Here is a 72,089-nt window from a genome sequence, read left to right on the forward strand (position 1 = left end):
CCAAGGAAATCTCACAATCTATGTCACTCTCCTGCCACCCCATCAGAGCTGGTGCTGGCATCCACTGCTGGGAGACCTAAGGACAGGGCATATCATTGGATCCCTTGCAGAGATTCCCCAGAATCAGCCTGGAATGTGGCAGCCCCACTGGACAGCTGGACCCAGAAAAGCAGCAGTATGCACAATAGTCTGTCTCTCAGGGACTCTTACTCCTAGGAGAAGCGGGAGGGCACCACGTCAAGGAAGCAATCTGTCTTGAGAGCAAGACTTGAGTTTCAAAACTTTCTGCTTGTGAGAAGTTTATTTCAACAGAGGCACAGGTGCAGTGCTGGGCTCAGAGAGGAAAGTCTGTGGCTCTACCCCAACAGGCAAGCAGCCCTGGTGCTTGTGAAGGATCTTGAAGAAGGGGGACTTCTTTTTCCCCTCATTCACCACTACAGACACAGCTGGGGCTTCTCCCATGGGAGCTCAGCATGAGTATACCTGTAGACAGCCTTTCTGGAACACTTCAAAGTGGCTGCATCCTCATGGCAGGAGTGCCTTCCAGGTCTGTCTTGCATGAAGAGTAGAGTCATGATCCCTCTTTATGTGGAACATTCAAATAAAAATAGGTACCAGTCTGATCTGAATAGCTGAAACCCAGGGTCAGGAGAATGACTAGGAAGTAGTTCATTTTCCTACTGGCCTGGCAGGCGAGCTGACGTGGCTCCCACTCTTTCCCCGATAAGACTTCAGCACATTTCGCCAAGAGTTCCTCAATTGCCTCTGTCAAGGCTGGGACCTCAGTGCACCATTAGGTATTGCATCAACCCATCTGATTTAGCCACAGCCAGTTTAACCCATAGATGCCTTTCCTATTCATCTGAAGCCTATTTAACCGAGAAAATAAAATATGAGGGCATAAATAAATAAATAAGTGTACACCAGGGAGAAATGAGATAAGTTTTAAGAGACCTCTGCCATTCCAACCTCACAGGAGTCAGTGAACTTACTCACACACTGGGCATATAGCTACTACAGCCAGCTTCTAAGAAAGCTATGATACAAAGAATTGTAACCAAGGAACTCATACAGAGCCTTTGCTCCCTGGAAGCACCAACCACAAATTAGGTTACAATGAACTGTAAACATGGAAGCCACATCCTTAAAGGGGAAAGAAAAATAAATTTAAAAAAAAATGTTGAATCAAAAATAAATTTAAGAATAATTAGGAAAAAAAAGTCTACCCCAATGAGAAAGAACCAGAAAAATAATTCTGGCAATATGACAAAACAGGGTTCTAGAACACCCCCCAAAAGATCACAGTACATCTCCAGCAATGGATCCCAAGCAAGATTAAATCTTTGAAATACCAGACAAAGAATTCAAAGAGTTGATTATTATGGTACTTAAGGAGATATAAGAGAAAAGTGAAAACCGACATAAAGAAATGTAAGAAACAATTCAGGATATGAATCCAAACTTTTCTAAAGAGATAGATAATTTTTAAAAAATCAATCATAACTTCTGAAAATGTGAAATACATTTAGGGCATTACAAAATGCAGTGTAAAGTTTGTTGTTGTTGTTGTTGTGTCTTTTCAAGACAGAGTCTCATTCTGTAGCCCAGGATGGAGTGTAGTGGTGCAATCTTGGCTCTCTGCAAACTTCACCTCCCAGGTTCAAGTGATTCTCCTACCTCAGCCTCCCAAGTAGCTGGGATTACAGGTGCCTGTCACTATGCCTGACTAATTTTTGTATTTTTAGTAGAGACGGGGTTTTCTGTGTTGGCCAGGCTGGTCTCGAACTCCTGACCTCAAGTGATCCGCCTGCCTCAGCCTCCCAAAATGCTGGGATTACTGTAGTACAGGAATTAGCCAACGTGCCTAGCCAATGCTATGTAAAGTTTTAACAATAGACTGGAATAAGTAGAATAAATAATTTCAAAGATAAGGCTTTTGAGCTAACCCAATCACACACACAAAAAGAAAACAAATCAAAAGAAATGAACAAAATCTCCATTATTATTTCTATATGGGATTATGTAAAATGTCCAGACCTATGAATCATTGGTGTTCCTGGGGAACAGGAGAAAGTAAAATGTTTGAAAAGCTTATTTAAGGAAATAATTGAGGAAAACTCCCCAGGAGTTGCTAGAGATTTAGATGTCCAAATACAAGAAGCTTAAGGAACTCCTGGGAGATTCACTGCAAAAGGACATTATCAAGGAATATAATCATGAGGATATCAAAAGTCAACATAAAGGAAGGATTTCTCAGAGCAGTGAGATAAAGGCATCAGGTAATCTATCAGACAAAGAGCAGACTTTGCAGCAAAAAACCCTATAAGCCAGAAGGGATTGGGGTCTTATATTTAGTCTCCTTAAACAGAATGACTTTTAGCCAAGAATTTTGTATCCAGCAAAACTAAGTTTCATAAATGAAAAAGAAATTAAGTTTTTTTCCAGACAAGCAAATGCTGGGGGAATTTGTCACTGCTACAGCAGTCCTACAAAAAAATGCTAAAAGGAGTTCTAAGTCTTGAAACAAAGGATCAATATGCACTGTAATAGAACATCTTCAAAGCATAAAACTCACAGTTTATAAAAACAATAACACAGCCAGGCGTTGTGGCTCACACCTGTAATCCAAGCACTTTGGGAGGCCAAGGTGGGTGGATCACCTAAGGTCAGAAGTTCAAGACCAGCCTGCCCAACATGGTGAAACCCATCTCTATTAAAAATACAAAAATTAGCTGGGCATGGTGGCAGGTGCCTGTAATCATAGCTATTCAGGAGGCTAAGGAAAGAGAATCACTTGAACCCAGGAGGGAGAGGTTGCAGTTAGCTGAGACTGCACCATTGCATTTCAGCCTGAGCAACAGAGTAAGACTCTGTCTAAGATAATAATAATAACACAATGAAAAAAAACAAAGTATCTAGGTAACAATCAACATGATGACTGGAGCAGTATCTCACATCTCAATATTAACACTGAATGTAAATGGTTTAAATGTTCCACTGAAAAAATAGAGATTAGCAGAATGGATGAAAAATCACAAATTAAACAGCTGCTGTCTTCAGGAGACCTGACAAGTAAGGATTCTTACAGACTCAAGACAAAGGAGTGGAAAAAATATTCCACACAAATGGAAAACAAAACCAAGCAGAAGTAGCTATCCTTATATCGGATAAAACTGTCTTTAAAAATTAAAAACAAGGCAAAAAAGGTCATTGAGATTGGATGAGATTGAGAAAGGAAGGCTGGCTGGTTTTCTATTTTTATCTGGTCTAGAGAAAATGAACAAAACCCCCTTATTCAGCCTCTAGTTTACCAAACTTCCAGCGATTCAGCAACTAAAGAACCAAGAAGGTATTGACTACAAGTTCCTGCTTTAGGGGGCTAGGAACTGCTTCCCTGGGGCCTCACATACACAGTTAAACTTCAATTTGTAGTTACTCCTTTATAGTTGTAATGCTAAAAGTCACACCCAAGGGTGGTGATTTAAAATGCTAAAGTTGCATGCAATGTATGAGGAAGCATGTTGAGTTACTGCCAAATACTGCAGAACATTTCCTATACATGGCCTTACTAAATTATTCCCTATAGAGAGACCCTATAAAATGAATCTGCATACTACCTTCAGAGAGAAGCCCACACTTTTCCTTACACAGTGCTGCCTCCCTTGTGCACAAGCTAAATAAACTCTCTTTTTGCTGCTATGTCTGGTGACCTCTCTTGATACGTGTGCTGGAAGATTGCAAGAACACAGCGCACTAGCAGCAAGATCATGTAGGCAGAGAGTGCACATGAGGGAATGTGCTCTCTTTCTGGGTCCGCAAGGGGGCGTAGTTTTAAGGGCAAGAACTTCTTAGCACCATGCCCCCTCCCATCTCTCTCCATCTGGGAGATTTAATGGTTTATGTTTGAATTTCACGGGCACGGGAAGAAACTAAGCGTCAGTCACTCCAGCAGAAGTTCTTAGGAACTCCTTTCATTGGCCGGGGGTCTTACAGAAGGTGGGGGTTCCTCCCAGGTTAAAAGTCCCCTTCTTCCACACCCCTTCCATGTTTGGGTCCCCTTCCATGAACACTCTCGTGGAAGCTGTTTTTCTCTCTCCTGGATTTTCCCTCTGGAGTCCTCTTCCACACTCTCTCGTGGAAGCCTGTCTTCCCCTCCTAAACTCCATCTCTCTCTATTCCCTTCCACTAAGGGTGGAAGATGCTTTCCTCTCCTGGATTCCATCTTTCTGGATTCTCTCTCTCAGTGTGAAAGTTAGCTGTTTCTTTCTCTCTCCTTCTCCTGTTTCTCTCTCTCTTTAAATAAATCACTTTCTACAAACTTTTCATCTGGCATTTACTGTACACTGTGCCTTGGTCCCCTCTCTCATTCTTGAGAGGGCAGGAGACCAAGAACCTGGAGAAACATCCTCTCAGGGGAGCTGAGGGCACCCTGAACTCCTGTGCCCCAATATAACACACAGTCGCACATTTGGTTGTCACATGTAGATTTTGCATTTAAAGTAGAGAAAGGAAGTGAGCAAGCAAAGTTCTCTAAGAAGGAATGGCCGGTGGGGTAAGAGAAAAGCAGGAAGAGTGTGATTTGGTGGAAACCAAAGGAAATACATTTGAGGGGAAAGACAGCAGCCATCTGTGTAAAATACTGAGGAGAGGGTATGAACTTGGGGCTGATCCTTGGAAGTGGCAGCATGGAGACCACTGGTAATCTTGATGAAAGTGGTGTTTGAGTGAGCAGACTGGTCAGGTAGAAGCCAGAAGAATAGATGGGATGGTGACTGTGCAGACTCTAAGCCCTCTTTTAAGTATTTGCTACTGCTGTCAAAAACTGCATGTGTGTCTGCAGCTCTACCAACCATTTTCTGCAGGATTCAAGCTTCATCTTGCGGCCTTCCTAGTGGTACAAGGAGCCCTGCAGGAACCCTCTCTTCCTCTTCTTGTGGGTGGCAGATGCTTCTCACTCTCTGCCACAGCCATGTTGGTTTGCTTTATTCTCCCCTATCTGTTAAGACCAAGATCTCTTTACTTTTTCTTTAAAAAATAGTGTCTTTATGATATAGTTTGCTCATAAACTAGTGGCCTCAGTGAGTGCTATGAGGTCTGTTTTTAGTCTTAACTCATAGTTGAAATATAAATGAAGATGGCAGCACTCTAACATTCTGATATTAGAAGACATCAACATATTGAGGAATCAGGAATTCACTGAAGGCCAGTCAAATTAAGTGCCTTTTTAAAATGGAAACTGCGTGAATGACAAGTTCCAGAAAAAGAGAGCTGACTTTTATTATTTATGCTGTATCATTCAAGATGTTGTCTAAAGTGATATGCAAATGCATTTATTTGAACTACACACAATTATATTATTACTTATTAATGGTTATCTTAGTAGATAATACATCTTCCTTCCTAATGATGACTTTTCAGTTAGCATGAAGCAGAAGCTCATGGATTAAGTTGTTTGATCTAAAATCAGAATGTTCTCGCTTCTTTTTGTGTGTGTGTGAAACAAGGTCTGGCTCTGTCGCCCAGGCTGGAGTGTAGTGGAACAATCTTGGCTCACTGCAACTTCCACCTACCAGGCTCAACCCAACCTCCCACCTCAGCCTTCCAAGTAGCTGGGACTACAGGTGCTCACCACCATGCTGCCTAAACTGGTCTCCAACTCCTGAACTCTCGCCATCTGCCTGCCTTGGCCTCCCAAAGCGCTGGGATTACAAATGTGAGCCACCACACTAGGCCAGAATATTCTTACTTCTATTTTGACAAAAGTTAAGACAATGTCAGAGGCCTGCTATTTAAAGTTAATCCCAGAGTCAGCAAAGGTCACCTAAAAGGATTGAGTTATCCTTATCATTTTATGTAGACTCACATGACACATTTTAATAAGCTATATTCCTTCATTATCATCCATTGTGACTAGAGACAATTTGTGTTCTCTATTACATCTCTTCTTACCCCCATCTATACATCCTACTTTCGTGGAAGAGAAATGCTGAGTGGGAATTTCAAGGTTGGAAGCACCGAGGAAAGAGTTTTTCTTAGGTTTCAGCCTAGGTCACTACGGTCCTGCATGGGATTAAAGCAAAATGAATACCTATGAATACAGTGTAAGTTTGCCCTTTTCTGTATATTTATTTCATGCAATAGGGGTAGTTGTTGAGCTGGCGACTGGTAATCTTTGGTCATTTGACCAAATAACATCATTTGGCAACAAGTATGGATTTTTGTTTCATGACAAGCATATTTTGTAATCCATGAATGACTTTTACGTTTTTTTAAGAATCAACCACATAACTCAATCACACTGACTGTGTCAGTTAATGTTTTAATAAGTATTAACCATTACCAGGCATAAGGGCCTCAACACATATTTGTTCAGTGAAATGAAATGTTACCTATATATATTTAACCCTCTAAAAGAAGAAAGTAAATCCAACACTCTCTTCTGTTACTTCCAAGCCACTATAGGGAAAATAAGATTTAAATGAGAAATATTTTTTGAATGTCAACTTAGCAGGGTAGATACTTAAGAGGATGTTCAAAGGTTAAACAAAAAAAGACTCGCATCATACCTCCAAGACACTTACATTTATAAAACACATGGACAAGCACACCTAAAACAAAAAGGGGGATTTCAAAAAAAGAAGAACATTTTGTCAAGTTGAAAGGTAAAGAAGATCAAATATTTTCTTTAGACTCAAGTTCAAAGCTGGGTTGAGAGGCCTGGGTGGCATTCCAGACAGAAATTCAGAGAAAAAAAAAATTTTTTAACTTTTCTTTTAGTCAACAAGAAGAGTTTCTAGGCAAACAAAACTTTAATAACATTAGTCTTTTTATTATTATGATTGTCTGATAGCATTTAGTACATTTCTCTTTTGAAACAGAGAAATACTATCAGCAAAGTCAGGTAGTTTGATAAGCTCATCAGGTACGTTACATGGTAATGGGCTGACAAAGCACTTGGTACCAGATGCTGAAAGGTCAAAGCCATATAGATGATGCGAACCTTGCTTTTATTGTGTTTTCTTCTCTTGGAGGCTAAGAAAAACTTGCATCATGTTAAAAGAGGAGTCTTTATATTAAATTTGTATAATAAGGAATATGTATATTGCATATATATATTACGTACATATATTTCTTACAGAAATGTTACATAGGATACATGTAAATCTCAAAATGTAAAATAACAATGTGTGTGTGTGTGTGTGTGTGTGTGTGCCCTTCATATTTATAATTGTGATTCTACTCTACATTAGTAATTTCCTTGCATTAACTATGTAAAATTATTTTTACTTCAGAGTTGCATGAGCTATTTAAAGAGTATGTTGCTATTTTTACTCTTTTATACCTCTGTTGAACTCACAGGTTTTTCTCAAAAAGAGCTATGCTTTCTTAACCAGTACATCTGTGGAATCCTGGGAATCCACAATTGCTTTCTTAGGACTGTGCAAGCTTTCAAATTTGAAACACAGTTACAGAGCATTTCTCTCTCTTTGTGTTTTCTTTTATTAACTAAAATGTGGAATCCTTAGCCTTCATCTAGCCCAGGAAAGCTGCACTCTCATGAAATGTTACTGTTTCAATGTTTAGAATAAGTTTGCTCTGAGGTTCCATTAATGACTTGGTCCTCATTGATATAAAACGCTTGCAGACAATATTGAATAAACCAAGGGACCAAATATAACATCCATGATGACTTCCAGTAACAATTATTTGGCATCTTTTGTTTTAATTACAGCCTAGCGACAGTATCCCAGAGTATAGAGTTTCACATTTCATGAGTCAGTTTAAATTTCTTCATTAATATAAACACTATCAGGCAATGTGCTAAGTACTAATAGTGTGAGACTCTGTTAGTCCACTTTCTACTTTTTCTCTTTGAGGTGTTATATTGCTAGAAACTTACACTCTTAATAGGAAATAAGAGAGGAAAATAAGTCAATATTTCAGAAGTGATAAACCCAGAACCTGAAGCTGTATTTGATCCCAAAATTAAAAATTAATCAGTAAAACATATGCAAAATAACTATTTTGAAAAATATTATTTTAGAATTACACGGAGCTATTCTCAAAACATAAGAAATCCTGATTTTTCAAACATTCCTACATTTAAGTAGGAAAGCCAGGAATCATTTGGAGCCAGTGATGCTGAGCTAACAAAGTAAAATCAATTTTGAACCAAAATTTGATATGCCTACAAAAGTCAAATAACTTCTAAAGAAAATATTGAATAACACAAATGTCATCAAAAAATATAAATCATCTTCAAGATTATTCATTGATTTAAAGAACAGATTTTAGTTTTTGTATTTGAAAAATGTTTCCTTTGTTTAGTGTGGTTCATACATAGCAAGTCCCTCCCTCCCTATGTAGAATATAGTTTTTGGTGGGGTGGACGAAATGGAGTCTTTCTCTGTCACCCAAGCTGGAGTGCAGTGGCGACATCTGGGCTCACTGCAACCTCCGACTCCTGGATTTAAGCGATTGTCCTGCCTCAGCCTCCAGAATAGCCAGGATTATAGGCACCCACCCACCACCACTCCTGGCTAATTTTTGTATTTTTAGTACAGACGGGGTTTTGCCATGTCGGCCAGGCTGGTCTCGAACTCCTGACCTCAGGTGATCCACCCACCTGGGCCTCCCAAAGTACTGGGATTACAGGCATGAGCCACTGCACCAGGCCTAGAATATCCTTAAATCCTTCCACAGTGATCCCAATTTTTATTTCTACCTTTTTGTGTTCTACATTTTCTTTGTACTTTTGTTAAGCACATGTTCAGCTTGGTATTAGCAACTTCTACCTGTGTTAGCCCAGTTTCCTCGGAAAGTATTAAATGTGCAGTCCCACAGAAGCAGGAGTGGGTGAAAGAGAAACAAAGTGGTGACGAGGGGAGAGCATCCTCACAGGGTAGGATCCTGTAAGGCCAGAGTCTGTGGCAATCGATTTCCTGATTTCACAGGACGTCTTCAGAGACAACATTTGAAGTTACTATGAAAGGGGAGAAGAGGGAATAAGTTTAGCCACTTATTTCTGTCTCCCATTAGTTAGACGTCACTCCCATGAGGCTTCTCTATTATGCAAAAGTGGACCCAAAGCAATTTCAACTGCATCTCATACCTCGGTGGCAATAAAAAAGCACCAGGACATGTGACGAGAGATGTCATCAGGTTATACCCCGAAGTGACAAGAGGCAGTGATCTCAACTACTGCAGCGGACCCTTTAGTTTATAGTGACAGCAGCAGCAGCAGCAATGCCCTGATTCCATGCCCACAGGAGTAGCACAGGCAGTTTGCTACTAGAACAGCCTTAGGCAGAGCAGGGTAAGGAGAGGTCCTGGCTTGCTTAGGGAGCTAAGTACTGTACACTACCTCTGTTGTGAGAATTCAATGCACCTATGCAGGTACAGCAACTTGGGCAGTACAGGGAACACTTAGCAAATGTTAGCTACTATTAACCTTGTACTGCATCTTATTTTGTTCCTTCAAATTTGCATAGAAATGGTCTACATAACACTATATTTACCTTTAAATCTTTCATCTATCCTAGTATTGTAGTATTTTGATGACAGGTATATAGCAAATGCTAACTGAATTTTTACTGGGATTTAAGGTAAAAGTGCTGCTGCGTAGTGGCTGAATTGAGTTATTTAAATTAGCAAATTGCACTTGGCATATTATTTTGCTTTCTCACCAAAGATCTTCATCAAAAATGCTCACGCCTGTAATTGCAACAATTTTGGAGATCAAAGCAGGCAAATCACCTCAAGTTAGGAGTTCTGGACCAGCCTAGCCAACATGGCAAAACCCGTCTCTACTAAAAATACAAAAGTTAGCCAAGTGTGGTGGTGCATGCATATAATCCCAGCTATTTGGGAGGCTGAGGCAGAAGACTCACTTGACCCGGGGAGGCAAAGGTTTCAGTGAGCTAAGTTAGGGCCACTGCACTCCAGCTTGGGTGACAGAGTGAGACCAGAGTGAGACTCCATCTCAAAAAAAAAAAAAAAAAAAAAAAGCCCTTGCCTCTATTTACATTATATTTCTTACTTAAAATGCTTCCATATGTCTGATTTAGCATTGTGCTATGTCTGGTTCCACAGAATATTATTAGGGCTTAATATATTAAGCTTCATTCTTTGAATTATTCCCATTCGGCAAATAAGTAAGCAGTCATTCTCTAAGGCACAGGTGACCATGCTATATGGTCTATTCACTTTCAAAAATGGACTAATATATTCTGCATGAGCAGCAGCTTGTAGGTGACTTATAAAGGTCAACCTTACATACATCATTACAATATTCCAGCAAGGAGTTTCCCAAACCATTACCAAAATGCAGAGGAAGAAGCATATTACCCCATATTCTTAAGTGTCAGCTATTACATTCTGTATAGGGATAGTCACTTCATAGCCATTTGTCATGATGGGTCTTGTTGAGCTAAATTAGCCAGGTGCATGCTCTCTTCTGGGGAGGATTTGATTTCGGCCAAGGCAGCTCTCTGAAGCTGAGGCAGGTCCTGAAGTTACCTGACAGCTACCACCTCTTCTAGTATTGGTAACTTATCTGGTGGTATAACCCAAACCCTCATGTCCAAGAGTCTAGTCACTATGCCCTTCATAGCCTGGGGCTGTTGGCTATGTCCGTATATGTTCATTTATACCCACAAGTGGGCAAAGGAGCACCTAGAAAACTCTTGGCTGAATTCCACTTATAATCTTCCCTATTCTTATCATGTAAAAGCAGCCCTACCTCCTTCTAATGAAGAAAGGTACTCATCTCTGCCAAGACAGTGATTTGTCTTCTTGGCTTTTAGTCCTTAGATACAGAAAGCCACAAATATCAGGGTGGCAGGTATAGCTTACAATCCAATGGTGGCACTTATTGGGTCCCCTGAAGAAAGGTGTCCCCTCTGAGGACATAGAATCCTAGTCATTCAGAACTCAGGGGTGCAGAGATGGGAAGCATAATGTTCCCAGTGAATCACTGGGAATGATGGCAACTCCTGCTTCCACTCTTAATTCCCATGGCATATTAGCTTCCTAGGGTTGCTATCACAAATTATCACAAACTAGATGACTTAAAAAAACAGAAAATGTATTCTCTCACAATTCAGAAGGCCAGAAGTTCAATACGAAGGTGTTGGCAGGGTTCATTAATTACCTTTAGAGGGTCTGAGAGATATTGGTTCCAGGCTTCTCTTCTCATTTCTGGTGGTTTGGGACAATGCTTAGCATTCTTTGGCTTGTAGCTGAATCACGCCAATCTCTAACTCCACCTTCTCATGGCTTTCTTCCTTGCATGTCTGTGTGTCATCATCTTTGGATATGAGCCCACCCTAACCCAGTATGACTTCATCTTTTCTAGTTACATCTGCAGAGACCCTGCTTCCAAATAAGGTCACATTCTGACATTCCACAAGAACATGACTTTTGGGGTTACACTATTCAACCTACCACACATGCATTTTCTCTATTAGAAACACATTAAAATACAAATACCTGTGATTCAATGCATATCTGTAACTTGAAGGATGGTGTGAAATTCTTACACAGTATTTCCTATGAACTGCTGCTTCAGTGTGTTTTTAGCGTACCATTGCACCGTATCATTGGGTAGGAAGTTTCTGAGCGGTATGTGATAGCAAATCCCATGGTCACAGGCCTATTGCTGCAACCTCCTTTACTTCAAAGGTGATTCCATGGCCTGACATATATTTTGTGGGATTTCATGCCAGTGAAACAAACATTCCATAAGCCCCCCCAGGTGCCAATGCTGGATGAGGCTGTGCAGGAAGAAAAGGTAAGCCCATTCCAAGAATGTGAATCTATTCCACTGATAATGAACCACTGACCTTTCTGGGGTGGCTGCTCTAATTTGTCTCCCAAAGTGATAATGCTCCATCAAGGGTGCAGCAGTTGCCCCTGCTGCTGACAGGTGACATTTTGCAGTGCTGGTAACTAGATAGGCCTTGATAATTTGGAAACCATTCTGCCTGCCTCTGGGAGTAAATGAGTCTCTAAATGCAGATGGCATAAGTTTCCTCTATAACTCAGAGATCAGCATTGTGATTCTCCTGCTGTGGCTTGCTACAACACACCTTATCCCATCACTAATTTCTCCAATATAATAGCATCTACTCTATGGCCCAGAAAGCAGAGCTGCTTTCACCACAACCTAGACCAGCTGCAGAACTCTTTCCTGCTGTGGGCTCCACTCACAACAGGCAGGCTTTTGCATCAACTGTTATACTGGCTGGAACACTATCCTCAGGTGTGACATATGCTGCCTCCAGGACTCAGGATGGCTCACCAAGCATTGTGCATCCTTCTTCAGAGTAAAAAAAATACACAGTCATTTGCTTTATACTTTAGATAGGATGCATCAAACTGTCCCTCACTGTTGGAACTCTAAAAGTTTTAGGAGTATGGCAGAGTTTATAAGGTTTAGATCCTCCCACTGGAACACATCTCCTACCAAGTTCTCAATGTTCTAACCACTTGTTCATCCAGCCTCAACGTAGTCATTATGCAACAGATCTATGTTCTTTAGTATAAAGTGGCATCATTTACAAAACTATAAATGTAATTGTTGTCCATTCCATGTGAATGCAAATTGTTTCTGATTCCCTTCTCTGACTGAGAGAAAAGAATGCATTTGCGCAAACCAAGATGATATTCCATGTATTTGGGCCACATGTATCTGCTCTAACAAAGACATCACATCTGGCATAGCAGTTGCAATCAAGGCTATTACTTCGTTGAGCTTGTCTATAGCCATCTTCTAGGATCCGTAAAGTTTCCGCAGGGACCAAAATGGTGAATTAACATACATGTGATGAGGTGATCATCTGCATCTTTCAGATCTTTAAGGATGGTACTGCGTCCTGCCAACAGATACTATTGTGTATTACTATCTTGGCTGAAGTGAGGAGAAGACATGAGGGTGGGCAGTTTCAGAGGCTTCCACCTGGCCATCCACACATGCTGTGAAACCACTGTAAGCTTAAACTTTCCCAGGACTCCTTGCATAACCCAACTCCTCCCTCACCTGCTACGAAGAAGCAACAGGGACACCGAGTATCTGAATTATCAATGTCAATTAATTTTTATGTTCAACAATCCTTGAAATCCCTTATATTTCCCCTTTCCTGAGCACAGAACTATCAGGGCAAATGGCTATGGGTCCCTTTGAGGAAACACCAAAGGGCATTATTACCTTGTACAGATGCCAGGGAGTCATAGTCTTTCCACCTCTTCAGTCTGAGCTGCAGGTCTGAAAGTGACTCAGGTCCAGAAACTGAGCAAGGGATACTATCTTTTTATTGGCCGCCATGTAATTCATCCTTAATTTGATCTAATGGGATAAACTGAGTCATATTCTTGTTGGCTACCCATTTGTTTTGTCCCTAAGGTGCTATGTTGTATTAGCCTTCTCCATAACTCTTTGCAGGTTAGGACTCCTTGACTACCACCCTCAATTTCTCATTAGTTGTAACCCCCTGACTTTTGACAGTTGGGCACTGCCACTTTAGCCACTATTTTTCAGAATCTTGTCATACATTGCTATCAGCAAGCTGAACTCTGCTTTCCCTTCCTACTGTTAGATCTGGCCTACTGAGAGGTACCACGGGTTTTTAGAGATGCTTGTACCCCACCATCAGTGCATGTTTCTATGGCCCTGTTAAATAATGTGTCCACTGAGCCTTCCCATGGAACATAATCATCTAATAAATCCTCCAATCCATTCCAGCATACCCAATTCCCTTAACCTTTTAAATCCATTTTTCCACCATGTCACAGTAATCTGTTTCTCAACTTTGTTCAGAAAGGGCCATTACTCCTTACATAATTCAAGAAGCCATCCTGGTAACAAGTTGACACCACCTCACAGGCTCCTAGCCAGGGTACTGAGACTCTCCAATTCTCTTACCCTGCAATCCAAACACCCCGTGTGGGAGCTGCCATCAAACTCCTCCCTAATTTTGTTTTTTCCCTCTTAAGCACCGATTCCAATCTCAAGCATATTCCTCCAAATTTTCCTAATTCTTGCAGTTCTTTTTGGGTAAGTCTGTTTCCTCCCACTTCAGTTCCAGCACCTCAACTGAGTTTTGCTTAATTTTATAGTCACTTAACCCTAATTTTAGGCCTGGAGATATTAACTATAATGGCCTGGAGATGGGGCAAGTCTTGAAGGGAGCATGTTTCCTGGGGAAAGAAGCCTCTGCATTGCCATCCAGCCTGAGAATGAAGTGGGGAGTGCTTGCCCATAACATGGAAGGGTAGGCTATGACTGCAAGTTCAGAAAGTTCAGGAGTCTGGGGAGTAAAAATCTCCAGTGCCATTGATTCAGATGTCTCTATCTTATTTGTCAGCGTCACAGATTTTCCCAAGCAGTTTCCTGGCACTGGCATAACGGACTTGCCTTGGCTGGCAACTGTCTTTAAAGTTTATCCTTTGAAACTATTAAGTCTTGGGCTTACTCCTCAGTTTTTTTCAAACTGTCTTACTGCAAAAGATGAAAAGCTTTTTCACTTGCAATCAGAGGCCAACTTTGACACCTGGCTTTTCATTGCCTGTTATTGTCCTTGGCTGTTAATTGTGCTTCTACAGAACAAGAATGGTTTAACAATGGCCATCCAACCCTGCTATCCTCATAGCTACAATTTTCTCCACACATCTTTAATGTCAGCAAATCAGGTAATGTATTTCCTTCCACAACTGCCCAATCCCCATTAACTGCCAGTGTAAGTTGTAACAACTGGAACTTGTGGCAGGACTGTCTATCCTCCACCTATCATCAGTGATGGGGTCTGGACTGTTTATCTCTAAGTGTATACCACACAATCTCTACTACCTATTTCTACATGAGCAAAAACTAAAGCAGTTTGTAAAAAAATTAAAATGCTTTCCAAAAGAAACTGAAAATATAGAATAAAAAATTAAATATCAAATTTATATAAATGAAATAATAGATTTATTCAAAGAGAAATAAAATGTCCTGGGTAAAGCTTTTGTAAAAATACTATCTGAAAAATGGCTAACTAGTCACTTTGTCAATACATTTAAGGCGTTAATAATAGGTACCACTGAGGACATACATTGTGAAGAAAGAGAAGAATAGGTCAAATACTAAAACATACGTATCATGACAAGTCAAGGTGACATGAATATTTAATGAAAATTTAGAATAAACAACATATGATTTTCATTCTGTGGACATAAAAGGAAAAATACAGCAATTCATTTTACTCATTACATTTTACAAAATCAGACGAATGAAGCAGTATTTAATAAAAACAGTAATTTAATTTCAAACAAATATATTACCATCCTATTCCTTTATCCTGTATGTATGTATCTAATTGGCAAAACATACTAGATTACTGAAATCAGTAATAACGTAATCCATGATACTTCAATTGCTTCAATCAATAAACACCTTACATTTGAAACTCATTTTTCTTATGCCATAAGCCTGATCATCAGTTTCATAAAAATGCTACGCCCTACCCCTTTGCCCATTAAGTATAACTAGACTTCTGCACAAGGCTAAGTGGCTAAGGTACTTTTGAACATCACACACAATTCATCAAGTGCACACATACTCCTGCTCCTCTCACACACAGCCACCAGTGGACAAGCAGCTCCCCTAGTTCTCTTGTTCCTCATAGTGAGCATAGCCACTAGCATAGGTCCTTCCTAAATTCAAATTAGTAAACAAATCTGATGACTCAGTGTCTGAATCCTTTCTGCCTTCATCTTCTTCCTCTTCATCATCCTCTGCTTCATACTCCTCATCCTCCTCATCGTGGTAGCTGGTATCACCATACTTATCAGATGAAAGGTTCTTCCAATAAGCATCATACCCAGAAGCTCCATCTCCCTCTTCACCTCCAGTCTGCCTGCCAAATTTCAGGGAGCGTGCTACAGAAGACAGACATGTACATGGCATTTTGTTAGTTCCAGTTCTCTGCATTCTCATCGTCCTTTGTAAAATTTCATGAATTTCATTGGCTGCTTTAATTCCAAATGAAAAAAATGGGTCATATTTTCCTAATTTTTTCACCTGAGTCTATATACACACCATAAAAATAAAAGTTACAGTGTTATTTCATTAAATCTAGAAAACAAATTAGACCAGTAGACCGCTCCAAAGGTAAAAAGGCATGTTTAAAACTAAAAAGGCATGTTTTGTTTGGTCACTAACTGTTTATTTTCAAATCACATAAATCAGTTGAATTCATATGTCAGGACATTTTTAATAAGACAGCTATTTTACAATGCAGATACACTGATAAACAAAGCCTGCCATTTCTTCTGCCTTAGTAGTGACACAAAGTTTAGTGCAGAAGATCAGCAAAATCATTAGTCTCACTTCACTGTGCAACCATATCTATGATTAAACAAAGCGGTCAGAGTCACTTAGAATTATGGTTCCATTCTGACATGTTTGGTTAAGAGTCAAATTTCTCTTTAACAAAATTGGGAGCTGCCTTACCATAAGCATGCTTATAGTACTCTTATTCCTTCACAAAAAAAAAGTTACATAAAAACCACAAGATAATTTCCTATAGTAGTGATATATTACATAAATAAATACAGGTGCTCAAATACCACACACCTAAGATAGCTTCAGAATGAATTTGACTTCTAAGTACTTAAGATTACCACTTTAATATTAAGGAATTATAGCTACTCAGCTATTTAACAAGGAAGCCTCAACAAAAATTTTAAAAATCACTATCTTAAATTTCAGTATTTGCTGTCATTGACTAAGGCAAATACCAAATATCAAAATGATTATTGGCATATTTAAGTAAAATTGAAAAACTTTACCCACATATTTTCCTGAGCTGTAAAATTCCACTTGCTTAAGAGAACACATTCATCTTTTCAAATAAGAGGCAATAAGAAAAACAGACCAAAAAAAAAAAAAAAAAGAAAAAAAAGATAAACTTTGTCAAAGTATGAAAGCAAAAATCACTTCCTTAGCATCTTAAGAGCCTTACTTGACATGCTAAGGTCCTTAGTCTCCTGAGTTTCATGCCCACATTTAGGGCAAGGAGGCTGTTTTCCTTTTTCTTGCTTAAACACTTTGCTCCTTGTATGATCATCACAGAAACAAGCCTATATAGGAGAAGCAAAATAAAGTCAATAAATAAAAATGTAAAAGTATACAAAAACACAGTATTCAGTGTTTTAAAGATATAGTTTTGTTAAGGCAGTGAAATTAAGAATTTTGTCGGGACCAGTCACACTTTTCATTTAATGTTCTTAACAGAAATGGTTTTTGTCAGGACTCTTCTAAACAATGATCTAACAAAGGGCAGACTAACTATACTGAGTATGATGTGTAAGTACGTTTAGTCGTTAATAAATATTTGAGTATTCGTAAGGTCCCAGAAGAAATGAAATAATGGTAAATAGCCTACTTACCCTCACACATTATATGGTCTAACTGGGAATGGAGATAGGGAAAAAGCAATTACAAGACACTAAGCACTGAAGGGGAAGTGCAAAGGGAAGGGCACCAAAACAGACATGGGATTTGGGAAAGGGATCTTAGAGACACCAAGTCTTATTCGCCATATGAAGAATGGGAGGGCAATAGGGTAAGCAAAGATGGAAAAGTGTTCCAGGCAGAGAAAACAGCATAGACAATGCCTGAAAGTCATTTGGTGAAACTGAAACAGAGTTGGAAGATAAAAAAGAGAGTTAGGAATATAAGAACTAGAGAAATGCTTCTGAGAGGAAGTGACTTGGCTGCATCTGTTGAGTAATCTTTGATGAACAATGCTAGAGACTAGGCCTAAGGACACAGAACAATATGGAAATCTTTACCCAAACTCTTCTATGTACATTTTGAATTAAAATGGACTCTCATTACCTTGGTCAGAATGTTCTCCATTAAAAACACAAAGCCAGGATTCCAGAGAAATGTGCACTAGTCACAACTCTACTACAAGGTGACTGCATGACCACTGGAAAGTCATGTGAGCTTCCTCAACTTCAATTCCACAATCTCAACAATCAAAGTGTTAAACTATATCCTTTTAAGGTCCCTTATAAATTAATTATAGCTATAAATAATCCAAGGACTGGTGGAGGGGTATAGAGATTAAAAACAAAATCTAAAAAGAAAAAAAAATGCATAGGTATACCTTACAACGGAGACATGAGTGCTGACCAAGCCGATTGCATGAAACACCTGTGGGAAACAGATTCATCTTAAAATCCCGTTATTTGGTTCTTAGATTTTTGTTTTGTCTTTTATCAACTCACTAAAAGCTTATAATGAAAGCTTGCCTTATTACTCACAGCTGCCTGCCTTTTGGGTTCAAATGCTATAAAACACACAAAGCTCCCATGCCACAAATAAAATATTCAATTTCTTATTATACATTCTGCAAAAGGCTAAGAAAGGCCTAACAGTGCTATATACTTTGAGATGCTCTTTTAATCTTTGAGAATTTTATGTATAAATACTGCAAGAATTATATACACATGCATACGTATATATATTGTGCATATGTGTGTGTAGTATGTATGTTGTATGTATATCTCATAACTTATCAACTTGAAATTTATAAATAAGTATAATAATTAGCATTTCATACCAGAACAAAAAACAAATTAAAGGAAGAAAATACCTAGGGAACTTCAGTCTTTTTCCTGTAATAGTAACTTCTATTTAATAAGGGCTATTTAAATGCCAAGTTATATATGCTATTTTATATGGAGTCTTATTTCAATGAACCTTCCATGAAAGAAATTGTCTGTAAAGATGATACTATTATCCCCCTCAGTAATGCCGGCTCTCAACTGCAAAATACATGAGAATTTTGTGTACAGGTTAAATACAGGTGGCCTGGCACCCACCACAGACTTAAAGATAGAATCTCCCGGGATGAGGCCTGGGCATCTATCTATTTTTAAAATCTCCAGAGGTATTTTTGATACACAGTCCTATCTAAGAATCACTGGACCCAACTAGCAGAAACACACAGGGTGGTATCACTTACTGGAGGGCATTTGGAAATGGGAAGGAAGAAGGGTGATGTTTCATTTTCATAATATTTTGAAGGCAAAAATGGTATGTGGTATTCTGAACCAGAAAAGGTGTAAGTCCTGCAATGCCTAATCAAATCAAGCTAATAAAATGAAGAACTGGCCCAACCAATATGCCATTGTCATTTCTCCTGAAAAATTCAGAACTATATTCTGACTGTTTTGAGTGTTTTCTAGACAGAAAATAAAGATTGAGTTAAATTACCGTTCATGAGAAGCTGTTTAAAAAAAAAAAAAAAAAAAAAAAAAAAAAAAAACTTGATTTCTTTTTAATTAATACTTTTACGAATCTTGGATAAAAAGAACATCTAATATTTAAAAACTTACATTTAAATGTTTCTGCTTCTAAAACCTGGCAGCTGGCTTGATGCTCAAATTGATCATCTTCACAGAGAAAGTTATGGCAAAAAGAACAACTGAATATTCTGCCTCCTATTGGATTAAAAGAAAAAACAACAGAAATGTAAATATGATAAACTTTAATTTAAAAAACTCCTGTCTCTAGAACTGCTTAAAAGAAATGGCAAGTTACCTTGGAGGTACACCAAAATTGTTCAGACATTTTTGTTCTGACAAAACCTAAAATGAAAACTGTTGCAGAAGTCCTTGAAACTGAACCATAAGAAAAAGGAGCTCTTACTATCTACTAGTTACTCACATAATACAGCGCTCAAAGAGCCTACCTGCTCCACCACAACTCCCCTCCACATTTGGGTAAACAATACTAGCATTGACAATACAATAACTGATAGCATAGATCCCTTTTCTAGCTACACAGATAATCGAAACTGTACCTGTAGTTCGGATTGACAGTATCTTGAAAAAAATCTCAAAAACAGCATTCAAAATATTTCAAAGTCAACCTTCACTTATAACAAAGCTCATCAGTTTGTCTAATGACTCACCATGGTCCCACACGCCTCGCTCACATTCAACACACTCAGCATCAGTAAGAGGGCAGGCACAGGCATGTGTACTGAGACATTTTCTACCATGGCAAACCCAAGCTTCACAGAAGTCACATATTGCACCCTGTAATCAAGGAACAAAAAAATATAATCACTGTCACCCGACCACCTGTTTAACCATGGCAACCATCAAAATTGCATACATTTAGCAATTTATCAACCCTCAATGATAGTAGAGAGCTTCATTTAAACATTTTACTACTCAGAAGCCAAAATTAAAAAGGGTTCTCTGAAAAACAACTTCTTAACAGCTATCCACAATACACAAAACTCAGTTATAGAGCAAAAGAGAAAAAGGTAAACTATACACTTACCCTAGTATCAATTAAGTCAAAGAGTTGGAAGTGTTTTCTTCAAAATGAATTCTAATTCAAATGAAGTTTAGAGAAGCCAACAGTTTAAGCTTTCTTGTCTATAATAATTTCTGTAACTAAATTGAATTTTTAACTACCATTTCTGATTTTTAAAAATACCTTCTTATCTATATACTTATAAAATAATTGCATAGCTTTTCTAGAATTACTGAGAAAAGTACTGAGAAATAACTACAGATTGATTGAAACTTCTGTCAGCTTCTTTTTTTCTGTTATAGCAACTTATGCTGTAATCATAATTACATTCTTTGTGGAAAAAATTTAAAGTGAAATCTATGGAACTAAAATACGAGTTAAGATTCTCCAATTCTATACCCAAAAAACATAGACAAATAGAATCAATGTTTTATCTACCAAATACTAAAAGCTAGAAAGAATCTTAAGAGAGCAGAACCAGACAATCTTTCCTTTATAAAGGAAAAGCATGCGGCCCAAGACTAAATCCAAGTCCCAGAGTTGGATTACAGGTGAGGTGAGATTTAAAGCCAGGTTTTCAGAATTCTATTATTCAAGGCTCTGCAACAAATGTAGTAAACAACAAATAGGAAGAATGTTTTTTGACTTGCAAAACTGGGTTATCAGTATAGCTAGCAAATCATCAGCTGTATCTCTTAGATCAGCCAAGGTTCTTGCAAAAAAAGTGATGGTACTCTCAAACTAGGTAATCTAGAAGAGGTTTTTGTTTGTGTTTGTTTGTTTGTTTTGGAGGTGCTTGGAGTTTTGCTCGTTGCCCAGGCTGGAGTGCAACTCCGTCTCTTGGGTTCAAGTGTTTCTCCTGCCTCAGCCTCACGAGCAGCTGGGATTACAAGGCATGCGCCACCATGCCTGGCTAATTTTGTTTTATTGTTTTGTTTTGTTTAGCAGAGATGAGGTTTCTCCATGTTGGTCAGGCTGGTCTCAAACTCCTAACCTCAGATGATCCACCCCACCTCAGCCTCCCAAAGTGCTGGGATTATAGGTATGTGCCACCATGCCCGGTGCTCTAGAAGAGTTTTAATACAGATAATTTACAGAGCTCAGGGAAGAGCTTAGGACAAACAGGAGAGGGCTACCTGGCCATATAGAGAAGAACTGTGGTCCTTAGAGAAAGGACAAAACCAAACCAGGATAACCTGGCAGGGAGTGAGATGAAGGAATAAACACCCAGATCTTATTATCCTGCTGTTATCAGGGGGAATCTGGGGAGACAAATAGAAGATATTCAGAAAATAACTTTTCTGAAATTTACAGCTAATGATATATGATTCTACTTAAATGTTTTCTTTATGTAAGAAGAAATTATTCACATTCAAAAAACACAGCGAATTTTAAAAAACGAATTTGACTGAACTTAGATAAACAAGCCACCAAGGAAGACTGAAAGAGTTTTTGAATAAACATAACACTGACAATCTTATATTTAAAATAAAGAGGAATTCATAGGATGATAATTCTCGGTCCTTGCTTCTATAACATATGCACATATGAAATATATCATAGGTCTGCCTCATAATAGAAGTTTACATGTTCTGGGAAATTTACCATCATGGACTGAAATTTAAACAAAATTTTATTTAAACATAAAATCTCATAACAATACAGTAAAACCAGTTAACTCATTTTTTTTTTTTTGAGACAAGAGTCTCACTCTGTCGTCAGGTGCCAGGCTGGAGTGCAGTGGCACGATCTCCGCTCACTGCAACCTCTGCCTCCCAGGTTCAAGCAATTCTCCTGCCTCAGCCTCCCAAGTAGCTGGGACTACAGGCGCATGCCACCATGCCCAGTTAATTTTTGTATTTTTAGTAGAGACAGGGTTTCACCATGTTGGCCAGGATGGTCTCAATCTCTTGACCTTGTGATTCGCCTGCCTCGGTCTCCCAAAGCGCTGAGATTACAGGCATGAGCCACCGCGCCCAGCACCGGTTAACTCATATTTAAAAGGAAAACATGTTGTAGGAAAAAGAGCAAAATACATCATGTAATCCCATTTTTTTATTATTCAAAAGCTGAATTTACTTAAATCCTATATATAATGAAGAGGTATGTTAAATGTATACACTTTTTTGAAATGTAAAGTTTTAAAGAACACTATTATATCCTAGGTTCCTTTGGAACGAAGTTGCTTATTTCACCAAAGGCTTAATTAAACATGGTTAAGCGGGCCTTTCGGTACACTAAATACTGTTTTGTGAAGTCTGTTTAAGAGAGATTAGAAAGGTATCACTGAGAAATGAATTTCTGTTTAGATAGGCGTGAAAACTTTCCATACCTTGTATGTTTCCCAATAAGAAAGCAGCAGCTAGAAACAAGTGGGCACTAAGGAAAAATCATACAAAAAGCATGCCACTGATAATCCAGGTAACTACAGATTGATTGAAACAAGGGACAAAGCACTGACTTTAGGAAAAAAAAAAAAACAAAACCATTGATCAGAAAGACTTTATCTTATCCTTGAAAATGTACTAGTCTAAAAGATAATGACAAGAAGCTTACCACCATTGCAAGGCCAGTACTATATACACCAGCATGCTTTATAACACAGTCTGAAGACTTCATCATGCACTTTGTTTTCCCTAATAAAGAAAAACATTTGCACTGTTAGTTAGTCTTGCAAAGGAATACATACCAGTATTCACTGATTCCTCTTTTTATCTAGCCCAAGTTCCTGAGGAAATAATTTTTAAAAAAATGAAATTGAATCAGTATTTACTGTTTACATAACTAAAAAGAGAAAATGGATATAACTGAGACTTCATTAGTTGAATCAGACTTTTCAGATTACAAATTACTAATGAATCTATAAAATGAACTATATGGTAATGTATATGCTAATTTAAGTTTGTACTAAATCAGAAACTGCAAATTATGCTTTATAATCTAATGATCATTTTATAGTTTAAAAACTTAATGAATCTTCAGATTATTCAAAACATTTTTTAAAGGAATGCTTTTTATAATGAATTTTACATTTTATAATTCACAATAAAAACTGTGGTTTCAAGTTACCATTTCTCTTTCCACAGAACACCTCAAACCAAACCAAACCAAATAATGATTATGTAACTTATCAAGTTAATGTAATTTTATCCAAACATAAAGATTTACAAACATAGCCCCCAGTTAAACATTTTTCCAACAAAGTTTTGACATAGTGCCCAAATAAGCATAATAAACAAGAATACAATGATACAGCTACAAATCACAACAGCCACTAAACCTCTGATCTGGCAGCAAATTAATTTACCAACCCAAAACACTAACAGGAAATGTGCTTATCAGATACTATGTGAGAATTAACAATGTCATTAATCATCCATCTGAGACTCCATAAAATGGAACACAAAAGAAACAATTTTCCATTATCTTGATTTCCTAAGGAACAAAGTTAAACAATAGGAAACGAAATGAGAGGCAGTGGCTACCCAGCTGTTCCATGTCTAACACTGAGAGTAAGAATCAGTACATGAGAAATGCATCCATCTAACAGCACTACAAAATTTAAGCCCAAAGACACCAAAAATATGGGTAATTCCTAGCAAAAACTTACCGCTTAATCTTCCACAAAATCTATTTTCTCACTCTATGTTCATTACCTTTTGAAAATAAGGCTATAAAAACTGCCATATGAGTATTCCATATAAGCCAGTTTTCTCTTTTTCATTAATTGTAGAATTGAAAAGACATCTTTTTTGAATGCTAGAACTATACTAGAAATATTAAGGGATGTAGCCCTAAACACTACTAACTTTCTGGAATATTATTATATATAAACATATCTAAATGAGCAGATCCCAAATTGTTCCACCTGAATCTATTATTATCTCATAAAAGCAGTATTTATTCATCAAAAGTTGGGGGGAGGTGTAAATCTAGAGTAATAAAGTTCATCGGGTTTCTTTACTGCAGGCCTTCAGAACTTCCAACATACAAAGACATAATAGAAATGTCCCAGATGAGAATGACAGGAGGATCCATGCAGTATTTCTCAAATGTATATGCATATATATTTTTCAAGAAATATCTGTTAATATTTCAAGCAGTCCGTGGAAGACTATTTGGGAAACACCCATCTTGCTGACATTTAGTTTTATTTTAAATAATCATTTCAGGGTACAAGTCTCCACCTATACTTAAAAATTGGGTACATGACTTAGGAACTCTATTTCAATCACTTGGGAATACACGTGAGGAAACTCATGAATCATACTGTAAGCATCAAACACAAAAACTACTGATCACAAAATATGTACCAGGTAAATGTGGAATAAAATTATTCCCAATGGTCTAACACACTGCAGGTAATATCAGCAGGAATCAAAATGTAGATAAGTAAACAAATAGACACTGACAAGACTAAGATAGTATAACTAAAAGTTCAAGATCATCAAATGTTATATCTGAAATCTGATTTTGTATTGTTGAAAAAAATTTATTGGTAACCTGTATCTAAATTGTACCTTAATTATTTTCCAGCATTACATCAAAGAGACAAAAACCAAGACTTGATAGGTTTTTGGTAGGCAAAATAACATGTTTTGCTATTTTGTTAATGGTAGGGTATAACATTATAAACAATTTAAGCACTGTAACCAACAGCAACAAACCCACACAAGTTCAAACTGATGAACTATCAGCTGATAAAAAGATAAAAAGTATACATCCTTAGTTATTATACACTTACCACACTGTGCACAAATTGGTAACTTCTGTACAGAATTACAAAAGTAGCAAAATGCTCTATTCTTCTGCCGCCTTGTCATGTAAAGTAAAATTTTAAAATATGGTCAATGTCAGATAAAAGGTCAGAGGGGACAATTTTATTAAAGGTAGATAGAAAAAGAAATAAAATTTACCTCTGACACTTGTCACATTCCTGTAACATATAAAAATATCACATTAATTTTTGTGTTGACTGAAAACTGCAAATTTACTTGCATTACAAAGAATAACCTATTTTTCACGTGAAAATTTAAGTGACACTACACCAAAGCCTCCAACTCCACCCACGTATACAGGCATCTACCCATGCTTAAGTAACAAAGGTATGCAAGAGAGATACTCCAGGTATATAACTACAGAGGAAGAAATGGCATTACTATGAAAGAGGCTAAATACATTGTTAGTCTGTTTTTCAATTGTTTGCAAGGAATAAAATACCACGGAATGAACACAAGAAACAGGAGAGAACACAAAATAATAAAGTTCAGGGAAAATCCAGATTTCTAAACATGGTTTTAAAAGCTCTCCACAGCTGGCCCCTAACCACTTTCCAAACCGTGCTAGGCTGTTCTTTTCAGACGCAAATCATTAATGGTCAGCTATTCCCCAAATACGTCTTATACACTTTCTTCTCCATGTGTTTACTTATTCAAATACTTTTCCCTAAAAAGTTTCTACTACCTGTTGAAAGTTCTGGTGAAATCTCACCTCTTCTGTGAACTGCACCCCTTCCACATAGTCAACTTTATCTCCTCTTAGTTCTAATAAATATATTGTACCTTTATTAAAGGACTTCCAAAATCTAGCTGTCATTACATATTTAGGCATGCCAGTCATTTGTTGTTCTGTCTGCCAGCACCTCTCTTCTCTGGAAAGGACTTGTAACACAGAAGTGAGCCACACTGTCACATATGTGCTATGTAATCCGGCCTCTCCCAAACAACCCCAATAAATGTTAGTCCTGGGACAGGCACTGGGTCAAGCCCAGCCTTTCAGAGTTCTTTCCTTCTCTGAGGAACAATACGTGATGTAAGACATGCAGGCTACCTATAACTATGAAATCAAACAAATGGAGTAAGACAATATGAAAAAATTGAACTAATAGGGAAGAAGAAACAAAAGCAAAAGATAGAACTACAAGTTGTTCCAGGTTCCAATTGTCCCTGAGTTCCAGGTATATCCTTCCTCTTCCCAGCAATATGAGTTCTTCCATTATCCATTCAACAAGCTATTTTTCCCTAAGGTAATTTAAGTTAGATTTCTGTCATTTAGAAACAAACAAATCCTAAGTAATATACAACATAACTGAGTGATACACTTCTGAAAATAGGGACCATGTAATTCATTTATGTATCACCACGCACAGAGTCTAAAATAACCTGACACAGAGTAGATGCACAATAAACATTTGCTAAATTAAGCTACATTAAACAATTCATACATGTTTGACAAAACAAAAGGAGGAGAAAAAAAGGAACAGTGGGAAAAGAAAATCAAAGAGGGGAGTGAAAATAGGGAGAACTAGGGTAACTCAGAGAAAGAGTCAATGAAAGGCAAGCGGTAACAATGACATAATTGTTAGTTTTTTCACATATTTTACCATTCAAAGCAGCCCAGAAATTATCACAACTAATCCAGTTAGCACAGGAAGATAAGGTAATAGAACAGGAAGCGAACAGATGTTAAGTAGGAAGTTGAAAGAAGAGAAATGAAAGAATTGCTAAGAAAATATGATGAACACTCAACTGAGACAAATTAAGGCATCAAAGAACCTGGAAAATGTAACAGTTTCTATTATCTATTCTTGTCCAATATCTACCTTTATCACCAACAGTATGTGAAGTAATATGCTAGGTTTTATAAATAATATAAAATCTAACAAGAATCACTGCTACTCAGTGAAATCAATGGACGTGCCAGAGATTTCAAATTCAGTAACAAAATAAATGCAAAAACACTGTATTCACTAAAATTTTATTCAGGCGTACTTCAGATAATATAGTATATGGTTTTTTCCGCTATCAACTGATATCAAAAGGAGCTGTTACCATCGAAGCATTACATGGATGTTTAGCTAAATCTATAGTGCTTCTTGATGCTCTTAGTTGTTTTTCACGTTCTCGGCGGTTCTCAGCCTTCTTCCTCGCACCAGTCTTTTTTTTAGGCATTTTCCCCTATTTTGACACAAAAGAACAGAAAAGATATAATTGACTGACTACATTTACTATTTTAATAAATTAAGAAACAGTATAACAAAGTATTCTTATTCTTGTTAAATGTTAAACTCTATCATTTTGTTAACCACATTCTAAGCCTCATGAAACGTTAAGCACTTATTCCAAATGAAGCGGACAACACTTAAAACAAGGCATTTATTTGCACTAACAATTCTAAAAACGTAAACGTCAAAAAAATTTACCCTAAAAGACAAACTAGTTTTCTTTTCCCTCTAAGCGAAAAGTTTCTCCAATGATAAAGTATTCTGCACTTCATTAAAACAAATGAATGATGTATCAGTAACAAAGAAAATCATTAAAAAGATCATTATTTACCCAGTTTATATCACTTGAGCTGACGCTGACCATCATTCAGATAATCTGACGCTGCCAACACCTGAAGTATAACAAGTCTAATTTTTTCTATGTAATATGTAAACAAAACATCTAACAGTCAACAAATAACACTATTAATTACAAAGTCAAAACATTCTTAAGATATTCAAGGTATTATTGCTTTGACTCTGACAAATGTTCTTCCTTCTCTCTACATGGAGTGAGCATATAATTTTAATGGGGTTCAAATTTACGTTTAAGAGTATGTTTAACTTTCATCATTTAGTTGAAATACAAGATTTTTCTAAACTGAAGTTTTCTGAACTGAATGCTCAATCAAAAAACCAGGTGGTAAGCAGTAAGGTAGCAACTCAAAAATAGCCAGGAGATTTAATAGGTGGTTACTTCGGTAACGTAACGCCCAAACCACTAAGTCGGCGTTCCAATATGCAAAATGACAAAATCCAGAGGGCGTGCTGCCCTGGCCAAAGAACCTCAGAAAATAATCAGGAGGCGATCATGCGGATGAACTTTCTCCGTCCTCCAGGGATGTCCTTTGAATCCTCTGATAAAGTTAAATCTCTGTTTGTTTGTTTGTTTTTCCTCCAGTTTATTCTACACGCTCAAAAGAATGATTCTTCTCAGCCTTATATGGGGTTCCAGACCTTTTCCGGTAATACTTCAACTTCTTGCGGACACTGCGCGTGTCATCAAGTGAGGAAACAGGCACGGGACACTGCGGCTCTAGGAGTCCAGCCTGGAGCTGAAGGACCCAGTGGGACCAAGGGGCGTCCAGGGGAGCCGCGGCGGCGAAGGCGCCACGCGGCTCGGGGACCCGCAACCGTCACCCTCCCGTGGAACACCCTACCTCGAGCGTGCTCCGGGCCGACCTCGCTCAGTTGGGCGGGGAGGCCGAACTCACTCAGGGGGCCGAGGGACAGGCAATGGCGTGAGGCCCGCTCGCGACAGCAGTAAATCCAACTCGTGGACCACGACTCCGGGAAAGAAGCTACTAAGACCAAGAGAAGCTGACAGCCAGTTTCGGGCACTAGGAGACTGACCGGACGTCCTTTTACGACAGTAGCGTCCTTACGGCGGACGTCACAGGAAAGGGCCCGCCCACTTTTTTCGCTCCGCCCCTGTCCCGCCCACTCCTGCGGGGGCCGGTGCCCCCCCATGCCTGGGAACAAGATCTGCAAGAAAAGGAAGGGAATGCGAAGGAAAATAGGGAAGGACCCCTCAGTTTTACTTTTTTAGAAAAAGGAGAAATATAAAAGGAAGAGGACAATGAACTCCCAGACTTGGTACTGAATCAATTGACTCAAACGGCAAATTCATGCTTCCTTCTGTTGGAAACCTTTCCTCCCCTAAATCTTCTGGCTTCACATCCCACCTTTTCTTGGTTGCTGCGCAAGCTGTGCCTTCCATTGCCTGAAGAACTTTCGTACTGGCCTCCTCCGTCTCTTATTTCTGCTATGCCCTTTGGATTCCATTCCTTTGTGAACAAGTCATCCCACATTCTTTGCCTCTACTGTGTGCTCTGCCTGTTTTTAACTGAAACCTGATGATCCTTCCCCGGCATCAGAATCTCCTTCTGATCCAACACCTTGACCTTTGTGTAGCCGACTGAGCTGGGTTTCCTGCTTAATCTCTTTGAGCTCTGCCACACTTAGGATTCAGTACTGGGCCTTTTCCTCAGCTTTTTCTGATCTCCCACTGCAGGAGATAAAAGGTTCTTTATTTGCTACCAAAGAGGGCTTCTGGAATTTACTATTAGACCCACTCTCAGCTTTTTGCTGTTTTCAAAGAACCAATTTTACTTAGCAATAACAGTCAATGCCACTGTCCTTAAGGTTACTGTTTCCTTCATAGTTCTCACACGCCTGATGCATTTTACCCACTAGTATCTAACCTTATATTAACCACTATACTTACGTTAGAATACCACCCAAGTTCATTACTGATGAAAGTTTTAACTACTGCACTGTTACCTTGTGCCAAGGTCTGTATGTTCTACACCTACCACTGAGGGTGGGAGGGGAGGGTCCTCATTGATAGTTACGTGGCCTGTGATTCAAATTATAAATTATAAATCCCATCTTTGACCACTCGTGACACCAACTGTCTTAGGTTGGCTTCCCCAGGAAACATATTCTAAGTCAGAGAAGAGTATTGTGAGTATGTTAGGGAATGCTTTGGGGAACATCTGCAGAAGAATGGAAGCACGATGATTGAATAGAGGGAAGGTGAATAGACCTGTGGTGAAGTCTCAGTGAAGGCCTCGTCTTTGAATCTGGGATATCCCTTCAGCGTTGTCTTGAGTTAGGTATTGTGGGCTGGGCCGTTATACACCCATGATATTTAGTCCTGGATGGCACTGCCAAAGGGGAAGAGTGCTACCTTGGTTTAGAGGACTCCTGAAGAGGGCCAAGAGCTGAATTGTGTTGGCTTGCTGTACTCTCAGCAGCTCAGGAAATAAGTCTTTCATTGAGAAAGAGAGATCTGGGTAGTGCCTGCCAGTATTGACTACTAAGAATGATGGCTAAATAAATATTCTTTCAAAGACAAAGAAGCTTTGCTATTCACAGATACTCAGTGAAAAAATTCCAAAGGGTAGACTTCACAAGATGAAAACAGAATTTAAAAGGCAGAAGGGGATACAAAAAGTCATAGTAATCCATTTATTTAATAAATAGGATAAATCTAAAACATTGTCTATTTAAAACAACATAATTATAATAAGCAATTTGGGATACAAAAATTACAAGCAACTGAAATATTCTGTGAATTCAATGCAATTCAAATCAAATCTTAATATAGATTTTTTAATGGATTTGATTAATTGCTCTCTAAAATTTATAGGAACAATTAAAGATCCATGAAAAGCCCAAACCATTTTAGTTATACAAGCAGAAGGATACTATTATTTATTATAAAGATTTAGTAATTAAAACAATATTGCATAGTGTCAGGTGTTAGCAAATAGACAAATATAACTGAATAGAAAGCCTAGATACAGACTCACATACATTTGGGTAAATGGTACTGGTTGCATTAGCATCAGTAAGAAGACAGGCATTAGTCAATAAATGAGGCAAAGACTTTTGGCGATCCATATGGAGAAAGATAAAATTAGATCTCTATTAACAGCACATATAAAATAAGTTCCAGATGGAAAGACCTAAATATACAAAAAAAAAAAAAAAAAAAAGCCATTAAAAAAAAAAAAAAAAAAAAAAAAAAAAAAAAAAGAAAGCCATTATAAGAAAATATAGGAGAATGCCTTTATGATAAAATGATTTCATAAGACACACACAAAAAAGAACCCAAAAAAATTTAATGAACAATGAATTTAATAAAACTTCGGGATGATCCCAGCACTTTGGGAGGCCAAGGCAGGCAGATCATAAGGTCAAGAGATCAAGACCATCCTGGCCAACATGGTGAAACCCCGTATCTACTAAAAATACAAAAATTAGATGGGCGTGATGGTGGGCACCTGTAGTCCCAGCTACTCAGGAGGCTGAGGCAGGAGTATTGCTTGAACCCGGGAGGCGGAGGCTGCAGTGAGCCGAGATCACACCACTGCACTCCAGCCTGACGATGGAGCAAGATTCTGTCTCAAAAAAAAAAAAAAAAAAAAAAAAAAAAAAAATTTAGGATGACTAAAGACATTAAAAATTAAGTAAAAATGTAACTGACAAAAGATTTATATACAGAATAAATGACACCCATAAGGCTGTCCATGCTGTAAAAGCCTGGAAGATCAAAATATTGATGAAAGGTGGAAAAACAAATTTTAAGCTATTCTACTGGAAGTATAAATGATAAATCTGTTTTGAAGAACCACATGGCAATGTTAAGCAAACGTAAATATGTGCAAAACCAAAGATTCAACCATTGCACTTCTAGGTCTCTACTATAAGAAACTTGTGCACAAATATACAATGATACAATAGCACAGTTTAACAGCCAAAAAATTTTAAGCAACTGTTATTAGGAAAAGGAATAAATTGCATGTTATCTACACAGCAATTAAAATTCATAGACTTTACAAGTATCAATATGGACTAATTCTTAAATTTGGGGGAGATATTGGTGAAAGAAAAATCAAATTGGAATGCCATATATGTAAAATTGTAAAGCAAAAGTCAGTTGTATACATTATTTACAGATATATATATACAAACCTTTTAAAAGTAACAAAAGATGCCTGGAAATGATATTAACTTCAGATTATGGTTACCTCTGGAGAGGGAAGAAAGATGGATGATGTGGAGTGTTAGCCATACTTTTAGTTTTCAGAGCAATACTAATTTTAAAACATACGTATCAATAATCCTCAACATCCACCAGAATGGCTAAGATTAAAAGACTGGCAATACTAGTGAGCATGTGTTTACTGGTCTCTGGTATTGTTTATTGTTTATTCAAGAAAAGTAGGAAGCTGGGTTGGAGACACTTGCAGGAAGACTGTGGAGTAACTGGAACTGTCATCCAGTATTGGGGGATGTAAATGGACTGCCACTTTGAAAATTATTTAGCAGCATGTGTTAAAGGATATACATATATCTCCAAAATGCATACCTGTATTTACTAAAATATATGTAAAATAGGCCAGGCATGGTGACTCATGCCTGTAATCCCAGCACTTTGGGAGGCCAAGATGGGCGGGTCAGGAGTTCAAGACTAGCCTGGCCAGCATGGTAAAATCTGTCTCTACTAAAAATACAAAAATTAGCTGGGTGTGGTGGCAGGTGCCTGTAACCCCAGCTACTTGAGAGGCTGAGGCAAGAGAATCACTTGAATCCAGGAGGCTGAGCTTGCAGTGAGCTGAGATCATGCCATTGCACTCCGGCCTGGGCAACAAGAGCAAAACTCTATCTCAAAAATAAAATGAAATAAAAATAAAATACATGTAAAATAACGTTTATAGTAGCACAAATTACCATATCTCCAAAGCCATAAACAACCCAATTATCCTTTAACAAGAGAATGAATAAATGAATTGTGACATATTCATATAATAAAAACATTATATACTAACAAGAGTGGACAAACTACAATCTCACATAACAATATGGATGAATGTCACTAAAATAATGTTAAGCAAATAAATTTCACAATGAAAAAAAAGAACACCATGACTTTATTAAATAAAGTTTAAATACACTCAAAATTAATCAGATTAGAAGTCAGGATAGGGGTTACCTTTGGGTGAAGGTAGTGACTTCAAAGGCTCACAAGGAGAGTTTCTAGAGAAAGAGTATTGAAAATATCCTACTTAGGATGACTGTGTTCAGTCTGTGACCCTTCATCAATCTGTAATATAATTCATGTAATTTATGCATGTTGCATTTTGCTACAAGGTTTTAAAAGAAATATTAAAATAGAGGCAGGAAAATCTAGATGAAAGCCTTAAAATAAACCATCTATAGCAGCTCTTCCCAAACATCTACTTGCTGTAGCATAAATAGAAAGTAATACTTATAGGGCACACAGGGAAAAATAGGACAGATCTTTTTGTTGTCAAAGGTGACCCGGAAATTGTCTTCCCCTTTTTATTTATTTTTTTTCTTTTTGTGGAAAGGTAAAATCTTTATTCATTTATCTTTCTGGAAAGTTTTCTTTACTTGACAGGCACTTCTCCTACATATTGTTCTTAGATTCAAGAGGATTTTTTTCGTTTCTGGGCGATGACTCAGGTCCAGTCACACTTGTGACCTATTGGCAGCAAACAAATGTCCCAGGACATTTTAGAAAGCTCTGGAATATAGAACTCTTTAACCTGCCCATTTAAATGTATCCCAGTTTGGCTTCCTTTCAGGAATTAAAGTTTGTTTGTATCTGCAAATAAAAATTCCTTTTCTAATGTTATCTGGGGTGTGTGTGTGTGTGTGTATACATGTGTATATATATAATGGAATATTCAGCCTCTACAAAGGAGGAGTTTCTTCTTTCTATTAGAAGAAGGAATTCCTGTCATACACAACAACCTAAAGAAGGCTTAAGGACATTATGCTAGGGGAAAAAGCCAGACACAGGACAAATACTGCAAGATTCCACTTATATGTGAGTATCCAAAATAGTCAAACTCATACAAGCAGAGAGTAGATGGTGGTTTCCAGGATCTGGGAGTAGCGGGGAAATGGAGAGGTGCCAATCAAGTGGCAAAAAAGTTCAATAATGCAAGGTAAATAAGTTCTAGAGATCTACAGCATTTTGCCTAGAGATAACAGTACTGTGCTGTGCACTTAAAAATCTGTTTAGAGTGCAGACCTTCTGTTAAGCATTCTTGCCACAATAAAATGTTTAAAAAATTCTAGGTCATGAAAGTACTTCCTACATCCAGACGCCTATGTTGTCCATTTTTTGTGCATTCCACAAATAATAATTGTGGTTCATAAAATCACTACATAATAGATTTCACCATGATCTTGGCTCCCTGAAACCTCTGCCTCCTGGGTCCAAGCGATTCTCCTGCCTCAGCCTCCTGAGTAGCTGGGATTACAGGCACCTGCCAACACGCCTGGCTCAGTACTTTTAAAGCATCACATGTTTTAGCTGGGCTGATAAATGATCCTTTAACAAATAGTTTGTATATTTTGGGAAAACCTTATAGCACTCATAACTGTCTAGCAACTTATTTCTCCTTTTTTTCCAGGTTATCACACCCTATTATCCACTGGACCTATGTATCATAAGGAAGACTCTAAGTACCTCTTTTGATCAATGAGCTTTGGGGATAGGGCAAGGATTTCTAAGTTTCAAATACCTGCATAGCCCTTTATAGATTACTAAGGTTTTCACATTCATTATTATATTTAATATCAATAAAAATTATATTGTAAAGCACATATTATCTCCACTTTACAATTAGAAAGCTGAAAATTAGTTTTATCTGTTGATGAATTGTGTTTTCAAAACTGAATTCATCATCTTTCCCCCAAAACTGATGCCTCTTTCTTGGTGTCTTAACTCAGTGAACAAAGGCACTAATTCATCTGTTGAAGCCAGAAATCTGAGAGTCAATCCAGACACTTTCATCTCTCTAACCTATCAATCTAATTACTAAGCCTTTGTAATACGACCTCCAAATTATCTGTCAAGTACATTTCCTCAATAAAGTCCAGATCACTATTTCTGGTAAGATGTCTGGAGAAATTCTGTGACAATAGAGCACACACAACACCGGATAAGGCAAAACAAAGGCAAACAGATCAAAGAATTTTTCCAGTGCATGACTAAACTGGCAGGAAAGTGATACCAGTTCAAGGAGACCAGAAGGACTGAGAAAGTAGGAATCCACACAGTAAGCAAACACTGGAGCTGGCAATTGGCTGGGACCCTCTGAAAATCCTCAGTGAACTAGAACTTGGATTATACTTAGAAATTTGTACACTGGTAATATACAAGCGTACAAGCTTAGGTAATATACAAGCTTAGCTCTGTATCCTCACCCAAATCCCATGTCGAATTGTAATTCTCTATGTTGGAGGAAGGAACTGGAGGAAGGTGATTGGATCATGGGGGTGGATTTCCCCCTTGCTGTTCTCATGATAGTGAGTGAGTTCTCTTGAGATCTGATCATTTAAAAGTGTGTAGCACTTGCCCTTTCATTCTCTCTCTCTCTCTCTCCTTCTCCACCATGTGAAGATTGTGCCTGCTTTCCTTTTGTCCCTCTGCCATGATTGTATGTTTCCTGAGGTACCCTGTATAGCCTGTGGAATTGTGAGTCAATTAAACCTCTTTTCTTTATAAATTACCCAGTCTCAGGTAGTTCTTTATAGCAGTGTGAGAATGGACTAGTACAACTGGAGACAGAGGCTCTGTGGCCAAGAAGAGTAGGAAGCTGGGTTGAAGACTCTTGCATAAAGCTGGGAGTCCACAGTGGACAATAGCCTCAGTGTAAAAACAAGATTAGAAAAAAATCTTGCCACACAGAAGCTAGTAGGAATAGTTCCCCGTGTTGCCTTTGTATCTTCATAGGATGGGAAAAAGTAAAGATAAACACCACAAGGGAATTTCTAACCACAGGCCCACCTTCAAGCATATGTTTAGTTTGATTTGAAGGTTTTCACTGCTGTATTCTGCAGTGGAATAAGAACAACAATAAGAGGAACCTGAAGAGGTTCAAGAATATCCTTAAAGTTTGATGTGTTTGGTCTGCTGTTACTAAGTCCCTTCCTCTCAGGTTTACTGGGAAGACTAAGTATGATGATACATATAAAACACTTAGCACAGGGCCTGGCACATGGGAAACTTTAAGTGCTAAGTTCCTTCACTTGTTGCCACTTGGCTCTTGGAGCCCCACAGGCCCCTGCTCATGGTTTAGCCTCCTATTACCTTTCAGTCCTTCCTGCCTGCTCCTTGAGCCGACAGTCATCTAATGGTCTCCAGTGGGTCCTCCAGATTATTCAGTGAGATGTTGTCTTGGTAGCACCTGGAACTCTGTAAGCACTGAAGTGAGACATTTAAATCAGACTGAGTAGTTCATGGTTATCCTGCAAAGGCTCAACACAAAGTGGAGAAAGCATCCACTTTTTTAGTTTCCTCTTCTATTAATTTCTTTTAATTAAATTATATTCTTCTATTAAATTCTTTCCTTCACTTTAGGAATGATTATTACAACTCTGCCTGAGGACAGAATGAGGTTGGAATGAGTTTTTTTTTTTTTAATTGATTAAAATATTGACAGTAAAGATTATACAGCAAAGCCAAACTGCTGTATCTTCCAAACCTGAAAAGTCATTTACTGTTAATTTTGAATATAGAATGTAATTTTTATCCAGTATGGCCATCTGGATGACAGTAGTTACCAGATGTCTAAAAAAAAAATCAAAGTAAGTTAAAATAAATGAAATAGTTAAGGGATAGTCGATTCTATTACTTTCCTTCTTAGCAACAAGTGGAAAAACAATGTATAAATATTCCTCAGTGCTTTTAAAATAGACTCATTATGATAAGAATTAAAGTACATTCATGGTTGTACTTGGAAGAAATAATAGGGCATTATTATAAAGTGAATCAGATCATTTTCTAACTGGGAGTGTAAAATGTGTTCATTATGAAAAATAACTACTATCAGATAATAATTATTGACTTAAATTATACTTTCATTTTTCTTAGAATGAGATCAAGTTATAGCTTCAATAAGATTTTCTTGAAATAACAAGCATAGGTGCATCTAATACCATCTGCTACTATAGTTAACAACAATAAAGCAAAATTACCAAACATATAAAATAAATGTGATTTACTACTGTGATTGTCTTCTAAAACCTACTTAAAGATGTTTAGACAACAATTAAACATTACATCAAAATCAGATACCAAGTATGTCAGTTGGAAAATGCATCAAACTACCTGTAACTGAAAATCTAATTAATAATGGATTCAACATGTTGGTTTTTCTTTCATGTACAAGAAGTCCAAGACAGTGATGCAAGAACTTTACTGCTGAAGTCTTTGGGATTCTTTTACCATGCTCTCAATCATAATCACAGTTAACCAACCTTTTAGGCAAGAAAATTGAGGAAGGGAAGAAAGGACAAAAGGACAAACGAAAACAAAGTCAACCTCTGTCCAGAAGTTTTCCTGAAACTTCAACCAAATGACTCTGGCCTCAGACAATTGACCAGAATTGAGTTACATAAGCATGCCTAGCTGCCAGAAAGACTGGCAAATGGAGTTTTTTTTTGTTTTTTTTTTTACCTGGATACTGTAACCCAGAATAAATAAACTTGGGGTTCTGTTATTAGGAAGAAATGGAAAAATGGATATTAAGTAGGAAACCAGAAGTGCTGGCCATATCTTGATTTTTGACGGTCCGCAAGACAAGAAATTTCAAACTGTAAGGTGGGCGGGGGGGGGTGGCCTTTAAAAAAACAATAGTTCCAAATAAAAAACAGGTGTTTTTTAAAAGTTGCTTCCAATACAAAGCAATTAGATCCTGTATAAAACATAATTTGTTACAGATTGCTGAGCTAATAGGAAGTAAGAAAAATCTCTTATCACCACTACCCTCCCCCTGGAAAGAAGCTGAAACGGCAACCAGCACATTAAATGTAAGCTAACATGTAAGGAGTGTGTTGTCTGAAGGCAAAATCAACGTCAGCATTACAAAAAGAAAGCTAAGCCTCTTGCCAGCAACCACTTCAAGGAGCTTAATGAGTGGTTCAGGCTCCAACCCGAAACCCTGAAGGCAGCTAAAGTGGTCCCGGGTGTGTGGTGCTCCCTGACTCCAATGAGAAGCAAATAAAAATGCTCACAGGAGGAAAGAATTGTCAGCCTAGCCCTCCAGATTATCCACAGACTAAAGCCAGTCAAGCATGAGCGATCACAATAAAAGATCATTAAATACACACAGAAGTTGTCTAATAGTAAAACAAAACAAAAAACACTACAAATGTGATTCATCTTACCATTTCTAATAACTTTTCCATAAATAATGTTGGCTTTTACAAGTAGACAATTATATCACCTGTGACTAATGACCCTTTTCTTTCTACTTTCTCTCTCCTTATATCTTACTTCAATTTCTTGCCTTATTGATGTGAGTAAGAGTTCCAATGCAATAGTTAGTAGAAACCATGGTAGGGAGGATCCTTGTTTGGTCCCTTTAAGGAAGATGCTTTTATTATATTGCCATTAAAATAATATTAGAAATTATAGGGTTCGTTTTTTGTCTTTTAGAGATGGAGTCTTGCTATGTTGCCTGAGGGGTCTCAAACTTCTGGCCTCAAGAAATTAGAGTTTTTTTATAGATACGCCCCATTTTGAGTGGATGGGGAATTATGAATGTTACTTTCTATTACTAAGAGATTTGGTTTTAACTGTGAATCCATGATGAAATTATCAACTCTTAAATTTAAAAAGACAAGCAACTCAATCAAAAAATGGCCAAAAGATATGGAGAATTCATAGACAAGAAAACACAAATTGTGAATAAATACATAGTTGTTTTTAGCCTCAATAATCAAGTAATTTCACACCTAATCAAATCCTCTAGGGAAGCTTCTAAACATAGATAGCAGGAAATATATGCAAAAATACTTATAGTAGCATAATGGAAAAACACTGCGAATCAGCTCAAATGTTCAGCAAAAGAATGGATTAATAAACTGTTACATAGTCACCTAATGCAATGCCATATGGTAGTGAAAAGTGAACTATAACAATATGCAGACTTGTAGACAAATTTCAGAAATAGAATGGTACATACATATATATTAAACATACTATTTTGCATGTAGTAAATATGAGATACAATTAATTATAACTGTGAATGCCTGCATATCCCCCAGTCCTCCCTTCCTTGGTGGTTGTTGGGAGACGCAATTTGCCTTGGACCTTCAGCTGTATATTCTTGCTGATATGCCGAGAATGCAAAGCCCTGTAGCTGGGCCATTGCTGAGATTTACATTTGCAATGAGCAACCTTGAGGATTGAGGTAAGGCAACTTACCAGCCAAAGAGCCGGCTTTATTTGACTTGCTGAAAAAAACAGTTAATTCTTCAAACTTCCTGTTCCTTGACTGTGATGCAAACCTATAGTGTGTATAGTATCTGCTCTGGCCACTGTTGTTCCATGAGTACTTAAGTCCTTTGTCTCTGACCCAAGGGTCTTTTGTCTGCTGTCAGTATCCACAAAATAGTAGCAGGCTAACTTGTTAGTCTGCAAGTGGGTGTCAAATCTCAGACTCTTTGTAGAACTTGGCAGTAAGTTGGGAAATGAGAAAGACTTCAAAAGACCTTAACCCTGTTTAGTTATAAACTAGCTATCTTGACTTGGAGTTTTCAGTAACCTTTGTAGACTTTCCATTCCTTTGTAAAAAAGAGTAAAACTGAAAAGGAAAGAATTAAGGTACAGTTGCTAGTATTCCATGTTTCTGTATAAACACAGAAAAAATATCCTGGCACCTAGAGTGACGGCACTCATCCAGGTAGAACTGGGCTTGCGAAGAAGAATTGAAACTCTTTTGCAATTTCACTTTGTAAATGTCTGAATCTGAAATCACTAAGTGCTTTGGTGGCTGGTGTTCCTTTTCTTTTCTTGCCTTTTTTTTTCCTTACTTAATTTTCTGCCTATGGGTATTGATGCAATGGAAATAGTAAGTCAAGGGAATATGCCAGCCACCCGGGGCCATATTTCTTCTTCTGTGTTCTTCTCTGTAGTACAAGGGCTGGAACCCTGGGATCTGAGTTAGTTTCTACCAGTGAGAGGCAGTCACATGAGATCTGGAAAGTAGAACAGAGGCAGAAGCCGTTATTATGCTTCCTGCAGGGCAAGGCAGGAATACTGCAGAAATGAAGTTTCACCAGTGGCTTCCAGACATTCTCCTGAGGATCACTCATCGTAATGCCACAGGTAACTGACATCATCAGTGGTGATTCCCGTGGTTCTTTAAACTTCCGTATTTTGTGAGGCAGTTGTCCTGACTTTTGTTTCCTCAACTCTTGTTTTTGTTTTCTTTTTACAAAGTGCCTAGCATGTTGTGTTAAATCCTTCCTGCTTGAAATATCTGCAATGGTTTCTCCTGTATTGACTAAACCCTCCTGATAAAAAGAAAGTAAAAGTTGAGGAAAAGCTACCCTAAATAGAAACATTTAGTGGTAAAAATAGAACTTCTGATTGGAATCCATATCTCTATATGTTAGTTTTCTATGCTGTCCAAACAAATCGCCACAAATTTAATGGCTTAAAACAACCCCAAATTTTTTTATCTTACAGCTTACAGAAGAAAAAGTCTGTAGGCTTTTTCTTCTCTGGATTCCACGAAGCCTAAATTAAGATGTCAGGAAGGCTGCATTCCTTATTGGACGCTGTAGAGAAGAATCCTCACCACAATTCATATAGGTGGATTGTTCAATTCAGTACTTTGTGGTTGAGGACTGAGGCTCTTGCTGCTGTGCTGACTGTCATCCAGGGGCTGATTTTTGCTCTCAGAGGCTGCCCACATTACTTCTGCTTTCCATTTGGCCCCCTCCAGCAACAGACTCATGGGGTCAAATCCCTCTCCCTCTGATTTTTTTCCTTCTTCTGCTTCTCTCTGATTCCAGCCAGAAAGAGCATTCTGCTTTTAAGGGCTTGTGCAATTAGATTGGGCCCACATAAATAATCCAGAATAATCTCCCTATTTTAATGTATCTCTAATTAACCTGTGTTACAGTTAATTTTGGGTGACGGCTTGATTGGATTGAAGAATGTCCAGATAACTGGTATTGTTTCTGAATGTGTCTGTGAGGGTGTTGCCAGAGGAGATTGACATTTGAGTAATGGACAGGGAGAGGAAGACCCTCCCTCAATATGAGTGAGTACCATCCAACAGGCTGCCAGCATGGCTGGAATAAAGCAGGCAGAAGAAGGTGAGATTTACTGGCTTCCTTCTTTGTACCATGCTGGATGTTTGCTTCCACTCCTCCTGTCTTTGGACATCAGATACAGGTTCTTTTGCCTTTGGTACTTGCACGAGAAGCTTCCCAGGAGTTCTCAGACCTTCAATCACAGACTAAAAGCTGCACTATTGGCTTCTCTGGTTTTGAGGCTTTCGGCCTCCATCTGAACCACTTACTGGCTTCTCTCTTCCCAGCTTGCAGATAGCCTGTTGGGGGACTTTGCCTTGTAATCATATAAGCCAATTATCCCAGATAAATTCACTTTTATATATACATGTGTCTTATTGGTTCTGTTCCTCTAAAGAACCCTGACTAATGCAACCTGAAAAGTCCCTTTGCCAGGTCATATAATACAGTTACAGGTTTCCAGGATTAGGGCAATCATACAACTTGCGGGGCGTGGTGGGGGGGCGGGGCGGCATGCATTCTGACTATCATCTATAACATTTTGAATCTACTTGTATCTAATTTATCTGTTATATTTTCTTCCTCTGACATCCTCATTTGAAAACTTTATGACCGGTCCTTGACTAGGGAAATTTTTTTTTTTTTTTTGAGACGGAGTTTCGCTCTTGTTACCCAGGCTGGAGTGCAATGGCACGATCTCAGCTCACTGCAACCTCCGCCTCCTGGGTTCAGGCAATTCTTCTGCCTCAGCCTCCTGAGTAGTTGGGATTACAGGCACACGCCACCATGCCCAGCTAATGTTTTGTATTTTTAGTAGAGATGGGGTTTCACCATGCTGACCAGGATGGTCTCGATCTCTTGACCTCGTGGCCTAGGGAAATTTTTTAGAGCTTGGTATTTTGATTTGGGAATAAGCTTTTATTTATTTATGTATTTATTTATTTATTTATTTTTGAGATGGAGTCTCGCTGTTGTCACTGGGACTGGAGTGCAATGGTGCAATCTCAGCTCACTGTAACCTCTGCCTCCCAGGTTCCAGCAATTCTCCTGCCTCAGCCTCCCCAGTAGCTGAGATTACAGACGCCCACCACCTTTCTGTATTTTTAATAGAGATGAGGTTTCACCATGTTGGCCAGGCTGGACTCGAACTCCTGACCTCAGGTGACCACCCATCTCGGCCTCCCAAAGTGCTTGGATTACAGGCATGAGCCACCCTGCCTGGCCAGGAACACATTTAAATAAAAGAGAGAAGAGATGGAAGGAACTGCCAATGCAAGGAGAACCATGGCAACAAAGCAGACCCCAAGGTGACCTTAGGAAGAAAGCACTGCAAGAGTAATCATTAGTGAATCTGGAGAAGGAGTGGATCATCTTATAGGGGAATCATCTTAATTATTTCATTTCAAAAAATGAAGATGCTAGATCCACTTTGCCCCTTATCAAGCAATCATACATGCTAACTCTTTTTAACTGAACAAACTTTCTTCTAACACAGGCGCACGCACACGCGCACACACACACACACACACACACACACACACACACACAGAGATGCACTGACCAAAATTAGGAAATATAGTAGTTCCTTAAAATTAATTTCAGCTAAACACCTCCTCTGAGACAGAGAGAAAATTAGGGATTGCCCCTTAGAACCTAGAAACTAAGAGGTTACTCTGTGGGATATGAAGGTATTACCAGCTCTCTTTAAATAAACAAACTATGGATCTAGCTTTAGATTGGGGTGAAATGTATTCCCTGCTATTTGGCACCCAAAAAGAAATATTTCTCATCATAATGAACACCCACTCATGCATAAACCCTGGAATATATTTGTGCTTTGATGTGGAAAAAAAAATATTCATTAGAAGAATCACTGTATCTTTTGTCCTGCCTCTGTAAATCCATCATCTATCTCAATAATAAAAACTATTTTTCCTCTCTAATGTTGCCTTTCCAAACCCAATTCTCATTCTTTTTGTTTCCTTTATTACCTGTAAAGCATAGTATAGAAAGGAAAGAATGAAACATGCAGAGATTAATCATAGCCTGAAAGAATCTTCTGTTTTATCATCTTAGGTCCTCAAGTTTGTTTTAAAAAATGGGATATAAAAAACATCTTACAAGCCTTGTATGTGAATAGCTTATGTACCTGTACTAGATGCTTAGGATATGACAAGTACTATGGAAACTCAAAATGAGTTAATGTGATTTCTTAATACTTGAGATTTCTATAATAAAATGAATGCAGTGAATTTTAATTCTAGTAATTGGTGAAAACACATGCATCAAATCTAGCCTCCTGTTAATATTCTAGCCTTGTGTCAAATGACCTTAAAAAGCATGTCAATATTTATTTGATGCAAGAACATTTTATTTCAAAAACGTTTATCCCAATTGGGTTAACTGTACTCAGAAAAAGACCTGAAGGCATGTATTTATCGAAATATATCAGATGACCTTGCCAAAATTTTACACTCAAAACTACTCCTGGGGTTTTGCTTATATGAAAAACGTCCTTTAAAATACTGAACAATCTTATATTGCAGTTATGCTGAGATTAGAAGATTTGTGTCTCTGACCCTTAAAATACTTATGAATATTCTACCAAAGACTAAGAACCAACTCAGCAAGTGTAAAATGTGCAGAAAAGCATAAAAATAATTTTTATATTTGTATTGAAATGTTTAGCTTGTTGAGAGTTGTATCTTAGCTATCTTACCTGGACAAAATGTGCATCAAAGTTGACACTGTGAGTCCCAAACGCTGCTTCCAGCTCTGTCCCTGACAGTAACTCAGTTTGTCCCCTTTAAAATCCCTCTCCACCCTTATGGGGCAAAATAGACCATTTTAAATGGCACGTACTCATAGGAGAGGGAGGAGATGGATGCAGAATATTTGTACTTATTTAGTGTCTACTATATATTAAGTACTAGAGATGCAAAGGTAACTAGATAAGGAATTTTATCTTTTGATCTAAGAACAACAAGAAGGCAATGAAGGCATTTTAAGCAAGATGAGTATCAGAACTACTTTTTGCAAATATATATATATTTTTTTTGGTACAATATGAAGAACTCCTCCTTCTCTCTCAATTCCTACTTCCAATAGATGCTGGCTCTAATTCCTGCTTCTGATCACATCTGCCCATATCTATCCTCTAACTCCAAGACTGATTCTTCAAAACTGCAACCTATTCATACTGATTCTCTATTTCAGATGGACTCCATAATTTAAAATAGGATACAAATTCCTTAACAAACTAGGAAATTTCCTGGCCCAACACCCAGTCTTTACCCACAATGAACTACTTCCAGTTCCTGAATGGCTGCACTTTACACAGTGGTGCCTTGGCTTGGATTTCTTTTCTCTCTGTTCTCAGCTGCCCTTCTGCTGGGTCATACTCATCTTTCCAAAATCCTTAACAGAAACATTACTCCTCTGGGAAGGTCTAGAGAAGAACTTTTTTTTCCTTAACTGTGCTTGAGAGGGCACATTTCTGTTACTCTCCTTACCAAAAGCCAAGAAAACATGAGCTGATTCGTTGTTGTTGTTGCTGCAACTGCTGTTTTTCTGCCCAGACCCATACCTTTCCTTCTCAGGGGGCCTTTTCTCTATCTGCCTCAGAACCCAAAGAGCACTGTTGGCAAAAAGGAAGACAAAACAAAACAACTTCCTTGAAGGTTGTCCTAAGCTAATTAGCAAAGACACAGGAAAAGGACCCTGAAAATTACAGGAAGGTTGAGAATAACCTCCCCAGACCTGGTGCCTTTGGGTCTCTAGTAAGTTAAGTTGAAGTAATCCTTTTCTATCTAAAGGCTGAAGGAGGAGGAAATGGTGACCAGCGCACGTAAGCTCCCAGTCACACAGAATGATCAGAGTCCACATTTTTTTGTTGTAATCATGTATTTTTGCCTGCATAAATATGATATATGTGTGTGTGTGTGTATAGACACATATACATAGCCAAGAGAAGACCCAACTCAGTGGTCAAATAGTCAAAATATATAAATTGAAAATAAACCTTTCAGCACTTTCACAAAAAATCCCATAAATTTTATTTCAAAATGTGTGGCAAACCTTATACTCTTGTTTTAAGGATTTATTGCCACTGTATTCTTTATAGCCAGTATTCCATTTTATGGAACAGCATGCAGTTACAGAATAAAATATTTTTTGTTAATTTTGTAGTGGTCTGACCCCTAAAGACTTTTGAAATTATTTTTCTGTCTCTGTATATTAAATAACTTTTCATTTGTCCTGTTAAGACAAGTGTTAATGATAAAATATATGACTAAAGACAATAAAATTTAATATGTCATTATAAATTAATAAGAATAATTCTATGTAAAACTCACAAGCTGATTTCGAAAGCATTTTTACAAAATTTCAAAAGGCTCTTAAATCTTTGAAGGCTACTTTAAATTAAAGTATGAATTCCTCCTCCAAAAACTAATTTGAAAAATAATTATTCTATGTTAACTTGGTGTAATTTTTTTAAGTCTTAATTTAAACTCACACCTAGTAAAACATGAATGAAAGTGTCTATATGAATTACCTATTAACAAAATACTAGTATTCTGACTAAATTCTGGTTACGTTTACATCAAAAATCACAAGTATTCCTATACACCAATAACAGACAAACAGAGAGCAAAATCATGAGTGAACTCCCATTCACAATTGCTACAAAGAGAATAAAATACCTAGGAATATAACTAACAAGGGACATGAAGGACCCCTTCAAGGAGAACTACAAACCACTTCTCAAGAAAATAAGAGAGGACACAGATGGAAAAACATACCATGCTCATGGTTAGAAATAATCAATATCGGGAAAATGACCATACTGCCCAAAGTAATTTATAGATTCAATGCTATCCCCATCAAACTACCATTGAGCTTCTTCACAGAATTAAAAAAAAAAAAAACAACTTAAACTTAATATGGAACCAAAAGAGAGCCCGCACAGCCAAGACAATCCTAAACAAAACAAACAAACAAACAAACACCAAGCTGAAGGCATCAAGCTACCTGACTTCAAACTATACTACAAGGCTACAGTAATCAAAACAGCATGGTATTGGTACCAAAACAGAGATATAGACCAATGGAACTGAACAGTGGCCTTGGAAGCAATGCCACACATCTACAACCATCTGGTCTTTGACAAACCGGACAAAAACAAGCAATGAGGAAAGGATTCCCTGTTTAATAAATGGTGTTGGGAAAACTGGCTAGCCATGTGCAGAAAGCTGAAACTGGACCCCTTCCTTACACCTTATACAAACATTAACTCCAGGTGGATTAAAGATTTAAACATAAGGGTTAAGACCATAAAAAAACCTAGAAGAAAACCTAGGCAATACCATTGAGGACATAGGCATAGACAAGGACTTCATGACTAAAACACCAAAAGCAATGGCAACAAAAGCCAAAATAGACAAATGGGATCTAATTAAACTTAAGAGCTTCTGCACAGCAAAAAAAAAAAAAAAGCAATCATTAGAGTGAACCCACAGCCAACAGAATGGGAAAAAATTTTTGCAGTCTACCCATCTGACAGAAAGGCTAATATCCAGACTCTACAAAGAAATTAAACAAATTTATAAGAAAAAAACAAACAACTATATCAAAAGTGGGCACAGGGTATGACCAGACACTTCTCAAAAGAAGACATTTATGCAGCCAACAAATATATAACAAAATGTTCATCATCACTGGTCATTAGAGAAATGCAAATCAAAACCACATTCAGATACCACCTCATGCCAGTTAGAATGGCAATCATTAAAAAATCAGGAGACAGGCCGGACGAGGTGGCTCATGCCTGTAATCCCAGCACTTTGAGAGACTGAGGCAGGCAGATCATAAGGTCAAGAGATCGAGATCATTCTGGACAACATGGTGAAACCCCATTTCTACTAAAAAAAATACAAAAATTATCTGGGCATGGTGGCCCATGCCTGTAGTCCCAGCTACTTGGGAGGCTGAGACAGGAGAATCACTTCAACCCAGGAAGCGGAGGTTGCAGTGAGCTGATATTGTGCCACTACACTCCAGCCTGGTGACAGAGAGAGACTCCATTTCAAAAAAAATAAAAAATCAGGAGACAACAGATGCTGGAAAGGATGTGGAGAAATTGGAATGATTTTGCACTGTTGGTGAGAGTGTAAATTAGTTCAATCATTGTGGAAAACAGTGTGGTGATTCCTCAAGGATCTAGAAATAAAAATACCATTTGACCGAGAAATCTCATTACTGGGTATATACCCAAAGAATTATAAATCATTCAATCATAAAAACACATGCACACATATGTTTATTGTGGCACTGTTTACAATAGCAAAGACTTGAAACCAACCCAAATGCCCACCAATGATAGACTGGATAAAGAAAACGTGGCACATATTTACCATGGAATACTATGCTGCCATAAAAAAGGATGAGTTCATGTCCTTTGCAGGGACGTGGATGAAGCTAGAAACCATCATTCTCAGCAAACTGACACAAGAACAGAAAACCAAACACCGCATGTTCTCACTCATAAGTGGGTGTTGAACAATGAGAACACATGGACACAGGAAGGAGAATATCACACACCTGGGCCTATTGGGAAGGTGGAGGGCTAGGGGAGGGATAGCATGGGGTGGGGGGATTGGGGAGGGATAACACTAAGAGAAATATCTAATGTAGGTGACAGGGGGATGGATGCAGCAAACCACCAAGGCGTGTGTATACCTATGTAACAATCCTGCATGATCTGTACATGTACCCCAGAATTTAGAATATAATAATAACAATAAAAGAATGATTCAGGTATCTTGGTAAACTCAGATACTATTTTTTAGCAGTCCAGGAAGTTTTCCTGTCTGTCTTCCTAAATAACAGAACTTGCTCCCCTGATTTCATTTGATCCCAGACTTGAATTCCCTAACAACAGTGAGATGGTACATGAACCAGACAGGGAACATCAAGATTTTTCCTTGGATTCTGAGAGGAACACAAACAAATAAAAAATAATAACTCTATTTACTGGAGTGCCTTCCTTCATTTAGGCTGTTACAACAATTATCCTTACACTGGGTAAGTTGCAAACAACAGAACTTTATTTTGAAGGCTGGGAAGTCCAAGCTCAAGGCACTATCAGTTTCAGTGTCTGGTGAGAGCCAATTCTCATAGATGGCACCATCTTGTTCAAATCTGTTGCTCATTTTTTATTGGGTTGTTTGTTTTCTTATTAAGTTTCAAAAGTTCTTTGTATCTTCTGAATATAAGACTATTTGCAAGATACTATAATCTGCAAATATTTCCTCCCAGTCTTTAAATTGTCTTTTCATTTAGTAACAGAGAAAAAGATTTTAACTTTGATAAAGTCTAATTTATCTTTTTTATTTTATGAATTATGCTTTTAGTTTTCTAAAAACTTACTTTTGTTTAGCTACTTAATTATTCTACTTTAGCCTTATCTGATATTTATTCTGAAGGCAGAGACAAATATGCTTGAAGTGCTCTTAGCCCCAAACAGAGCAATAAAACTTTTATTGAATTTTTATACTTTTTAAAAATCAGTGAACCCTTGTTCTGTGAATATTGTTCTAACCCCAAAGCCTTTCTGGTGTATATTTCTCTTTAGTCCTGGCCCTCTGAACATACCATTAATTGCACTTCCTATTTTTTGCTCTTACCATCATCTGTTTATTCTTCAACTCTCTCCAGCTCCTTGAAGGCAGGAATCATGTATTCAACATTTAGGACAGCCCAATGTCCAATACGTAATAGATGTGCAACACAACTTTATGTAGTGAATGAATCTTACCTCATGTAAATACTTCAGACAAACTGAAAGCATTTCTGTAAACAGACATAACTGAAAAACCTACGAGTTAATCTCTCATGATCTATGAAAAGGGACAAAATAAAGAAGAGTGGTCTAATGCTTTGTAACATAGTTCATAGTGAATAAAAGTACATCAAATTGCCTAATTGATTCAGTAAATATTTAACTAAGCACTTACTATGTGCTGAGCACTCTGGTTATTGAGGTCCCTTCTAAATATTTGATTACTTGACTTTAGAAAATACAAATTATAAAAGGTGATAAAAGTAAATTTGAAGAGAAAATACAAAATGTGTTTTAGCCTAATTTCTTTGTTATTCTGAAAATGATTTATCCTAAAATACAATAAGTTATAAATAAAAACTATTAAGAATTTTAAAATAAATACATTGAGTGCCTTTTATCTTCTCTTGTACTATATGTTGAAATACTAAGATAATTTACTACAAAAAATGAAAGAAATAGAAACACTCAAAATTAAGAAATTATGTATCTAACATGTAAAACTGAATTTATTATTGCATAACTCAAAACAACACTAACATATACTCAAGTTACATTTTTTTCAAAAACCAAATGAAGACATTTGAAATTGAATTGCAATCCTGAATTCACTAAGATTTTGAGATAAATTATTTTTAATCAAATAAAAATTTTAGCATGGCATTTGTACAGTGAACAAAAGCTACAACTCAGATAAAAGGAAATAGCACAAAGAAGTAAAACAAAAATTGTTAAAACACTTTGCCTTTGGGACAAAACTGAATCCAGCTCTTGACATCAGACACTAATCAAAAGAAGATTAGTTTATGTTCATGTTTTGATCACTGGATGTGAGCAAAACTTCGCCTGGCACTTACTGAGCTTGATGGACCATCATTGAATTGATCAGGAGATTTTGGATCAGGGGCCACTTTTCTGGGACTTGTCTTAAGGCAGATGCTAGGAGAAGGGAAGTCAAAGGAATCAGTCACTTAAGCTGAGGCAGGGTGAGTCGCCTCTTATTGGAAGGGTCAATCTGTAAAGCCAATGGAGACGCTAAAATGCATATCATAAAGAAGCCAAGGCCAACTACAACTGCAATTCATCACTAGTTCCTCAATCCAAAGCTATGCACAGTGGGATGGTAAAATAGTTACTAGAACTGATAGTTTTATGAGGTATAACAAGAAATACCAACTCTTTCTAACTTTGTATTTCTATAAAAGCCTTTGTGACTTGAGAAAGAATGTAGTGGAAGTATTATGGGGCAATTCTCAAAATCAAAGGCAAACCCGTGGACTTGCAGAGGACAGAACCCAAGACAGTTCTGAGGATCTAAGTGGCAGGAACGAATTACTGCTGACACTGGAGCTATTAAATCCAACAGCTCCTTGTTATTTGCATCACCCCTCTCAAGAATCAAAGTCCTACAAGGGGGAATCTAAATGGTGTAGTGTGGATCATTTGCCCTCCTCCTCCTCCCTTTGCTGTAGAAAGACAGGGGAACTTGATCAACAGTTTCATCAAGCCTCCTCAAAGGGAGGAGATGGAAATCCTCTAAAGGGGATCAAGGTTTTGTTTACAAAAGAAAGAGTAAGAACTGCAGCATGGTAAAAACGCCTGCCAGAACCATCATACCTCTTTATTTTGTGTATTTAAAATTCATTTCTGCTTTAAGCCCCATCCAACCAGACAAGGGGAAAGCTTTACCTGTTATTTCTTGGGGTTTCTTTATCATAGGCATTTTGCTACATTTCCAAAACTTTATACATTGCCAAAGTACAGGGAAGGGGTACTTTGGATTTTGGTCTACTGTCCACCTAGATTACTTGGAGAATCCCATAATCTTTGTCCACGTGTCCCCTTTCTGCTGCTCTTTATCACTTCCAACCTGAGCTTTGCATGTGGAAATCTTTAATGAGGTGCCTATAAGTCGAGTTTCCCAGATTGCTTCACAGCCAGTCGTCTCTAGAATCACGACACATGTTTCAACTTTGTCCGTGAGCAATAATCAAATCTCTTTCATTGGTAAAACCCTCAGATTGCAAACCTTGTCACAATCCACTAATAAAACCCTTTTAAACATTGCAGAAAATCTTTCTCCCCTGGTGTTTTTCTAAACTATCCTGCCCCCATAAATTGTCTTAACATTTCTACCAATTTTACCACCCCTATAATTAATTATATTGGGGGCTTAGATTTTTAGCAAAGAAAGTAGGTCATTTTGCAGATTACTGAGGCTTTCTACCCTAATCACATCCGCCAACACTCTACCCACCTCCACAAGTCACTGAAGCCGAGAGCTGAAATCAAGGGTCAGCTTGAATGGAGGTGCAGAAAGGAGAAAGAGGGAGAGGGAGGTAGTCAGGGACACTGAAAAAGAGAAGATACAGAGAAAACGTCACATAAATTAATATCTGAAAAGATTATCTGGTTACACCAAGATCAAGGATTAGCACCACTGGCAGATGGAAAATGGCCTGGCATAATTCCAGAAATAGAGTTTGGAGGCCTTCCAGGGGCCGTTTACATAATCCTAGCTCAGGTTTACGAGGGCAGGCTGAGTTCATTTAAAGGGGTAGACACTACATCAGGATCCTTAGTGGGTAATTGAGTATTTTTTTCCTGGTTGCCTGTGAGGAACTTCTTTTTAGTTTTATGAGGGGTTTATGCTTGTGCACAGGTGTGTGTGTGTGTGTGTGTGTGTGTGTGTGTGTGTGTGTGTGTGTGTTCATGTGTCTGGAAAGGGGATGTGTAGGAGAAAAGGATAGAAAGGGCTTAATAGCCTTATATTTGTGTGTGTGTGTGTGCGCTCATGTATCTGGAAAGGGTATGTGTAGGGGAAAAGGATAGAAAGGGCTTAATAGCCTTATATTTCATATCTCTTTTTTGAGGATCTGTACTTATCTTGCACAATAGTAGCTAATATTATTGTATCCTTACCATGTGCCAGGCAGTGCTGTAAATCTTTTACATGTTTTAATTAATTTATTTAATCCTCATGATTACCCTGTGAGGTGGGGGTACCCCTATTATTCTATTTTACAGAGCAGGGAACTGAAGTGCAAGATGAAGTAAGCAGCACAGTTGGGATTTGAACTCGGGCAGTCTGGCTCCATGTTTATGCAATTTACCTTTTATGTGAATAGTGTGAAGACTGCATCCTCACACCTGTTCCTCTAAGCCAACCTATTTATGTGACACTTCTTTTATTAATCTTACTCATGTTGAGTATCTTCTTTATGTGGGGTTCTGGGCCCGGTGCTCTAGCATTGTGTGAGGAAAAACAAGCATGGATAGCAGTCCATCCCACCCTGAAAGGCCCTGCAATTATATCAGTGTAATAGGCAGTATGCTAGCATTTAATTTTTTTAAGCAACCTAAAAACGGTCTGAGATTCTCCATTTATGCTAAAATTTGACATTATTATGGAAAACACCTGGCATTCACAAGACAGGAATTCTATATGACCTAACATAAAATGTGAAAATGATATTAGTTATTAAGATTCAGTTATGTGTGAAAACACTGTATAGTTCATTAAAATGTAATGCCTAAGTAACGAGATACCATATATATAAAGTTTCTAATCCTTTGTCCTCAACTACAACGTTAGTAAAAATTAATTTTCCCTAGAATACTAGAGCTATCTTTCAATACTTTGAATGTATATGATACTATATCTCTAATTCTATTCATAGTAATTGTTTCAATACATCAGAAATTCCTACAGAAAAGCAGTGGGTACCTCTCAGAATTTTTCTACTGAGGATTCCGGGTAACTTTCTATAGGCATTTGGCATTGGAAATGTATAGTTTGGCATGTACAATATGTGTGTGTCAAATGGCATGTTCAAATGTGAGCAGTCAAGTTTCATAAAACCATGTGCATATGAGAACCGAAATGACAATGCTTCATTGGTTTTTATAGCTCACGCAGATGTAGTCATTCTTCCTCAGTGGCCATTCTAATTTATCTAAGAAGAAAATTAGAATAAAATAATCCTCCTTATCATGTAATGAGGAAGTTAAACAGTAGTGGGAAATTGGATAGCCAGCTTGTGCTTATCCATAAATAGAGAATTCACTGGCCCCTCCCAGTTAAATAATTCCTTCTGCAGGGCACTTGCTAAGCATCTCTGCATCCTTCTGGAAGATTTGTATCAGACAGGCTTCTCTCTCATTTCTTGCTCCCACATCCTGCTCCATTGTGCCACATTTGGTGATTTCAACACTGGATTCCCTGCCAAGCTGGCTGCTGTTGTTACGGTTGCATTGTGGCAGGTGGAGGCAGAAGAAGTATTTGTCACAAGATAGAATCTCTGGGAAAAAAAAAATACTTGGCTTAAATCTAAGTGCTGTAAAGACAGGGATATTCTCTTTCTTGCCATGATATCCCCAGTGCCCAGAATAGTGCCTGGTACATAATAAGTGCTCCACAAATAATTGCTAAAGATGTGAAGGAAGGAATAAAATTTGAATCACCAGCTAAAAACCCAGGAGATGTTTCAGACTGCTGGAGAATCTCATGTAGAGAGACTGGGATGACATGGACCCGGTTAAACCCAAGAGAGGGCACAAGAGGACTGAGGTAGAAGAAATGCCACGGTGCAGGAAAGAAGGCAAATTAACTGGACCACAAGTGAAACGGATGTGTCCATCATTTATTTATTCATTCAGCAAACATTTATTGATTGCTTATTATGTGTTAGTCACTATTCTAATGGCTAAAATACATTAGCAAATGACATTGACAAAATCCCTTGCCCTTACGGCTTACATTACATTACATGGGAGACAGGCAATAAATAAGATACCTAAATGAAACATATCTATTATATTAGATAAAGATAAGTGCTAAGAAAAAAAATAAAAGCAGGGAAAAGTGAATAAAATAACAGGCCAGAAGGAAATGGAGTTTTAGAGAAGGTGACAAAGGCAGGTCTTATGAAGAGATCGAATTTTTTGAAAGAACTTGAAGAGTATGGGAAGTGATCTTTGCAGCTACCTGGGAAAAGTGCCTTCCAGCCAGAAAAAAATGGCATGCGCAAAGGCCCTGAGTTGGAAGCTTGCCTGGCATGCCTGAGGAACATCAAGAGAACAAGAATGGCTAATTCAGACAGAATGAAGAGTAAAGAAGTAGAGGATGAGGTCAGAAATATGAAATAGCGCGAGAGCATTAGGTTGGCAAGGCAGTAAGGGATTTTACCTTGGCAGAGTGTCACTGGTGATAGGACTTTGGCTTCTGTGTTGTGTGGGATAGGAAGGCACTGTAGGCCTTCCGTTACCCTCTTCCACCTTAGAACCATCCTGCATGTCTTCCCCTGATGCTTTGTCCAATATCCACTCACCTCAGAGTCTCTGTTGTGTCTCACACAGACTTTTTCTGATATTTCTGTCTAAACTATTTCTCACCACTGTCAACACCAGTCAATCTCTCCCCTACTAGCTGTTTTCCTTCAAAACACGTGCCACAAATTAGAATTTATATATATATATATTTGTAGAATATCTGCCTGCCTCACTAAGCTATAATCTCCATGAAGCAGAGACGGTTCCATTTTATTCACTATTGAATACTCTGTATTTTTAAGTAACGGCCTTAAAAATCATCACATTTTCCTTTCTTGCAGTTTTGGGTACCTAACTCTCTACCTGGCCTGAGGCATTCACCTGCTTGCCAGAAATGAGGAGAAGATATTAAGGTTATTACCTTAGGAATGAAGAGAGGATAGAATTAATTTTCCTTTTCTCATATTCAAAAGAGGCCTTTTTGCAGTAAGGCAATAGGCTGAAGGAAGTTAGTATTTTCTAAATTCTTTAGCAAACCAAGAACCAAGTACTTACGATTCAGATCACTGCTGCTCTAACACAGGAAGACAAAATGATGTTGGGTAAATCTTGACCAGAAAAGAGAAAAAGCCCAATTTATGCTTTATCTGATTCATAGAAACCTGGGGATGGGAAGCAGGAGCAGGTGGAAGCAGGGAGTCTACAAAGCCAGTGAGCACCAAAGTGGTCCAAGGTGGCAGGAAAAATGATGAGGCCACAACCAAGCCAAGTAAGAAATGGACCAGGATATGCTGGTGTTAGATAACAGAAGCACACACTGGTAAGAAGCCCAGGAGTGGGACCATCAGACCTTAATGGCACAAAGCCAGGGAGCATCCCTTGCTAAGACATATGAGTGTTATAAACAACACAGAGCAATGCGTGTGCAGATAGATAGATAAGACAGATTGTATATCAATATATCTACAAAGTATATTTATGTGTGTACAAATTTAAAATGTTGTACTTATTGTCACTGTATTTATTATTTATAAAGCAGTATATATATCCAAGCACACGATCTCCCCTTCATTGCTGAAGTTACAACATTCTACAAATACACAGAGGCCCTCTTTGACAAGAGAAATGTGGAAATATGACAAAATGTACATTTTTACAAATAGATACTGAGTGTTATCCCAAAAAGCTGTGTAAATCTTTGCATCATTTCAAGTTTCTCCAGAGTTGGGGGGATGTGGATGAAAGCTGAGCTAGAACCAGAGGTTCTGACATTGGATCTACTTGTGGAAAGGATTGAGGTGGAACACCCAAACCAGGGACAAGTGGAGGAGTCTCAGAAAAGGAGCTGAGTGAGGCTGTGTCAGCCAGGGAATACTTGAGGCCCAGCCCAAGAGAGTCATGACCATGACCTACACCAGCCACAGATCAGTAGCTGGCACCCACAGAAACATCAGGAATAGGATCAGTCCTAACTTCGTGGTCACCGTCGAGAAAGTAGCCCAGGCCAACCACTTCATAGCTGAGACCAGTGAGGGACTAGTGGCCACTGCGTGGATTTAAGAACCCACCTCTTCTCCATCACAATGATTACATGGAAGGCTTAAGTTCTTAACATGCTAACTTGTGAGGTGGAGTGGGGACAGGTACACAGTGTTGAAATGTTTCTCATGGAGATGGACTTCAAATTGGCTGAATACTTACATGAAATGAGAGGATTTAAAATAGGAAGGGACTGAACTGATTTCAACAGACAATTTTAAACTTTTCTCTCTATTAATTACTCTAGCTGATGGAAGGCTTTCGAAAATACAATCAGTTATACAAAATACAATAAAACCTAATTTTCTCTGTATCTCCAAGTGCAGATTGGATTAACAGGACAGAAGACATAGTGAGTATTCAATAACTGTATGTTAAATGTATGAATACTTAAGTCCAAATGTCTTAGTTTTCTACTTTTGCATAACAAATAAATGTAGTGGTTTAAAACAATACCCTTTTATTTTCTTGAAGGTTTTTTGGGTCAGAAATCTAGACATAGCTTCATTGAGTCTGCTTAAAGTCTCACAAGCCTGCAAGCAAGATGTCTCCAATGCTAGGCTCCCATGTAGAATTCAAGGACCTTTTTCAAGCTCATTCAGGTTGTTGGTAGAATTTAGTCCCTTGTAGTCAGAAGACTGTGTTTCCCAATTTTCTGGCTCACTATTGGCCAGGGTTGCTCTCAGTTCTAAGGATGTCCTCAGTTCACAGACACGTTACTATCTCAAAACACGGCAGCTTAATATTTCAAAGCCAGGAGAGGCCAGGCGCAGTGTCTCACGCCTGTAATCCCAGTACTTTGGGAGGCTGAGGTGGATGGATAACCTGAGCTTGGGAGTTCAAGAGCAGGTTGACCAACAGGGAGAAACCCCATCTCTACTAAAAATAAAGAATTAGCCAAACGTGGTGGTGCATGCCTGTAATCCGAGCTATTCAGGAGGCTGAGGCAGGAGAATTGCTTGAACCCAAGAGGCGGAGATTGTGGTGAGCCGAGATCATGCCACTGTACTCCAGCCTGGGCAAGAAGAGCAAAACTCTGTCTCAAAAAAAAAGAAAAAAAAGCCAGGAAAAGGCTACCTCTTAGGGATCATCTGATTAGGTCAGACTCACCCAAGATAATCTTCACCTAGATTAATTAAAATCAATTGACTGGGGGATCTGACAAGATGGCTGAATAGGAACAGCTCTAGTCTGCAGCTCCAAGGGAGACCAATGCAGAAAGTGGGTGATTTCTGCATTTCCAGTTGAGGTACCTGGTTCATCTCACTGGGAATGGTTAGAGAGTGGGTGCAGCCATGGAGGGCAAACAGAAGCAGGGTGGGGTGTCACCTCAACCTGGAAGTGCAAGGGGCCAGGGAACTCCCCTTCCTAGCTAAGGGAAGCCAAGAGGGACTGTGCCCATGAGGGATGATGTATCTGGCCCAGATATTAAGCTTTTCCCAAAGTTTTTGCAACCCGCAGACCAAGAGCTTCCCTCAGATGCCTACTGGAAACCCAGGGCCCTGGGTTTCCAGGACAAAACTGAGCAGCTGTTTGAAAAGACACTGAGCTACCTGCAGGAGCTTTTTTCCATACCCCAGTGGCACCTGGAACCCCAGCAAGACAGAACCATTTACTCCCCTAGAAATGGGGCTAAAGCCAGGGAGCCAAGTGGTCTTGTTCAGTGGGCCCCACCTCCACGGAGACCAGCCAGCTGAGATCTACTGACTTGAAATTCTCTCTGCCAGGACAGCAGTCTGAAATCAACCTGGGTCTCTCGAGCTTGGTGAGGGAAGAGGCGTCCACCATTACTGAGGGTTGGGTAGTCAGTTTTCCCCTCACAGTGTAAACAAAGCCACTGGAAAGTTTGGACTGAGTGGAACCCATCACAGTGTGGCAAAGCCACTATGGCCAGACTGCCTCTCTAGATTCGTCCTCTCTGGGCAGGGCATCTCTGAAAGAAAGGCAGCAGCCCCACTCAGGGGCTTATCGATAAAACTCCCATTTCCCTTGGAGAGAACACTTAGGGGGAAAGGCAGCTGTGGGTACAGCTTCAGCAGACTTAAACATTCCTGCCTTCCAGCTCTGAAGAGAGCAATGGATCTCCCAGCACAATGCTTGAGCTCTGCTATGAAACAGACTGCCTCCCCAAGTGGGTCCCTGACTCCCATGCCTCCTGACTGGAAGACACCTCCCAACAGGGTTTGACAGACAACTGATACCAGAGAGCTCCAACTGGCATCTGCGGGTGCCCCTCTAGAACAAACATTCAAGAGGAAAGTACAGGCAGTCTTCTGCTGTTCTGCAACCTGCACTGGTGATACCCAGGCAAACAGGGTCTGAAGTGGACCTCCAGCAAACTCCAGCAGATCTGCAGAAGAGGGGCCTGACTGTTAGAAGGAAAACTAACAAACACGAAGAAATAACATCAACATCAACAAAAAGGGGTGTCCACATAAAAACCCTATCCAAAGATCATCAGCATCAAAGATCAAATGTAGATAAATCCACAAAGAAGAAAAAAAAAATGCGAAAAAACTGAAAATTCCAAAACCCAGAATACCTCTTCTCCTCCAAAGGATGACAACTCCTTACCAGCAAGGGAACAAAACTGGACAGAGAATCAGTTTGATGAATTGAGAGAACTGGGCTTCAGAAGTTGGGTAATAACAAACTCCTCTGAGCTAAAGGAGCATGTTCTAACCCAATGCAAGAAAGCTATGAACATTGGTAAAATGTTACAGGAACTGCTAACTAGAGTAACCAGTTTAGAAAAGAACAGAAATGAGCTGTTGGATCTAAAAATCACAGCACAAGAACTTCAGGAAGCATACACAAGTATCAATAGCTGAGTTGATCAAGTGAAAGAAAGGATATCAGAGATTGAAAATGAACTTAATGAAATAAAGCTTGAAGACAAGATTAGAGAAAAAAGAATGAAAAGTGACAAACAAAGCCTCCAAGAAATATGGGATTATGTGAAAAGACCAAACCTATGTTTGATTGGTGTACCTGAAAGTGACAAGGAGAATGGAATCAAGTTGGAAAACATTCTTCAGGACACTGTCTAGGAAAATTTTCCCAATCTAGCAAGACAGGTCAACATTCAAATTCAGGAAATACAGAGAACACCACAAAGAGACTCCTCGAGAAGAATAACCCCAAGACACAAACTTGTCAGATTAATCAAGGTTGAAACCAAGGAAAAAACGTTAAGGGCAGCCGGAGAGAAAAGTGAGGTTACCTACAAAGGGAATCCCACCAAACTAAAAGTGGATCTGTATGCAGAAAACCTGCAAGCCAGAAGAATATGGGGGCCAATATTGAACATTCTTTAAGAAAATAATTTTCAACCCAGAATTTCATATCCAGCCAAACTAAGCTTCATAATCAAAGAAGAAATAAAATCCTTCCCAGACAAGCAAATACTGAAGGATTTTGTCACCACCAGGCCTGCCTTTCAAGAGCTCCTGAAGAAAGCACTAAATATGGTAAGAAAAAAAGTAGTATCAATCACTGCAAAAATATACCAATATATAAAGACCAATGACACTATGAAGAAACAGCATCAACTAATGTGTAAAATAACCAGCTAGCATCATGATGACAGGATCAAATTCACACATAACAATATTAACCTTAAATGTAAATGGGCTGAATGCCCCAATTAAAAGACGCAGACTAGCACATTAGATAAAGAGTCAAGACTCATTGATGTGCTGTATTCAGGAGACCCATCTCAAGTGCAAAAACACACAGAGGCTAAAAATAAAGAGATGGAGGAATACTTACCAAGCAAATGGAAAGCAAAAAAAAAAAAAAAAAAAAAAAAAAAAAGCAGAGCTTGCAATTCTGGTCTCTGATAAAAGGCTTTAAACCAACAAATATCAAGAAAGAAAAGGAAGGGCATTATATAATGGCAAAGGATCAATGCAACAAGAAGAGCTAACTATCATAAATATATATTCACCCAATACTAGAGCACCCAGATTCATAACACAAGTTCTTAGAGACCTACAGAGAGACTTAGACACAAACACAATAATAATGAGAGACTTTAATACCTCACTATCAATATTAGACAGCTCAACAAGACAGAAAATTAACTAGCATAGTCAGAACTTGAACTCAGCTCTGGACAAAGCAGACCTAATAGACATCTATGAAACTCTCCACCCCAAATCAACAGAATATACATTCTTCTCAGCACCATATGGCACATTTACTTATTCTAAAATTGACCACATAATTGGAAGTAAAACATGCCTCAGCAAATCCAAAAGAATGAAAATCATAATAAAGAATCTCCCAGACCACAGAGCAATCAAATTAGAAGTCAGGATTAAGAAATGCACTCAAAACCACACAACTACATGAAAACTGAACAACTCGTTCCTGAATGACTACTGGGTAAATACAGAAAGTAAGGCAAAAGTAAATAAGTTCTTTGAAACCAGTGGGAACAAAGACACAATTTACCTGAATCTCTGGGACACAACTAAAGCAGTGTTAACAAAGAAATTTATAGCACTAAAGGTCCACATCAGAAAATGGGGAAGATCTAAAATCAACACCCTAACATCACAATTAAAAGAACTAGAGAAGCAAGAGCAAAGAAATGCAAAATCTAGCAGAAGAAATAACAAAGATCAGAGCAGAACTGGAGACAGACACGAAAAACTCTTCAAAAGATTAATGAATCTAGGAGCTGCTTTTTTGAAAAGATTAACAAAATAGATAGACCATTAGCCAGACTAATTTTTAAAAAGAGAGAGAAGAATCAAACAGACACATAAAAATGATAAAGGGGATATCACCACTGATCCCACAGAAACACAGACTACCATCAGAGAATGCTATAAACACCTCTACGCAAATAAACTAGAAAATCTAGAAGAAATAGATAAATTCCTGGACACATACACCCTCCCAAGACTAAACCAGGAAGAAGTTGAATCCCTGAATAGACCAATAACAAGTACTGAAATTGAGGCAGCAATTAATAGCCTACCAACCAAAGTAAGCCAAGGACCAGATGGATTCACAGCTGAATTCTACCAGAGGTACAAAGAGGAGCTGATACCATTTCTTCTGAAACTATTCCAAACAATAGAAAAAGAGGGAATCTTCCCTAATTCATTTTATGATCATCCTGATACCAAAACCTGGCAGAGACATAACAAAAAAAGAAAATTTCAGGCCAATATGCTTGATGAACATTGATGTGAAAATCCTCAATAAAACACTGGCAAAACAAATCAAGCAGCATATCAAAAAGCAGAACCAATAACAAAAACCACTTGATTATCTCAATAGAGGCAGAAAGGGCCTTTGATAAAATTCAGCACCCCTTCATGCTAAAAACACTCAATAAACTAGGTATTAATGGAACATATCTCAAAATAATAAGAGCTATTTATGACAAACCCATAACCAATATCATACTAAATGGGCAAAAGCTAGAAGCATTTCCTTTGAAAACCAGCACAAGACAAGGATGCCCTCTCTCACCACTCCTATTCAGCACAGTATTGGAAGTTTTGGCCAGAGCAACCAGGCAAGAGAAAGAAATAAAGTGTATTCAAATAGGAAAAGAGAAAGTCAAATTGTCTCTTTTTGCAGATGACATGATTATGTATTTAGAAAACCCCATCATCTCAGCCCCAAAACTCCTTAAGCTGATAAGCAACTTCAGCAAAGTCTCAGGATATAAAGTCAATGTGCAAAAATCACAAGTATTCCCATACACCAATAATAAACAGACAGCCATATCTTGAGTGAACTCTCATTCACAATTGCTACAAAGTGAATCAAATTCCTAAAAATACAACTTAAAGGGATGCAAATGGCCTCTTCAAGGATAGCTACAAACCACCGCTCAATGAAATAAGAGAAGACACAAACAAATTAAAAAACATTCCATGCTCATGGATAGGAAGAATCCGTATCATGAAAATTGCCATACTGCTCAAAGAAATTTATAGATTCTACGCCAGTCATATCAAACTATCATTGACTTTCTTCCCAGAATTAAAGACAACTAATTTAAATTTCATCTGAAACCGAAAAAGAGCCTGTATAGCCAAAACAATCCTAAGCAAAAAGAACAACACTTGAGGTATCACACTACCTGACTTCACACTATATTACAAGGCTACAATAACCAAAACAGCCTGGTAACTGTACCAAAACAGATATATAGATCAATGGACCACAACACAGTCCTCAGAAATAACACCACACATCTACAACCATCTGATCTTTAACAAACATGACAAAAAGAAACAATGGGGAAAGGATTTCCTATTTAATAAGTGGTGTTGGGAGAACTGGCTAACCATATGTAGAAAACTGAAACTGGATCCCTTCTTACACTTTGTACAAAAATTAACTCAAGATGAATTAAGGCCTTAAACATGTGACATAAAACCATAAAAACCCTAGAAGAAAACTTAGGCAATACCATTCAGGACCTAAGCATGGGCAAAGATATCATGACTAAAACACCAAAAGCATTGGCAAAAAACCCAAAATTAGACAGCAAAGAAACTATCATCAGAATGAACTGGCAACCTACAATATAGGAGAAAATTTTTGCAATCTATCTCTCTGACAAAGGTTTAATATCCAGAATCTACAAGGAACTTAAACAATTTATAAGGAAAAAACAAACAATCCCATCCAAAGGTGAGTGACAGATATGAACAGACACTTCTCAAAAGAAGACATTTACGCAGCCAACAAACATGAAAAAAAGCTCATCATTGCTGGTCATTAGAGAAATACAAATCAAAACCACAATGAGATACCTACCATCTTATGCCAGTTAGAATGGCAAGCATTAGAAAGTCAGGAAACAACCTATGCTGGAGAGGATGTGGAGAAGAGGAACGGTTTTATGCTGTTGATTGGAGTGTAAATTAGTTCAACCATTGTGGAAGACAGTGTGGCAATTCCTCGAGGATCTAGAACTAGAAATGCTATTTTATCCAGCAATCCCATTACTGGGTATATACCCAAAGGAGTATAAATTATTCTACTATAAAGACACATGCACATGTATGTGTATTGCAGTACTATTTACAATAGCAAAGACTTTGAACCAACCCAAATGCCCATCAATGATAGACTGGATAAAGAAAATGTGGCACATATAAACCATGAAATACTATGCAACCATAAAAAAGAATGAACTCACATCCATTGCAGGGATGTGGATAAAGCTGGAAACCATCATTCTCAGCAAACTAACACAGGAACAGAAAACCAAATACCACATGTTCTCACTCATAAGTAGGAGTTGAACAATGAGAACACACGGACACAGTGAGGGGAACATTACACACCAAGGCCTGTCAAGGGGTAGGGGACTAGGGGAGGGATAGCATTAGATACCTAATGCATGTGGGACTTAAAACCTAGATGACAGGTTGATGGGTGCACCAAACTACCATGGCACATATATACCTATGTAACAAACTTGCACATTCGGCACATGTATCCTAGAACTTAAAGCATAATGAAAATCAAAATAAAATAAAATAAAATAAAACTTTGAAGAAATTTTTAAAAATCAACTGATTAGAAATTAAATCTGCAAAATTCTCTCACTTTTGCCTCAAACTGCAACCTTACTACAGAAATAATATTATATTCATAGGTTTTTCTCTCAGTCAAGGGAAGAGGATTGTATAAAGCATATATATCAGTGGGGCAGGAATCATGGGGATAATTGGGGACATTCTTAGAATTCTGCCTACCATACCTACTAAGTCAATAGTAAGAGGTCTACCTCCATAATCACTAAAGCTTACAAAGTGCCTTCCACATCCTAACTGGGAATATGTAGCCCTTTGAAGAACTCTGACTTCTCTACACATGACCAAATGAGCCACTGCTTCTTGGGGTCTTACTCCAAAAAAATTATATGTGGAAAAGTTTTCTATCAACAGTTGTCTGACTCAGTCAGACGACTTGAATGAGTCTCTTTTCCTTTAAAATAATCAACATGTAAGATCCACATCTAAGTGCTACAGAAGCCCAAGCCCATATTTGTCCATCTAAATCCTGGGAAAATCTATATAGTAAAGACCTGGAGATTCCAGATACGTCTCCTTAGGTTGGAGTTGATAGAGCTAGAAGGTAACAAATAACTAGTCAAGCTACATCCCGATTCTCATTCCCCCCAACTTCCAATTACTTCCCACTGTTGAATATGAAAATGCTGGGTCTGTCTGTATAAATATATTTTCCATTGCTATGACATGAGTGGGCTTACCATTTATGCCCAATTACCATGCAGCTCAATAACAATTATGCACATCATTAAATATGTGTCAGATGAACTTCACTGTGTATTTTATTTGAACACTAAACTCTGTTTAAATGAGCACACTCTTCATATTTGTAGGTGATATAGCATGGACATTTGATGATGGCAAAAAATTAGAGAGAGCATTTGTATACAAAAGAGAGAGTATCACTGAGTAAGTCAGTAAGAATTTCTATGCATGAGTGGTTGCTTGTGCCCAATCAAAGAAGCAAACAAAAAGCAGAGCTGCAGGGTATTTTCAAAGAGGTTAAATGAAGACTATAAAATAAATGTATTTCAAAAATAATTGCTCAGCTTTCAGAATGCATTTATTATTAATTATGTACAGATGAAAAACTTTAAGTAGTTCAGGTCAATCAATTTATTCAGCTAGCTGCAATTATAGGAATATTATACAGATTCTATTTTCTTTCTTTCTTGTGAAAGGCTAACATATTAGGTAACTTTATACATCACATACTGAAATTCCAACCATTACCAAGAACATTTGCCCATTTTTTTCTTTCCATTCTTAGTGAAATGAATGTGAATCGACTTGCCCAACAGGGGCACTGGGTGATTTCAGGTACCATAAGTAGAAAATCAGTAATAGATTATGTGCTGTGAGTTGATGAATAAATCCCAAAAGACTGTGATTGAGTAAAGAATTACTAGCATATGATAACATCTCTAACATGGACAGATTTTTATTTAAGTATGTAATTTAGATAAGCTGGGGACTTTCTATCTCATATCATCTTTTCAAAGAATAACAAATATAAAAAAAAACTACCATAATGATTCCCTTGAATACCCCAAATTATGAAATTACTTAATCTTGCTTTATATATATAAATAAAAAATATTGTGGCATGGTGTAAACATTTATATTTATTACTCTAGGAATTGCAGTACCTGAGAAAGGTCCATGGAAAAAGGAAAACAACATCCTAGTAGGGAAATGGGGAGAAAAGTATTTGAAAATAAAAAGAAAGATGTACTCTTTTGAAAATAGCTCATGTTCTGCTTATCTGCTTAAGGTACCATATATATGTGTGATTTGCTCATTGAGTGCCGTTCATTTTAGGAAATTCAGATGAGGAGTATGGCACCAAACAGAGAAAATAAATATCTTAAAGTTAGAGGAGAATGTCACCACCAAGAATGCAGTTTTGATACTATAATAAATGAAATTGCAAAAGACTAAGCAGAGTTCCAGATCAGAATCTATTGCAGACCATTTTGTACCTACTCAAAAAACATCTCCAATTCCCTTATCCATTCTCTGTCACCTACAGACAGAAGAGTTGGAAAACCTATTCCTTATTATTGTTATTTTTTAGCTGGGGTAGCCATGAAACCCAGTTCTGGCCAATGAAACATAAGAGGAGGCAAAGGAAGCTGGGACTCCTTTAAGGGATGTTCCTTTTTCCTGAATAAAGGGGAAGGGAATAAGGTGTGAGCTCTCTGCTTGCTTCTGCTATCTGAACATGAACATGGGTGTGTGAGAATAGGCGCTAGGAAGTGCTAGTGCTCTGTCAGCCATGTGGGAAGAACCATGAGAATCAGAGACACCAACTCCAAGACCTCACTTTGTAAGCCACTGAATAAACATCAGCAAACAACCACCTCCAAATTTCTTGTTATGTGAGAAAAATCATCTGCAGTTTAAACAACAATCAGTGAGACAGTCTGTTATTTGGAGAAGAATACATTCCAAATAGATACTGAATTATTTGAGATGCTGTGAACAAAAGGAGAAAAGGCTAATTGGATGGTTACCAAAGGTAACAGGAGAGCCAAGTAAAGGTTTCTTGGTTTGTTTATTTAGCTTAGTTTTGTTTTCCAGGGTAGTGAATGCAAGAGCATGCATCTGGGATGTGAAGTCCCATTCTTCTGACCAGCACAGCCAGCTATGTGATGAGTTTTATTATGTTTTGCCATACTAAGAGAAAATCTTCTGACTCCACAGTAATTAGTACTAATTAATCTGTCTAATCTTTTCCCTGCAGCATGGTATTGCATAAGGATTGAACAGCAGCTAGAGGGCTCTCACCTGAGAGCTATTGCTTATCTAGAGCTTTCCCTTAACCAAATTTCTGTCTGTGGCCATCCAGAGGCAAAAAGGAAACAAACCAGGAAACAATCTCCCCAAATCTCATTAAATTGTGTTGTGGGAGTGACAGAAGGTGAAAGTGTCTTTTATGGAAATATAAATTGGTTTAAGCAGTTATGAAAGGACACTGTCCTGGCAGTGCAAAACCCAAAAACCAGAGAGTATTTGTGAGAAAATAGATTTTACCTTCAAAAGAATACAGAATATTTATGCAATCAAATGACCCTTTCTTTACAAAACAAATTACTATTGAACTCCTTTAAATATTAAATTCCCTTGGCAATGAACGAAGTATGAAATGCAACCTCAACTGCTAAGGAATAATGCCAATAGAAAGTTGATTAGGAATGAAGTCAAAGAATCTCACAAATTCTAGTACAAGAAAGTGAGGACATATTTACAGATTTATTAACTCAGGAAATACGGATTGACTGCCTGCCAATCAACTACCAGGTGCTACACTCTTGAGATATGGTGCTCACCCAGCTAAAGCATATTGAACATGGGAAAGAAACTTAACAAATAAGAGATCTTAATATATAATGATGCATTATATTCTTACACATTTACATATATTTCTATACATATATCTCTCTGGAGGAAAGAAACAGAGTCCTAAGAGAGAAAAAATGTCACTGGATCCTAATTTAGATTTAGGAGTCACATAAGCTTTCCTAGAGAAAGTCGAATTGAGCTTAGAGCGGAATAATGATTAGGTGTTAGTCAAGTGAAGAGCCAGCATTCTAGGTGGGAGGAATACGTGTTCTAGACACACTCAGCTTTGCAGGAATACCTCCACTGATGCAAAAATACATCATTCAACATGAACAACATTAAACTTGACATTAAGAAGTTGGATAGCATAAACTAGCATCCACATGGATCCCATTTGCCCTGGCCCTTGTCAGCACCATTTCAAGGCTGTGTCTCCATTCTGCTCACCTCCTGCTGCCCTACTGGCCCCAAGGAACTTGTTTTCTTTAAGCTAAAGACAGTATGTGAAGGAAAAGTGGAAATCGTAGCTGATAATTTTTAGCAATTGAAAAGTAGCACCCACTCTTTGCCCTAAAATTCTTTCAAAACTTGTTCTTCCCAACATACCTCTCACACATAAAAAAAAAAGAAAAAGAAAGAAAATGTACAGGAAAATCAACTTCTTTGAATCTGAAGCACCAAAATTACTCTTTCGTTACTTATCTACACAATTATTATTTTAACCTTGATATGGCTTTGAATCACAAGTCAGGTAAAAAGACTCCATTATGCCAGCATTGTTAATTCAAGAGAATTAGAGAAATTCTGATCTATAATTAGAGAAAATAGCATGTGCACACATGCACGGGCACACACACACACACACACACACACACACACACACACACACACAGAGGTTGCAACAGAAATTGAGAAAACATTCTGTCTAAGGCTCAGTCCTTATCCTCCTAAAAGAAAGAAATCCTTTTTCAGACAACTCCAAAAAGAGAATTTCTACAACTTTCCTAAGTACTTTCATCAGTGCTACCTTCTGGAGGGTTTAAAGAAATCTAGAGATTTTTAGCTTACTTCCTGCTAATGAAACTGACCATATTTGTCAGTTTTACAGATATTTTGAGACAAAACATTAGGTTTAATTTGTAAAGTGCAAAGATATCATTTCCCCAAAAACTTTGATTACTATATTTGCTATTGGGTTTATTACTTATGCAGCACCATAGCAGTATGAAATTATTTATGGTAAATGGAACATAAAAGTAAACAAAAACAAACAGAAAGCCCTTTCTCTAAAGGAGTTATCAGTGAGCACCTCCTGGCCTCCCCAAGGTATCCCATTTCGTTAAATGAGCTGAACAGTTAAGATGATAAAGCACCAGGGCTCTTAATTTATTCTATTCCATCAATTTTCTTCTATAATGTCAGAGAAAACAGAACAAGAACTGAGTGTGAAAAATAATACACCCAGGAAAGAGAATGTCAGTACATGCACCTGGATTGTGGAAATTCTCCTTAAGAAAAATTCTCTTCCTAGGAAAGTTTGACATTCCAGGATAATAAAATGCTCTATGCCATAGTTTCAGGGCTGATATTAATGTACATTGCAGGCTACACTGAGGGAGAGACAGAGAGAAAGAATCAATAATGCCCTGTATTTTCAAGTATCTAACATGTTGAGAAAGAGAATCAAATTTACATTCTACACCAGTGTACCTAATCTGTAATTCTGGCATGCTGCAAACTCATCTATCCTCAGTAGAAACATGAACTTGGGTTTAGGATGTAGCAGAATGGAGCAGCAAAGACTCAGGGCTACACATTCCCATCTCTATATTGGGTTCACTGAAAGGAATCAGGAACACATTTTTTTTTTTTAGAGATAAGGTCTCACTGTTACCAGGGCTAGAGTACAGTAATGTAATTACTGCTCACTGTAGCCTAGAACTCAAGGGATCCTCTTACTGCAACCTCCACCTCCTGGGTTCAAATGGTTCTCCTGCCTCAGCCTTCTGAGTAGCTAGGATTATAGGCATGTGCCACTAAGCCTGGCTAATTTTTGTATTTTTAGTAGAGATGGGATTTCTCCATGGTGGTCAGGTTGATCTTGAACTCCTGACTTCACGTGATCCATCCACCTCAGCCCCCCAAAGTGCTGGGATTGCAGGTGTCAACCACCATGGCCAGCCAGAAACCCACTTAAAGTGGGCATTGTAATCTTCCTTTTCATAGGAGTGTGCACTTCAAAGTTCCATATTATCCCTTTTGTGATATTCCTAGTTCCATATGTAAGCGTAAATTGATATTGTAGAATTCACATTTTATATTTTAGTTTTTTATTAATCTTTGACTGAAATTAAAATGAACCAGTAGACATGAGCATGCTCAGTGGAGAAAACTTGAAAGACTAAGAAGCTTTCAGATGGTGACATAAAATTTTGAGAATACAAAGCACCAAATGAGTTATTTTGCCTGTTATGAAGGTAAAAGACAAGGAAATATTTATAAATTAGATTTCTGAAGATACTAAAAATATCATTCATAGTTGTGTGGTGAAGGGTATTTTTAATCAGATTTTTTTAATACTTTAAGTTCTGGGGTACATGTGCAGAATGTGCAGGTTCGTTACATAGGCATACACGTGTCATGGTGGTTCATTGCATCCATCCCCCACATCATCTACATTAGGTATATCTCCTAATGTTATACCTCCCCTAGTTCCCCCAACTTCCAACAGGCCCCAGTATGTTATGTTCCCCTCGCTGTGTCCATGTGTTCTCATTGTTCAACACCCACTTATGAGTAAGAGCATGCAGTGTTTGGCTTTCTTGTGTCATTTTGCTGAGAATGATGGTTTCCAGCTTCATCCACAACCCTGCAAAGGACATTAATTCATCCTTTTTTATGGCTGCATAGTATTCCGTGGTGTATATGTGCCACATTTTCTTTATCCAGTCCATCTTTGATGAGCATTTGGGTTGGTTCCAAGTCTTTGCTATTGTAAACAGTGTTGCAATGAACATCCATGTGCATATATCTTTATAATAGAATGATTTATAATGTTTTTCCATCTGTTTGTGTGCTCTCTTATTTCCTTGAGCAGTGGTTTGTACTTCTCCTTGAAGAGGTTCTTCACATCCTTTGTTAGTTGTATTCCTGGGTATTTTATTCTGTCTTTGTAGCAATTGTGAATGAGAGTTTGTTCATTATTTGGCTCTCTGTTTGTCTCTTATTGGTGTATAGGAATGCTTGTGATTTTTGCACATTGATTTTGTATCCCAAGACTTTTCTGAATTTGCTTATCAGCTTAAGGAGATTTATGCTGAGACGATGGGGTTTTCTAAATATACAATCATGTCGTCTGCAAATAGAAACAACTTGACTTCCAATTTTCCTAATTGAATACCACTTATTTCTTTTTCTTGCCTGATTGCCCTGGCAGGAACTTCCAATATTATGTTAATAGGAGTGATGAGAGAGGGCATCCTTGTGCCAGTTTTCAAAGGGAATGTTTCCAGTTTTTGCCCATTCAGTATGATATTGGCTGTGGGTTGGTCATAGATAGCTTTTATTATTTTGAGATATATTCCATCGATACCTAGTTTGTTGAGAGTTTTTAGCATAAAGAGCTGTTGAATAGATACCTCTCTGCATCTATTGATATAATCATGTGTTGTTTGTCTTTGGTTCTGTTTATGTGATGGATTACACTTATAGATTTGCATATGTTGAACCAGCCTTGCATCCCAGGGATGAAGCCGATTTGCTCATGATGGATAAGCTTTTTGATGTGCTGTTGGATTCAATTTGACTGTATTTTATTGAGGATTTTTGCATCAATGTTCATCTAGGATATTGCCTGAAATTTTCCTTTTTAGTTGTGTCTCTGCCAGGTTTAGCTATCAGGATGATGATGGCCTGCTAAAAAGAGTTAGGGAGGATTCCCTCTTTTTGTATTGTTTAGAATAGTTTCAGAAGGAAAGGAACCAGCTCCTCTTTGTACCTCTGGTAGAACTTGGCTGTGAACCCATCTGGTCCTGGACGTTTTTTGGTTGGTAGGCTATTTTAACCTGCTCTATGGTTTATGATTAGATGAGTCGTTAAACTTTAGTTTGTTTATTAAAAAAAAGTAACAAAGCAATACCACTAAGGACTAGATGAGAAAGTTCTTCTAATTCTGAGATTTAGTATTCCAAAGTTCATTTTTTGCAAGGGACCAAGCCAGGTACTTAAATTTTGCTTTTCTCAGTATTAAACACTGAATGTCTATGGCCCCAGAATTCATATGTTGAAACATTATCCCCCAAGGTGATAGTAGTGAGAGATTGGGTCTTTGGAAGGGAATTGGAATTAGATAATATTATAAGGTTAGAATCCTCATGAACGGGATTAGTGCCCTTTTGAGAATCACAAGAGGCTGGGTGTGGTGGCTCATGCCTGTAATCTCAGCACTTTCGAAGACTGTGACAGGTAGATCACTTGAGCCCATGAGTTCGTGACCAGCCTGGGCAACATGGCGAAATCCTCTGTTTGTACAAAATATTTAAAAAATAGCCCGCCATTATAGCATTTGTGCTTGTAGTCTCAGCTACTTGAGAGGCTGAGATGAGAGAATCACTTGATTCTGGGAGGTTGAGGTTCTAATGAGCTGTGATCGCACCTCTGCACTTGACCCTGGGTGACAGAGTGAGACCCTGTCTCAAAAAATAAAGATAGAGTTACAAGACAGCTGCTTCTCCATTCTGTTCTCTGCCACAAGCGTATACAACAAGAAGTTAGCAATCCACATCTGCAAGAGGAACTTCACCAGAACCTGATCACTCTGGCCACTTGATCTAGAATGTCTAGCCTCCAAAACTGTTATGTTTGCAATGTTATCCCCAGTCCAAGAACAGAACAGTGCCTGGCAATATAATAGAAGCTCAACAAATTTGTGAGGAGCGGAGATATTAAGAAATTTCCCAAGGGTTGCACAACGAGTGGGCTTAATGCTGGCAATCTGGCTCCAGACTAAGCTATACTGCCTGAAGACTCTCAAGTTTTGATTCCCACTGAAGGCACTCTTCCTTTCCCTTTCTCTCATTTTGCTACTGGCCAACTTGAGATCTTCAAAACAACCAGTTTAACCTGAATCTTTTGCCCCTGGGCTGGCTTCCATTATCTGACAGGAAACTCTTAGCAGAAGGTGATCTCTGCCAATGCATAATCAATACTTACAACTGCTTCATTTGGGGGTACAGAAGGGTTTTTTTTTTTTCCTTATACAGGATTCTAGGTAACCACTCAGACAACTTAGATTGCAGATGCCAGGCAGAAAAGGCTGTTTTTAATATTTAATAGAGCTGTATTCTTTTCCATCTTTATCCCTAGATTTTCTGGCCTGTGTTCATCTCTCTTGAGTGAGACATTGCTGCAGATAGCAAAGAGTACTTCCATGAATATCATCCAGTTTCTCTTCCTTTTCCCTCGACCCTGCAGCCTCTATCAGTTTGTTTCTGCCTTTCAAGACAGAGTAGGGACCAGTGAGCCAAACAAGTCATGAGCTTTCTAGCCAATAATATCTGATCCTTCGCTCTTCACCACCTACTT

General features: G+C 38.1%; 1 protein-coding gene across 2 annotated transcripts; it reads right to left on the reverse strand.

Annotated features, from left to right (window-relative positions):
* Positions 1-14,952: 14,952 nt before the first annotated feature.
* On the reverse strand, positions 14,953-51,192 carry ZNF330 (zinc finger protein 330). Of its 2 annotated transcripts, XM_032246508.1 has the most exons (11): positions 51,053-51,192; positions 49,653-49,734; positions 27,148-27,273; positions 25,234-25,253; positions 25,062-25,132; positions 22,874-22,953; positions 19,965-20,091; positions 19,387-19,491; positions 18,153-18,199; positions 17,001-17,118; positions 14,953-15,915 (listed from the first exon to the last, which is right to left on the reverse strand). In XM_032246508.1, the coding sequence occupies exons 3-11, from the start codon at positions 27,265-27,267 to the stop codon at positions 15,641-15,643; spliced, it is 963 nt and encodes a 320-aa protein (XP_032102399.1). In that variant the 5' UTR covers positions 27,268-27,273; positions 49,653-49,734; positions 51,053-51,192; the 3' UTR covers positions 14,953-15,640. The 2 variants fall into 2 exon arrangements, with proteins under 2 accessions (XP_032102399.1, XP_032102398.1); XM_032246507.1 differs by lacking the exons at positions 49,653-49,734; positions 51,053-51,192 and adding an exon at positions 28,520-28,736.
* Between the last annotated feature and the right edge of the window lie 20,897 nt (positions 51,193-72,089).

The sequence above is a fragment of the Sapajus apella genome, unplaced genomic scaffold (assembly GCF_009761245.1).
Source record: "Sapajus apella isolate SASKATOON/1434 unplaced genomic scaffold, GSC_monkey_1.0 scaffold61, whole genome shotgun sequence".
NCBI classification, from domain to species: domain Eukaryota; kingdom Metazoa; phylum Chordata; class Mammalia; order Primates; family Cebidae; genus Sapajus; species Sapajus apella.

Excerpts from the sequence above, each read along its gene's own strand:
- ZNF330 (XM_032246508.1), bottom strand. The coding sequence starts at position 27,267 with ATGCCTAAAAAAAAGACTGGTGCGAGGAAGAAGGCTGAGAACCGCCGA. Across the intron at positions 20,092-22,873 it reads GTACTGGCCTTGCAATGGTG|GGTGCAATATGTGACTTCTG; the intron begins GTAAGCTTCTTG and ends CCTTGATTACAG. Across the intron at positions 19,492-19,964 it reads GCGAGGCGTGTGGGACCATG|GAGGCAGAATATTCAGTTGT; the intron begins GTGAGTCATTAG and ends TTAATCCAATAG.